Source organism: Lynx canadensis, chromosome D1 (assembly GCF_007474595.2).
Source record: "Lynx canadensis isolate LIC74 chromosome D1, mLynCan4.pri.v2, whole genome shotgun sequence".
Lineage (NCBI taxonomy): Eukaryota > Metazoa > Chordata > Mammalia > Carnivora > Felidae > Lynx > Lynx canadensis.
The window spans coordinates 21,231,456-21,303,544 of NC_044312.2; the positions used below are offsets into that span (position 1 = coordinate 21,231,456).

Below are 72,089 nucleotides of genomic sequence, written 5' to 3' on the forward strand. Positions count from 1 at the left end.
ACCTACACCTGCCTAAATAACCCAGAAAACCGCCAGAGGATTAGCAGAACGGAGTCATCGGACCCAAGTGCAGACGAGAGGCCCACGGAAGAGGGTAGGAAGGGCGCTGAGGCGGTGCGCACTCCACGGACTGGCGGGAGGGAGCCGGGGCGGAGGGGCGGCTCGCTGGCCAAGCAGAGCCCCCGAGTCCGGCTTGCAAAAGTGGAGGGGCCTGATGGACTGTGTTCCGACAGCAAGCGCGACTTAGCGTCTGGGAGGTCATAAGTTAACAGCTCTGCTCGGAAAGCGAGAAGGCTGGAGGACAAAGGGAGGGTGAGCTGCGGAGCCCCCGGACGACAGAGCTCAGTTTGGCGGGGAACAAAGGCGCTCGCCAGCGCCATCTCCCCCGCCCATCCCCCAGCCAAAATCCCAAAGGGAACCGGTTCCAGCCAGGGAAATTGCTCGCTCCGCGCAAACACCCAACTCTGTGCTTCTGCGGAGCCAAACCTCCGGCAGCGGATCTGACTCCCTCCGGCTGCCACAGGGCCCCTCCTGAAGTGGATCACCTAAGGAGAAGCGAGCTAAGCCTGCCCCCCCGCCGCCGTGCACCTTGCCTACCCACCTCAGCTAATACGCCAGATCCCCAGCACCACAAGCCTGGCAGTGTGCAAGTAGCCCAGACGGGCCACGCCACCCCACAGTGAATCCCGCCCCTAGTGGAGGGGAAGAGAAGGCACACACCAGTCTGACTGTGGCCCCAGCGGTGGGCCGGGGGCAGACATCAGGACTGACTGCGGCCCCGCCCACCAACTCCAGTTATACACCACAGCACAGGGGAAGTGCCCTGCAGGTCCTCACCACACCAGGGACTATCCAAAATGACCAAGCGGAAGAATTCCCCTCAGAAGAATCTCCAGGAAATAACAACAGCTAATGAGCTGATCAAAAAGGATTTAAATAATATAACAGAAAGTGAATTTAGAATAATAGTCATAAAATTAATCGCTGGGCTGGAAAACAGTATACAGGACAGCAGAGAATCTCTTGCTACAGAGATCAAGGGACTAAGGAACAGTCACGAGGAGCTGAAAAACGCTTTAAAGGAAATGCAAAACAAAATGCAAACCACCACGGCTCAGATGGAAGAGGCAGAGGAGAGAATAGGTGAACTAGAAGATAAAGTTATGGAAAAAGAGGAAGCTGAGAAAAAGAGAGATAAAAAAATCCAGGAGTATGAGGGGAAAATTAGAGAACTAAGTGATACACTAAAAAGAAATAATATACGCATAATTGGTATCCCAGAGGAGGAAGAGAGAGGGAAAGGTGCTGAAGGGGTACTTGAAGAAATAATAGCTGAGAACTTCCCTGAACTGGGGAAGGAAAAAGGCATTGAAATCCAAGAGGCACAGAGAACTCCCTTCAGACGTAACTTGAATCGATCTTCTGCACGACATATCATAGTGAAACTGGCAAAATACAAGGATAAAGAGAAAATTCTGAAAGCAGCAAGGGGTAAACGTGCCCTCACATATAAAGGGAGACCTATAAGACTCGTGACTGATCTCTCTTTTGAAACTTGGCAGGCCAGAAAGAACTGGCACGAGATTTTCAGGGTGCTAGACAGCAAAAATATGCAGCCGAGAATCCTTTATCCAGCAAGTCTGTCATTTAGAATAGAAGGAGAGATAAAGGTCTTCCCAAACAAACAAAAACTGAAGGAATTTGTCACCACTAAACCAGCCCTACAAGAGATCCTAAGGGGGACCCTGTGAGACAAAGTACCAGAGACATCACTACAAGCATAAACCATACAGACATCACAATGACTCTAAACCCGTATCTTTCTATAATAACACTGAATGTAAATGGATTAAATGCGCCAACCAAAAGACATAGGGTATCAGAATGGATAAAAAAACAAGACCCATCTATTTGCTGTCTACAAGAGACTCATTTTAGACCTGAGGACACCTTTAGATTCAGAGTGAGGGGATGGAGAACTATTTATCATGCTACTGGAAACCAAAAGAAAGCTGGAGTAGCCATACTTATATCAGACAAACTAGACTTTAAATTAAAGGCTGTAACAAGAGATGAAGAAGGACATTATATAATAGTTACAGGGTCTATCCATCAGGAAGAGCTAACAATTATAAATGTCTATGCGCCGAATACCGGAGCCCCCAAATATATAAAACAATTACTCATAAACATAAGCAACCTTATTGATAAGAATGTGGTAATTGCAGGGGACTTTAACACCCCACTTACAGAAATGGATAGATCATCTAGACACACGGTCAATAAAGAAACAAAGGCCCTGAATGAGACATTGGATCAGATGGACTTGACAGATATATTTAGAACTCTGCATCCCAAAGCAACAGAATATACTTTCTTCTCGAGTGCACATGGAACATTCTCCAAGATAGATCATATACTGGGTCACAAAACAGCCCTTCATAAGTTTACAAGAATTGAAATTATACCATGCATACTTTCAGACCACAATGCTATCAAGCTTGAAATCAACCACAGGAAAAAGTCTGGAAAGCCTCCAAAAGCATGGAGGTTAAAGAACACCCTACTAACGAATGAGTGGGTCAACCAGGCAATTAGAGAAGAAATCAAAAAATATATGGAAACAAACGAAAATGAAAATACAACAATCCAAACGCTTTGGGACGCAGCGAAGGCAGTCCTGAGAGGAAAATACATTGCAATCCAGGCCTATCTCAAGAAACAAGAAAAATCCCAAATACAAAATCTAACAGCACACCTAAAGGAAATAGAAGCAGAACAGCAAAGGCAGCCTAAACCCAGCAGAAGAAGAGAAATAATAAAGATCAGAGCAGAAATAAACAATATAGAATCTAAAAAAACTGTAGAGCAGATCAACGAAACCAAGAGTTGGTTTTTTGAAAAAATAAACAAAATTGACAAACCTCTAGCCAGGCTTCTCAAAAAGAAAAGGGAGATGACCCAAATAGATAAAATCATGAATGAAAATGCAATTATTACAACCAATCCCTCAGAGGTACAAACAATTATCAGGGAATACTATGAAAAATTATATGCCAACAAATTGGACAACCTGGAAGAAATGGACAAATCCCTGAACACCCACACTCTTCCAAAACTCAATCAGGAGGAAATAGAAAGCTTGAACAGACCCATAACCAGCGAAGAAATTGAATCGGTTATCAAAAATCTCCCAACAAATAAGAGTCCAGGACGAGATGGATTCCCAGGGGAGTTCTACCAGACGTTTAAAGCAGAGATAATACCTATCCTTCTCAAGCTATTCCAAGAAATAGAAAGGGAAGGAAAACTTCCAGACTCATTCTATGAAGCCAGTATTACTTTGATTCCTAAACCAGACAGAGACCCAGTAAAAAAAGAGAACTACAGGCCAATATCCCTGAGGAATATGGATGCAAAAATTCTCAATAAGATACTAGCAAATCGAATTCAACAGCATATAAAAAGAATTATTCACCATGATCAAGTGGGATTCATTCCTGGGATGCAGGGCTGGTTCAACATTCGCAAATCAATCAACGTGATACATTACATTAACAAAAAAAAAGAGAAGAACCATAAGATCCTGTCAATCGATGCAGAAAAGGCCTTTGACAAAATCCAGCACCCTTTCTTAATAAAAACCCTTGAGAAAGTCGGGATAGAAGGAACATACTTAAAGATCATAAAAGCCATTTATGAAAAGCCCACAGCTAACATCATCCTCAACGGGGAAAAACTGAGAGCTTTTTCCCTGAGATCAGGAACATGACAGGGATGCCCACTCTCACCGCTGTTGTTTAACATAGTGCTGGAAGTTCTAGCATCAGCAATCAGACAACAAAAGGAAATCAAAGGCATCAAAATTGGCAAAGATGAAGTCAAGCTTTCGCTTTTTGCAGATGACATGATATTATACATGGAAAATCCGATAGACTCCACCAAAAGTCTGCTAGAACTGATACATGAATTCAGCAAAGTTGCAGGATACAAAATCAATGTACAGAAATCAGTTGCATTCTTATACACTAACAATGAAGCAACAGAAAGACAAATAAAGAAACTGATCCCATTCACAATTGCACCAAGAAGCATAAAATACCTAGGAATAAATCTAACCAAAGATGTAAAGGATCTGTATGCTGAAAACTATAGAAAGCTTATGAAGGTAATTGAAGAAGATTTAAAGAAATGGAAAGACATTCCCTGCTCATGGATTGGAAAAATAAATATTGTCAAAATGTCAATACTACCCAAAGCTATCTACACATTCAATGCAATCCCAATCAAAATGGCACCAGCATTCTTCTCGAAATTAGAACAAGCAATCCTAAAATTCATATGGAACCACAAAAGGCCCCGAATAGCCAAAGGAATTTTGAAGAAGACCAAAGCAGGAGGCATCACAATCCCAGACTTCAGCCTCTACTACAAAGCTGTAATCATCAAGACAGCATGGTATTGGCACAAAAACAGACACACAGACCAATGGAATAGAATAGAAACCCCAGAACTAGACCCACAAACGTATGGCCAACTCATCTTTGACAAAGCAGGAAAGAACATCCAATGGAAAAAAGACAGCCTCTTTAACAAATGGTGCTGGGAGAACTGGACAGCAACATGCAGAAGGTTGAAACTAGACCACTTTCTCACACCATTTACAAAAATAAACTCAAAATGGATAAAGGACCTAAATGTGAGACAGGAAACCATCAGAACCTTAGAGGAGAAAGCAGGAAAAGACCTCTCTGACCTCAGCCGTAGCAATCTCTTACTCGACACATCCCCAAAGGCAAGGGAATTAAAAGCAAAAGTGAATTACTGGGACCTTATGAAGATAAAAAGCTTCTGCACAGCAAAGGAAACAACCAACAAAACTAAAAGGCAACCAACGGAATGGGAAAAGATATTTGCAAATGACATATCGGACAAAGGGCTAGTATCTAAAATCTATAAAGAGCTCACCAAACTCCACACCCGAAAAACAAATAACCCAGTGAAGAAATGGGCAGAAAACATGAATAGACACTTCTCTAAAGAAGACATCCAGATGGCCAACAGGCACATGAAAAGATGTTCAGCGTCGCTCCTTATCAGGGAAATACAAATCAAAACCACACTCAGGTATCACCTCACGCCAGTCAGAGTGGCCAAAATGAACAAATCAGGAGACTATAGATGCTGGAGAGGATGTGGAGAAACGGGAACCCTCTTGCACTGTTGGTGGGAATGCAAATTGGTGCAGCCGCTCTGGAAAGCAGTGTGGAGGTTCCACAAAAAATTAAAAATAGACCTACCCTATGACCCAGCAATAGCACTGCTAGGAATTTATCCAAGGGATACAGGAGTACTGATGCATAGGGGCACTTGTACCCCAATGTTCATAGCAGCACTCTCAACAATAGCCAAATTATGGAAAGAGCCTAAATGTCCATCAACTGATGAATGGATAAAGAAATTGTGGTTCATATACACAATGGAATACTACGTGGCAATGAGAAAAAATGAAATATGGCCTTTTGTAGCAACGTGGATGGAACTGGAGAGTGTAATGCTAAGTGAAATAAGCCATACAGAGAAAGACAGATACCATATGGTTTCACTCTTATGTGGATCCTGAGAAACTTAACAGGAACCCATGGGGGAGGGGAAGGAAAAAAAAAAAAGAGGTTAGAGTGGGAGAGAGCCAAAGCATAAGAGACTGTTAAAAACTGAGAACAAACTGAGGGTTGATGGGGGTGGGAGGGAGGGGTGGGTGGGTGATGGGTATTGAGGGGGGCACCTTTTGGGATGAGCACTGGGTGTTGTATGGAAACCAATTTGTCAATAAATTTCATATATTAAAAAAAAAAAAAAAGAAAATAAGTCCTAAACTTCAATGCCATTCATTAAAATCACCCAGAACCCTTCTTCCCTTATTCTTTTTTTTTAATTATACTTGCTCCTTATACATGCTTCTATCTCTAAGATTTGGGGTTTATGAACTTATCTTGGTTCCCCTGCCTTGACTTTGGCTCTTTATAAAGTATGGTTCAAACTCAATATCTGACCATCTTAGCTCTGGTTCCTAGCATTCATCCAAGTGATCAGGACAGCTATAGATTTTGCTCCATCCTTTGCAAAAAAACCAAAAACCAAAAACAAAAAAAAGTACATAATAATTTTGATATCAAATAAGTGGGCTTTTTAAAAACAGACATCTACATTTTAAATCTTTTTCAAAACACCCATATTTTGAAGATTTAACCAAATAAAAATTTATCATGTATATAAAATGCTCTTAGTTTGATATCCAGTGATGTCTACAAATCTTAAAAATCTATCCCGGATTCAAATTAGTTAATAGTTTTACCTATAATTGATATTGCAGTTTAAAAAGAGGGATGTGCAATGTTTTATTACAAAGCTATGAACTGTGTCCAAACAGATATAAGGAAATATTGAAATAGGTTCCATGTAGGAGAATGTATGGCTTTTATTTTCCAAATAGCAACTTCAATAAATTAAAGTGCTCAATATTGTACCAGCCGGGTGTCAGAAATGAATAGTGAACCTGTCAGCAGAAATGTTTTCAATTTCTTAAGTACCATCCTGGTCTCTGACAGAATTGATTGGCTTTTTGACACAAAGTTATAGTGGCAGATATTAAAAAAAGAAGAAAATTCTTCTTTAACAAACTACCGCAGTGACAAACTGTATCCAAATGTGATTCAATACACCAAATGTTCTCGTTTAGAGTGAAGCTAAGATAAATACCAGCACTATTATATTTTGGCACTTTAAATAATAATAGCAACAGTAATAATAATAACACTGAAGTGAATTTCCAAAAGAAAAATGTGTTTAAAAGTTAATTAAATATTTGGGAATTTTTTTGGCCACACATTTTTCTCCTGGATTTGCAACATTAATTAATTAAACATTTTGTACCTATTCTACTTCAAAAATGCTTTTATCATAACAGAAATGCAAGTTAATTGAAGAAATTTGGAAAATACAAAGAATTCTCAAGATAAATATTAAAGTGGTATATTAAATATAAATATGGTTGTATATTTATTATAGTTTTTATATAACTTATCTGCAAAGTTCCAGAAAGCACTAGAAGTGTAGTTCTGTATACATACATACTCACAGGTATATATTTATGATCATACCTATGTATAGAGGCACACAACTTAAACTGGAAAGATTATTTGCAAGTCATATTAAACATAAGTTTAATGATGTAAAAAAAAAATAAAGAACATCCTACTAAACAATGAATGGGTCAACCAGGAAATAAAAGAAGAAATTAAAAATAAATGGAAACAAATGAAAACACAATGATCCAAAACCTTTGGATGCAACAAAACTTGTTATAAGAGGGAAGTTTAAAGCAGTACAAGCCTACCTCAAGAAGCAAGGAAAATATCAAATAAACAACCTAACCTGACACCTAAAGGAGCTAGAAAAAGAACAAGAAACAAGATCTAAAACTAGCAGAAGCAAGGAAATAATAAAGATTAGAGCAAAATAAATAATATGAAAACTAAGAAAAACAATAACTCAATGAAACTGGAAGTTGGTTCTTAAAAAAAACAAATCAATAAAATTGATAAACCTCTAGCCAGACTTATTGAGAAAAACAAAAGGACTCAAATAAATAAAATCACAGATGAAAGAGGAGAAATAACCAATAAATACAAAGGATGATAAGAGAATATTATGAAAAATTATATGCCAACAAATTTGACAGCCTAGAAGAAATGGATAAACTCCTAGAAACATAAAAACTACCAAAACTGAAACAGGTAGAAATTGAAAACTTGAACAGATCCATAACCACCAAAGAAATTGAATCAGTAATCAAAAAACTCCTGACAAACAAAAGTCCTGGGCCAGGTGGCTTCATGGACAGATTCAACCAAACATTTAAAGAGGAGTTAATACTATCTTTCTTAAACTATCCCAAAATATGGAAAAGGAAGGAAAACTTTGAAATTCATTCTATGAGGCCAGCATTACCCTGATACCAAAACCAGATAAAGGCACCACTAAAAAAGAGAACAACAGGCCAATATCCGTGATGAAAATAGATGCAAAATTTCTCAATAAAACACTAGCAAACCGTATCCAACAACATATTAACTGATGGTTACCAGAGATGTGGATGGAGTGATGTGTTAGGTAAGTGATAGGGATTAGGAAGTGCACTTGTGATGAGCATCAGTTATTGCAAGGAAGTGTTGAACCACTGTAGTGTATATCTGAAACTAATATAACGTTGTATGTATCTAACTGGAATTTAAATAAAAAACTTATTCATTTTTATTTGTTTTATTTTAGAGAAAGAGAGAAAAAGAGCATGAGTGGGGAGGAAGAGCAGAGAGAGAAAATCTTTTTTTTTAAATGTTTCTTTCTATTTGTGAGAGAGAGAGCATGAGCAGGGGAGGGGCAGAGAGAGAGGGAGACACAGAATCTGAGGTAGGCTCCAGGCTCTGAGCTGTCAGCACAGAGCCAGATGTGGGGCTCGAAATCATGAACTAGGAGATCATGACCTGAGCCGAAGTCAGAAGCTTAACTGGCTGAGCCACCCAAGTACCCCAAGAAAGAGAGAAATCTTAAGCAGAGAGAGAGAGAGAGAGAGAGAGAGAGAGAGAGTGCAGAGCCCAATGTGGGGCTCAATCCATGACCTGAACTGAAATTAAGAGTCAGACGCTTAACCAACTGAGCCACCAAGCACCCCAAATAAAAAACTTTAAAAAAAAGTGAGTTGCATCCCATGCCTTAGTTGTTACGCAGTGATCTCATAAAATACAAGACTTGAAGACTGTGTGTGTGTGTGTTTGTGTGTGTGTGTGTGTGTGTGTTTGTAGGAAGGCAGTGTAGAGAGAAGGCTGATGGAAATCTATAAATTTGGGGTTCAGAAATTAAAGGAATATAGAACTCAAAACCCCTTTCACTTCTGGGTTTTATCAGCCCTCAACTACAGTACACCCTGATCATTCCAAATTTGATCCTGAGCAGAAATAGCAGCTTGCTTAGAGAAAATGTCTGCTAAACAAAATTAAGATGTAATCAGAGAACTTTCTTTAACTAGAAGGACCATGTTCCATTAAGCATAGAAACTCAAAGTGTGCACACTGACTTAGAAGCAACTCTGTCCTAGTTCACGGGCACAGGTGAATCCCATAGCTTACCTGTTTAATTCTTAGCTGTATAATTTCAACACAGGTATATATATGTATACACACACACACACACACACACATATATATATATATATATATATATATATGCCCTCTCATTAGTGCCATTCAGATAACCCAAAAAGAGCTAAAACTGTTAATGACACTCCATGTTTTACATGTAAAAACACCCTAACTTGATTCCCTTCCTTTGAGAGAAGTCCAGATAGACACATGGAGCTTGAGTTGCTAGCTAAAAGTTATAGCTAAGTTGCTACCTTTGAAACTTTGCCAAACGTAGCTTTTACAAGCTTCATTTAAATTTTTGTTATTTTTCAAAAATAATCTGAAAAAAATGGAAACTATTTTGAAGGAACGTTTATTTTCTCTAAAAATGAAACAAATTTCATTTGTATATTGAGACTTCTCAAATGAAAGATTAGGACCAGGTTTAACATGTAATTGGGGCCACCTCAATTTATCAAATGTGATAACATATGTAACAGAGTGAACACACCTCTGCAATGTCTACAGAAATCCCCAAAGAGCACAGATATTTACTTATGTAGATACACTTCAATCTCAATAAGGAGAACAATTTTATCAAAAGGGACAGTAAATAAATGAAAAAAAGAAAAGAAAAGAAAATACCGACCTGGATCAACCATTTTATATAAATAGAACTTAAGTAAAAATTAAGCATATTAATATTGCAGTCAGATGTGATATGAGTGGTCACGTAAAACATATATTAAAGTTTAGCAACACTAAACATCTAAAACCAAACAAACAAGACAACAAACCAGTCTTGCCAACTTTTACAATGTCTAAATCTTAAGTGGAGATTGGAAAACAAGTAAAATTGAAAATATTATTAAAGTTATCTTTTTAAAAATGTTGATATTGTCACTTGGTTAAGATAAAAGAGTTTTAGAGTAAAACTTCTTTGCCTGTTTTCTTAAAAGAAAAATAATTCAACATCATACTACAGAAAAGACACTGTCATAATTTGATCTATTGATCAAAAATTTCTTTCAAATTATCACTGCTCTCCTAACTACAACTTGAGAGTTTTATACCTTAAATTCATAAGAAGTAGTATATAGAAGCCAACAAAAACCAGGAGTTATTTAGTTGTTCCCATTCCTCAAATCCAGGGGTGGGGGAAGTTAACTTTTTTTTATATCAAATACCTTGAGCTTTTATCCTATCCAAAGAAATCCTGTATTCTCCGTAACGTTGCTAGGGCCTTCCAGAAAGGAGAGGAGAATCAGAAGAATGGAATTTTATCATGTATCATTTTGCTTTCTGGAGTCTTTTACCCCAATTTGAGTTCTAATTACTACTCACTGCTTTATCTTTTGAAATGCCCTCTCTCCCCTTGGTTCCCCAAATGTTCCATACCTTTTCACCTTCATTCCCCAAGCACTACTGATGTATGCTCATTGTGCATTATAAATTTTATGGAAGGTTTATGGACTTTATTTTTAAAGCAGGATTAAAATTGAAATTGAAATGTGGTTTCTAAGTCCTGATGACCACTCTCCACACAGAGAGCTCTGATTTATTGGCTATGTTTCTTGTTGAGCCCTGGCCTAATTAATGTTCTGGGCTCCTTTCTTTCCCATACGTTGCTCTGTGAATTACAAGTTCTTGCTAACATCCCAAATTCATTTCATTTTTTTAAGTTTTTATTTAAATTCCAGTTAGTTAACATACAATATAATATTCATTTCAGGTACACGATATTGTGATTAATCACTTCCATAAAATACCTGGTGTTCACGAAAGATGCACTCCCCAATCCCCATCACCAAATTCATTTTACTTAATTTTGCAGAAGTAACATTCCATTTGAGCCAGTCATTTCCCAACTGTACCTGCTTGCAAAGCCTCCCCTTTCCCAATGAAAAAAATCTCATCAAACTGTTTTTCTAAACAAATGAAACAAAGCAATATCCACCCAGAGAGAAATTCATGTATCGTCCTGGAACAAATAATAATCAATTTTCAAATTAGAAATGCTTTCTTATTTTCCACGGTTATGGAAACAAAAAGTAATACAATAAAGTCGAAGCATAGTATACTACAGAGAGTAATAGACTTGAAATCAGAAGGCTAAGAATTTAGTCTAGACTTTTTCATTCAGAAGAGGGAACTGTAACACATTAGCCACTCCAAGCTTTACTTTCCAATCCATGCAATACAAATATTTTGAGAATCTGTTATGTGCAGGGTTGAGCATGCAACGTAAGAAAACCCTTTGTGAAAAGAAGCAAGACACAGTGTTACAGATGCAAAGTCATTTATATTTGACAGTCTATATGGAACCTTCCATCTAAGGTTTAAAGGAGACACATTCTTGTTTAGTTAATGCTGGAAAGATGGGAATAGAGACACATTGTCCATTTCATGCTGCCAATCTCAAGTGACAGATAAGACATCCTTAATGATAGTATATCATCCTGATGGTTCCTTGATTTGATCATTTGTAGACCAGTCTTCTATTTCCAGAAAGAAAAATAAAAGTTCAAAATGATAAAGAAAAAAACAAATAATACATTTCTTCCTTAATATTACTGCTAAGTGGAAAAGGGGGAGAAGAAAGTGTGCAAATGGTGAAGAGAAACCTACAAAAAGTAAAAATAAATTATTGAGAGAAGACTCAACTCTCCTTCAAAGTGATAAGAAAGAGACAGGATAAGAAGGTTGCCAATAAAATTATTGTAATTACAAACAGAAACTCCCTGTTGCATGACTAACTAGAGACACTGTCTGATCAAAACCTTCTACTTAGAGTTTTTCTCAAAGCAAGTTTAACATCTTTGTTTCTCAAGCTGTAAACTAAAGGGTTCATCATGGGAACTGTATTGGTATAAAAGATAGATGATATTTTTCCCTCATCCATAGACCCAGCAGAAGATGGTTTAAGATACATAAATGCACATGATCCAAAGAACAAGGAAACAGAAATTATGTGGGAACTGCAGGTGCTGAACGCTTTGGACCTGCCCTCAGTGGAGCTGATGTGGAGGATGCTGGAAAGGATGCAACCATAAGACACAAAGATGGTGACACTGGGCACAATGATGTTGATGCCCACCACGATGAAAACCACCAGCTCATTCACGTAGGTGCTTGTGCAGGAGAGCTGGAGAAGGGGGAGGATGTCACACAAATAATGGTTGATGGTGTTTGCATCACAGAAGGTCAGTCTCAGCATGCTTCCTGTGTGAGCCACAGCACCCGAAAATGCCATCAAATATGAACCAAGCATAAGGCTGGAACACACTTTAGGGGACATGACAACATTATACAAAAGTGGGTTACAGATGGCCACAAAGCGATCATAGGCCATTGATGTCAACACATAGCATTCAGAAATAGCAAAAAAACAGAAAAAGTAAAGCTGGGTCATGCACCCCCTGTAGGAGATAATATTTTTCTTTGATACAAAGTTAGTCAGCATTTTGGGTGTAAACACAGAAGAATAACAGAAATCTATGAAGGACAAATTGAAGAGAAAAAAGTACATTGGAGTATGTAGGTGTGAATTCAGCCCAATTAGAGTTATCAAGCCCAAATTTCCCAACACAGTGACCATATACATGACTAGAAACAGACAGAACAGGGGGAGCTGGAGATCTGGTAGGTCTGTTAGCCCCACCAGAATGAATGCAGCCACAAAAGAACTGTTTCCAGGAGCCATTCTTCTTTCCCTAAGGGGATCTGTGAGCACAGAAAAATAGGGTTACATTAGGAAACAACTCAGCTCTCCATACAAGATCTTGTACTAAAGAGAGTGTGTACAATGGGAAAGTCTGAGACTAGCCCAACCTGGACCCATACAATCTATCTTTACCACTATCATGATACTGAGGGATACTGAGTCTCCCTTTATGAAAGCTTATATAAGCCAAATATAGCAAAGGACATCACAAACTTAGCTTAGAGAGGCAAGTACAGTGAACTTGACCTCTAGAAACATGACTGCTGGAAAAACCAAGGGTGAAAGGAGAAGTTGAGAGTAGGACAGAATCGCCCTTCTCTGATCTCACCATTTCTTCATTCACTTGACCCTCTCCTCACCAGTAAGATTAGAAACAGAATCCTTAGGAACTCAAAACAGATTGGCCTCAAATGCAGACTGTACTTGATGGAGTGAGAATTAAGAACAGTTTCTAATCTAAATAAGGGATGAGCATCTAGGTAGGGGAGGTTGAGTTACTACCCCATGTCACAGAGAAAAAGCCATAAATCCAGAAGAATGAGAGTCCCATCTATAGAGAGGGAGCTTACTGAGATACTGTATCCCCTACATCCCCTGATCTCTGAACATTGTCTTATCTCCCTCGAACACATTCTCCTGCCAGCTTCACCTGAATATCAATACTGCACAAAGTGGGAAAGACAGTGATATATCTCAGGTCTCTGAACTTCCATCTCAAAGCAAGGAATGGGTTATTACAAATGGGATTCTGATACTCACATTCCTTAGGTCAGAAAACTTCAGTGTTCCCTTATCCTTTATATTTACCCCCGTGGTCGTTAGAAAGGCAATTTCAGGCTCTGAGGCTCTGGTTCTAAGAGGATTCAGCCCAGACTTAAATTCATATATACCCTTAAAATCTTTCTGATCCTAATTTCTGACTATGACTTTGAGTCCTCTTAAGAAGCAGAGAAAAATAAAGCCTTTATTATTATCCTCACATTTGCTGCTTGATTGGACATAGAGTTAAAATGAGTTTAAGGATATAGTGCGCTTGGTTATAAACAGGGTAGAACCTTGCTCAGTCTTTTCCTCAGAGAATAGATTTTATGTGTAAAGGAATAAGGAGATTGTGTACCCTGGGCCATGATATGTCTTTAGTTCCTTAGGGACTCAATATTTCACTCATTTGCACTTCACTCCAGGGATTGTACATCCCTAGATCCAAAGTAAAGTCCCATCTCCCCCATACCTTCATCTCTGAAGGGAAATCTACTGTGTTGTTTCATTTCACCTTTGTCCCCATATCCTAAATGGAAACTTTTTCTGCAAGGGTTCTGCCTCTAGGCTTCCTTATTTCTTGATCTCAAATTTTTCATATTGCAATAACTCAGTTGTCTTCTCTTCTGCAATATCTCTAAAATAATTTGTGGTAACACATATTCCTTCTGAAGTTTATACTTTAATCGCCCACTGGAAATTTCTACTTGACTATCCTGCTTACTACCATTCTAGGCAATATTTAAGTAACTGGGGTTATCAATTTCTTTGCAACATAGAAAAGAGTAGGAGCTATGGAGTTAGAGGGTATGTGTATGAATGCTATCTTCCTACTTCCACTCTTACTAACAATAATACCTGGGGCAAGTTACTTAATTTCTGTTCATTGTAAAATAAGAATGATAAAAACAGCACCTCGAAAGAGGTGTTATGTGTTATGGTGATAATGAAATTTTTATTTTATGTTTTTAAAGTTTTTATTTGAATTCCAGTTAACATCCAGGGCAATATTAGTTCCAGGTGCACAATATAGTGATGTAACATTTCCATACAACACGTGGTGCTCTTCAGGACAAGTGCATGCCTTAATCCCCATCACCTATTTAACCCATCCCCTCCCAAAAAGGGGCTCCTGGTTGACTCTGTCGAAGGAGTGGAGGAGCAAGCTACTCTTGATCTTGGGGTCATGATTTTGAGCCCCATGTGGGGTGTAGAGATTACTTAAATAAAAAAAAAAATCCTCCCACCCACCTTCCCTCTGGTGACCATCAATTTGTTCTCTATAGTTATGAGTCTGTTTCTTGGTTTGCCTCTCTCTCTCTCTCTGTCTGTCTTTATTAACATGATTATAACAGTGCCTGGAATATAATAATAGTCAAAAACTCTCTCTCTTTCTTTATTAATATGGTTATAACAGTGTTTGGAATATAATAATAATCAAAAATGTCAGTTGTCATTATTTATGTTCTCATGAATACATCATAATATTCATCAGACTTTTTTTTTTTTTTTTTACTTAACTCTCATGTTCTCCTATAAACCATAAGTTCTCTTGTTTGCTCCTAGGGTTAAGATCAGTACAGAATACATGGAAGAAATTCAATAAGTATTTCTGAAAATCATGTGGTTCTTTGGCTGTGAACCTTCAGGAAACATTCCACATTTATCACATGCTAAGCAATAGTGTATACACTCACAATGACCTCCACCCTTGTCCCTCAGCCACCACACAAACTCTTAGATTTTAACTGAACTGTACTGTTGACCTGTAGCAACTCTTATTATTCTAGCCTTTTCCCATGTAATTCTTCTTATATAGCCATGCACACTGCTGCTAGAATAAACTGAAAGCAAAGCTCTGTCTCTCCTTAGTTTAAGAACTTTCAGTGGTTTTGGGGCACCTGAGTGGCTCAGTCGGTTGAGCGTCTGACTTCGGCTCAGGTCATGATCTCACAGCTTGTGAGTTCAAGCCCCGCATCAGGCTCTGTGCTGACAGCTTAGAGCAGGGAGCCTGCTTCAGATTCTGTGTCTCCCTCTCTCTCTGCCACTAAACCATTCGCATTATGTCTCTGTCTCTCTCAAAAATAAATAAACATTAAAAACATTTTTTTTAAATCAATAAAAATTAAAAAAAAGAACTTTCAGTGGTTTTCCATTACCCATTGGGCAACTGAAATTTTGTAATAAAAGGAAAAGTCTCAAAATTATGATTCAATCTTGGATAAAATTAAAGAAGAAATTGAGTCAGAGTTATATTTTATAGGAAGATTTGAAAGAACTATTTTGATTGATTTAAGTATTCTGCACACATTAAGTGCTGTACAAACTTTTACCTTTTCACAAATATAAGAAAAAATATTGGAGAATGTTTATATTTCAAATACCATTAGGGTATAGTGAACAAATATCACAATTCAGATGAACCAAAAATAATAGTTAAAAGTTAACTTTAAATCTGCACAACCTCACCTTCTCATCATGATAAATGACAGTTTCTCTCTTCAATGTTCCCCCAAAAGGCACAAGAGTTTCGCAAAGACGTTCATTTATTTAAGTAACACATTTTTTATTTAATACCCTGGGAATGTAACCTTCAACTTATGTTACTAGTTAGAAAGTTTCTAGCTTCAAGTTACAGAATGCTCAATTAATAACTCATTTTAAACAGGAGCTTGTTTCTCTCACCTAGCAATAAGCTTATGACTAGATTAACCTAGGTTTGTTTCAGCCACAAATCACTCTCATCAAGAACTCAGTCTCTTCTATTTCACTGTCCTCAGTTTGTTGACTTTCACTCTCAGGCTTGTCACCTCATGGTCACAAAAAGGTTGTTACAGCTCCAAGAATCACATCTAAACACTGATATATCCAAAGAAGAAAGCGAGCAACAAGGCAAAAGAGCTTTTCCCATATCTCTCTATAGAATGAGGTAAATCATCTCCAGGTCTCAAGAGATTATTTTCTTTGCATCTCTTCAGTCATGTAGCTATGGCACATGGCCAACCTAGCTGCAAGGAAAACTGACAAAAATTAGAATCTTCCATTTTCAGCCTCTATCAAAAAAGGAAGTTTCTGGCATTAAGAGTACTTGGAGGAGGGATGACTATTGATTGGAGAAAGCATCAATGTAATCTGCCACAAACAAAAAGCTTGTGAAAGATATTTGTAATAGGAATTATGTTTTTCAATTTAAATTCAGAAAATACTTATTTTTTTAAGTGAATTTACTGTTTTAAGCTTTAAATCAACCCTGTTGCCTTGGGGTGTTCAACCCATGTTATAAACATATATGTATTTGCTTGTGTGGAAAATATACATATATAAGTATACATTTATACATACATTACTTATATGTATATGGTAGGGGAGGGGAGGAAGAGTTTAACTCCATGAGAGGGTCCTCTTATTGGTAAAAAAAGCATCAGACACCCTGAATGTTTCAAATGTGTAAAATAAAGAGTCTCCAAACAGAAAACAATAACTTGGGCTAACACAATTATGGTTTTTTCGATTGGTTTTGTGTGTGTGTGTGTGTGTGTGTGTGTGTGTGTGTGTGCGTGTGTGTGTGTCTCATTTTTTTGTTTGTTTTTGGTTTTTTTTGTTCTTGTTTTTGTTTTTGTTTTTTTGCCACAGCATCTCCTAAAAGAAATGGAACAGATCACTAGTCACTAAATATCTGATGGATCAAAATTAAGTTATACCTGTTGAAATTTAAATTTTAGGTTTCTTTGAAGCATCTTCTTAGCTTCCTATCTCTTGTTTATAGATTTTTCCACTATATTGTATAAAATTTGAAACAGACTAGCTAAACTAGGTAAGAAAAGGGAAATTTCATTACGCAGAATTTTCGAAAAGGATATGCGGTAAACAGAAAACTATTAATTATATAAATTGAGGTTTAAAATCTTGCTAAGAAACTCCACAACTACTTATTAATAAATAGACACTGGGCTCCCTTCAGGCACATCCTTGTACCAACCCTGGCTCCCGTCTGAAGAGTCTGATCATAAATAATAAAGCTTCAAGTAGAAGTTATGATATATTAAAAACAGATCAAAAGAATGGAAATCCTATGTGTAAAGGCAATGAACAACTACACTTCTGGAAAATAGGACTCAGCAATGTGCCCTAGAAAGTCCTACAATGTCACAATACATGCACTATTTAAAGAGAGGTTCAGTAATCTGGAATTCAAGCTATTTGGATGTTGACTGTCCTACGGATGACCCACTAATAAGAAATCTTTGTTTTGTCTCTGATATTTGTTAGATCATAAACTCTCTAAATAGCTTAGAACATAACTCATGATAAAGGAGAGGAGGAACACTGGGTCCACTGATTCACTTAAGGTATCTTTTGCCAGAAAAAAATGACCCTGGTTGCTTTTAGGAAAGCAGGCATTTAATTAGGAGGGCTTTGTATTAATGCTAGTATGAGAAAAATGTTTCTCAAATCAAAGTGCTAGTGTTATAGTTGTGACAGATGAGGAGGTAGTTATGTCTATATGATATGTGTATGCATATATTATGTATAATGTTTTAATTTCCTGTACTCCATTTCACTTAGTAAAAGCCCAAGTTTCACAATTACCAACAACTTCCGTCAGGATCTTGCCCCATGTTACATGTTGGCCCTCCTCTCCTTCAACTCTCTCTCTTACTCCTTTTATTCAGCACAGTAACCTTTTCTGTGTCCTCAGACATGCCAGAAGTATCACCTTAGGAGTTTTGCATTGGCTGGTAATCCTCCCTAAAAAAGATATTTTTCCAAATATTCACTTTAAACATCACCTTCTCAATGAATTAGGATCCATGTCCAATTTACTTTTGTATTTTCCATACTTGACACATTTCTTGGCATAGGATGTTTCCTCCCTTTGGATTGCCTCTTCTTACATTCTGGGTAGCTGGGATATGGCTACTCTGAGTAAGTCTCTTAAAATGCAAGTTTATTTTGACTGACTCTAAAATACTCTATTTGAAGAGGCTGCTTAAGAGCTACTATTTAAATAAATAACATTTTTATTTTAAAATGAGAGAAAATTTATGGCCATAAAACTGGCAGAGTTCATGAAGGACCATAACACATCTGCCTCTTCATTTCCCACTCAGGGGAGCTGTCTCTCCAATATTTATTTTCTTTTAATTCCCTGTTCAATTTCCCATTCATTTTGATGAACTATTTGTAACCTACTGTAGCTCAGGAAATTAATTTTATTCAAAAAATGTTTTAAATGTGTATTCACTTATTTTTAGGAGGGGAGGGGCAGAGAGACAAAGAGAGAGAATCCCATGCAGGCTCTGTGCTATCAGTGCAGAGCCCGACGTGGGGCTCATGTCACGAACTGTGAGATCATGACCTGAGCTGAGATCAAAAGTCACCTTTTGATGACTCAGCTTAACTGAGTCACCCAAGTGCCCCCAGGGCATTAATTTTAAAAAAAGAATTCTGAATTTAGATACAGTCCTAGCCTTAGAGTTCTCACTTAAAATTTTGACAGCAGCTCTAAGTCAAAGTTAAGCAGGGGAAAAGGGTGAAATGAAGCAATGGCCTAGATATGGAAACCCAGTTTATTAATAAAACTGAACATGGTTAAATTAAGTGGTGTCTAAGTAAAACTAAATACTAAAGTCATATTTTCAATTTTATCATTGCATAGCTGCTAAAAGTTTACTAATGCTTATCTGTTTGAATAAAGTCATATATTCTGATTAAGGAGCATGAATCTCAGTACTTACTTAAAGCTTCCAATTAACTCTATGTGCAAAGAAAAAATATTAATATGAAATACTAAATCAGGAAGCCACCTTATTAAATCTCTAGTTAACTGGCATCAAATACCACTATCTTGCAACTGACTACAAGCATGAGACATACCATACCTATTGTTCTGCCACTAATTATTCAAATAAACTAGATGAGCACCTATGAGGTACTAGAACTGAAGAATTAACAATTCACAAAGTAAGTGTTACCTCTAGAGATCTTATACTTTAGTAAGGGATGGAGATATTTTCTGGGAAGAGATGCCTGGGATATTCTTCACTGAAACCCGGGACTCTTCAATCAAATATCCAGTCACTGAAGCTCACTTGACTGAAAGATAAATCTAGCTAAAATATTAAGATTATTATAGATTGGTCTGAGTATAGTCATCAGTGCTATTTTGGAAATGTAAGTATGTCAAGCAGCTTTTTATATATATGCATGTACATGTATGTGTGTATATGACTTGTGCATGGCCATGTCAGCACATGTCTGGCAACTGTCTGCAAATGTCAGGACTACATCTAGCTAGCCAATAAGAATCAAAATGGACATCTGTTTCCAGGGTATCTAATGTAACAAGATTGGTATCTGATGAGTCTGGCCGGTAGCCGTCGGTTTCCTGATTGAACAGACCAGATTAGTTTCTTGAGATCCTCAGATTGCTTGTTCACCTCCACCCCACCATTCTCACTGAGAATGTATCAGAGGTGTGAAAAAGTGTAAAGTCCTACTTAACTGCATTTTCTTCCTTGTGCCTGGAACACAGTTGTTAACTGAGCATTAAAACACGGTTTTGTCTTACCCACACTTTTGGAATCTGTGCTGTATGCAAAGACCCACTTGTTTTAAGGGGAAAAAAATCCACTTTATTGAGATTGACAAGTGAATGTTAAAAGCATTTATAATACAATGCAATACATGTTACAGTAGAACCAAACACCAATGGGATACAAGCCAAAGAAGGGTACCTTCACCTAGTCTTAGGGAATCAGAAAATGCTCTGAAAAGGAAAGACCAGTGGGTAATATGATAGGGAAAAACAGGTAGTGATTTGGGGCAGGGGAAAAGGTATGGGTCAAAGGTCAAAGGTCCATCAGCTACAATACCAATCTTCCAAGATGTGAAAGATAATTTTTCACTCTACAATTTAATCTGTAATTACTTACCTAATATTTAGAATTCTATTTAGTTTTTATGAGCTACAATTCCCAACTTCAGTTTCAATAAACAATATTCACAATTCATTGATACAAATACCTACGACTTAAGCTTTCTTTGAAGAGTAGGAAGGATTTTCAAAATTTAGGGACTAATTAAGTGCCTTTTTTTGTGTGACTGGGTATTAGAAGATTCTTGCCTAACTAAATGAAAGAGCAAATGAAAAAAACACCATTGAATCACAGTTTGAATAGACTTTTCCTAATTTTGGAAATTTAATTCATACACTCAAGACAGATTTCTGTCAAAGTAATGTTAATCTGTTCACATTTCGTAATCTCAATATCAGTGGGGAGTGAGCACTTGTTTTTGGCCCTTATTTTACATAATTGTCCCTTCAGTGCTAGTTTTTCATGTCTCTTTTACCTTTATCATTCCTAGCAGTAACTGCCAAACTGTTCATTTTAACCATCTTTTCATCATCACATGTCACTGTCACTTTTATAAATCAAACAATTAATAATGAATTCATGGTGAGTCCAAATAGCAACTTACTTTTAGAAAGATAAATCCCACTTAGAGCATAACATACAAAGACCAAGGGTCAATGACTTATTCACTCTCCACTTTACTTCCACATTCACACTCAGGTCTACCTTGATCTCTAGAACAGCGCTTATCTAGGCAGGTGAGATTATAAAATGCACTCATCTAACATGCTGATACTCAACACAAAGTTACTTACTGTTGAATCACCTCTGAACTTAAATTACAATTGTGATATCCAATTCTGATTCAACCACTATGTTTTATAATACTTCCAATGACTGAGGCAGTCTTTTCTCTATGTGTAAATGCTGCCATATTTCTATATTTTCAAGTGGTTTTCATTATGGGTATACCTAAAGAAATTCTTTAAGGAAAGACTTTATGAAGAAAGCAGACAGGATTCAGAAAGTGAAGTTATATAATATGGAATGAGAGCTATACTATCTTTACCACACCACTAACCTCAGTATAATGACACATACCATACTACAAAACCCATAAAATGGGATTGTACATTGACTTTCATATTTCCACAAACACTGAAATTCCTCATTGGGCTTATAAGGGGAACGGTCTCTGTCCTGAAGCAGTCTGCATTGTTCTATAAGTGCTATACCACATATGGTGGTTCTTTTCAGTGGTAGCCATTGTGTATTCAGAAGGCATCCCAAGAGTTTATTCTCATTTTCTGTTTATGGATTATTGTAATGTTTGGTTTAAGAGGGGCTTTAATCAAAGTTATGTAATCTTAATTGTAAAATTTGGCTTAAATACATAAAAATTTCTATAAACCAAACACCAATGGGATACAAGCCAAGGAACAGAACCCTCACTCTACTCTTAGGGATTCAGAAAATTATACTTCACTAATGATTATAAAATGAAGAGCTTACAGCCACCAAGCAGATGTAAGAATAGAATATTGCCAGCACAATAGAGCCTTCTATTCTCCCTACTGGATAGTAGCTCTGTCTCTTCTTTCATTTTCCATCTTGCTTTTGTGCCAATCATTCTCTGGCTTTTCTTTACAGCTTTATCATCGAATAGGGCCTCACCATCATTTGCACCCAGCCCACAGAAGGTCAGGAGAATATGCAAAAGGTACAGTTTGTCTCTAGAATGGTTTTCATCATGGCTAGAACTCAGTACATGCCACTTCTCACTGCAAGAAGGAAACTGTATCCATATCGAGAACTGTATGTTCTGAAAGAAGAGATGAACAGCTGGCAATCTCTGCCACACTGGGCCACTCATAGCAGTGCCTACCACATACCACTGATGTGAAGATTGAATAAGATAATGAATGTGTGAACTTACTGCTAAGCCTGGGACTTGGTAAACACCTAATAACAATGACTATTATAGGCTATATGTGCTTCCTGTGCTTCTATTTATTGTGTAGACCTGTATTAAATAAGAATAAACTCACATTCTCTAAATTAGGCAATAGAACTGTCAAATATGAAATGTGAATGATACTTTCTGATCATTTTTCTTATTTAAGTGTTTTGCCTTTAGTTTTTGTTAGAGGCACGTTATTCACTAAAACCATTGTTCAAGTTTCCCTGATTTTAAAAAATATGGTACATTCTGTATAATAATAATAAAAACACCCAAGATTCAGAATCAAAACACCAAATACGTGGTCTTATTTCTACCATGTGTTAATTGTGACTTGGAATAAGCCATCAACATCTCTGAGTGGTAGTCTCATCATCCGTGAAATGGAAACTGGATCCTCTTTCCCATTTGCCTCAAACTTCTTCCCTGAGGAACACAGAGACTGACAGATATAACACGCAGGGAACACAGCAACAGCACACTCTTCCTAAGAGCAAATGTAAAACCTGCATATATCTTCATTTTTTAAGTGGGTCTATTCAACCTTACATCAGAGAGACACTTTAAACAGCATAGGTGATTCCACCAGCTATCCTACTCACTGAGAAAGATGGGAGTCTATGCCTCAGACTGAGTGAGATTTTAATATTTAAAGGTGCAACAAAGCCCTTTATATAAACCAACTACTTCATCTAGGGCTGGGCTGAACATACAGTGAAATGTCCTAATGCCAGAGAGAAAAACCAACTGTGCCACTCTTAGAGAAAAACATCATGTCTGTCCCCAGTGTGGATATTTGCTAGCCTAATCAAATTTCATTTTCATTTTTTTAAAATATATTAAATTTATTGTCAAATTGGTTTCCATACAACACCCAGTGCTCATCCCAAAAGATGCCCTCTTCAATGCCCATCACCCACCCTCCCCTCCCTCCCACCCCCCCATCAGCCCTGAGTTTGTTCTCAGTTTTTAGGAGTCTCTTATGCTTTTAGCCTAATCAAACTTCAGGAGTAATGCTATTGACCATATGAGACCAATTTTGGAAACTATCCACATGTAGAATGTAACTCTACTATGTTGCATTATGAAAATCTACCTTTATCATTCTGGTATAGTGCCATTTTTGCTTGCCATGTAGAGCACATTGCCACACAAGAAGCCAACAAACCACCTAAGCTAAATTTCAAAATACTTAAATATTGAGTGGAGATGGGAAAATGGTAAATAATGAAAATTGTTAGAAGCATCTTAGAAAATATATTGCACCTTGATAAATCATATGAAGGATCTTTAAAATGACATTTTCATGGATAAAGAAGATGTGGTTTATATATACAATGGAATACTACTTGGCAATGGGAAAGAATGAAATCTGGCCATTTGTAGCAATGTTGATAGAACTGGAGAGTGTTATGCTAAGTGAAATAAGTCAGGCAGAGAAAGACATGTTTTCACTCATATGTGGATCCTGAGAAACTTAACAGAAGACCATGGGGGAGGGGAAGGGGAAAAAAGTTACAGAGAGGGAGGGAAGCAAACCATAAGAGACTCTTAAATACTGAGAACAAAATGAGGGTTGATGGGGGGATGGGGGAGAGAGGAAAGTGGGTGATGGGCATTGAGGAGGGCACCTGTTGGGATGAGCACTGGGTGTTGCATGAAAACCAGTTCGACAATAAATTACACTTAAAAAAATAAAATAAAATAAAGTAAAAAAATAATAATAAATAAATTTTAAAAATAAAATAAAAAATAAAATGACATTTTCTTACCTTAAAAAAATCCACATTCTTTCCAGTAAAGACATTACCACATTTGGCTTATTCACCAAATGTTTCCTTCAAGTTGTCATTGCTCTCTCAGCTGAAATTTGAAGTTCTGTACCTTAAAATATATATAGGAGTAGCATATGGAAGCCAAAAAACCCAGAAGTGATTTAATCATTCCCAGGTCCTCCAACCCTGTGAGTTCACATTTTTAAATATCAAATGACTTGTGCTATTATCCTTTCCAGACAAATCATGTGAACTCAATAATATTTCTAGGGCTTTCCAGGAAGCAAAGGAGAGTCACAGCAAGGGCTTTAATTATCCATCATTTTACTTTGTAAATTCCTTTCTCCTAACTTGAGTTCCAATTACTCTTTATCTCTTGAAGCTACTGCCCTCTGTCTACCTACTGCCAAATGTGACTACAGCTTTCCTGTCTTCATTATGAAAAATGACAACTGATCTAGTCACTGTGTATTATAATTCCATTTTAGATATGGACACTGGAATACATTCACAGTACTGTGCAGAAATGATATAATTTCAGAATGCGGTTTCTAACACTCATGACCATAGCCACAGAGGGATCGCTTATTTACTGGTCAAGTGTCTTGTTGAATCCTGGCCTAATGAGATATTTCTGTGCTTTTTTCTCTTCCATGCCCTCTTTTCTGAAATATAAAACCTTACAAATATTCCCAATTCACTTTAAAAAAAATTATTCTATACTGTATTGTGTACAAACTACCTTATTCTGTAGTACTTGATGCCAGGTTTTTTATGTAACCAAATAGAGTGGTTAAATTTGTCCATAAGTAACATCCTTATTTGAGCCAATCATCTCCCCAAAGGGCCCTCTCTTTCTCAACAAGAAGAAGCAAGAAGCTGTTTACCTAAACAAAGAACAAAAACTGTAATACCCAGCATGAGAGAAATCCATGTAATACCCAGCATGGAACAAAGCAGAATCAACCTTCAAACTAGAAATCTTTTCTCATAGTCCTTGTTCACCGAAGTGAAAATAATAAGGTAGAAGCAAAGCATACTACAAAGAGTTCTAGACTTGAAATCAGAAGACTATGAGGATACTCTACATCTTGTCTTTGTTAAGCTGTGTGACTTTTGATGAATCATTAACTATTCTGAACTTCACTTCCCCATTCATAGAGTAAATATCTTTTGTTGATCAGTATGTGCTACTTTGACTGGATAAAAGTAAAAAAAGAAAAGAAAAGAAAAGAAAAAAGAAAACAAACTCTGCCAAAAGAAACTGCTGTAAAATGTTTACAGATGCAAAATAGATTAAATATAATAGTCTTTCTTGAACCTTCGATTTCTCCCATTTGAAAAAGACATATTCTTGCCAATCAGAGGAAAGAAACAAGAGTATATACACAGTAGGTGATTTATGCTTCTAATAGCATGTGGCAGATAAGAACAATCCCAATGGTACAGTGTCAGTCTATTGTTCTCCAATTCAATAATCTGGAGACCATTCATCTTTTTCAAGTGGAAAAAAGGAGTTCAAAATGAAAAACTTTAAGAAGTCAGATAATACATTTCTTATTTAATATTGTTGCTAAACAGGAAAAAAGTAAAGACATCGTGCAAATGATGAAGAAAAAAAAAGACCTAGTGATAAAGACCGGAAGTAAATTATAGAGAGAAGACTCAAATTTCCTTTAACATGTTAAGAAAAAAAATAGACTAAGAAGGCTACTGCAAAAAACGTTTTCATTAAACATAAAAATCTCCCCGTTGTGTAACTAACTGCACTGAGAGCTACAGTTTCTAATTATAACTATCTCCTACTCAGGACTTTCCTTAGGGCAAGTTTAACATCTTTATTTCTTAAACTATAGATTAAAGGGTTCATCATGGGAACCACATTGGTATAAAAGACAGAAGAGATTTTCCCCTCATCCATAGACCCAGCAGAAGATGGTTTAAGATACATAAATGCACATGATCCAAAGAACAAGGAAACAGCAATTATGTGGGAACTGCAGGTGCTGAACGCTTTGGACCTGCCCTCAGTGGAGCTGATGTGGAGGATGCTGGAAAGGATGCAACCGTAAGAGACAAAGATGGTGACACTGGGCACAATGATGTTGATGCCCACCACGATGAAAACCACCAGCTCATTCACGTAGGTGCTTGTGCAGGAGAGCTGGAGAAGGGGGAGGATGTCACACAAATAATGGTTGATGGTGTTTGCATCACAGAAGGTCAGTCTCAGCATGCATCCTGTGTGAGCCACAGCACCCGAAAATGCCATCAAATATGAACCAAGCATAAGGCTGGAACACACTTTAGGGGACAGGACAACATTATACAAAAGTGGGTTACAGATGGCCACATAGCGATCATAGGCCATTGATGTCAACACATAGCATTCAGAAATAGCAAAAAAACAGAAAAAGTAAAGCTGGGTCATGCACCCCCTGTAGGAGATAATATTTTTCTTTGATACAAAGTTAGTCAGCATTTTGGGTGTAAACACAGAAGAATAGCAGAGGTCTATGAAGGACAAATTGAAAAGGAAAAAGTACATTGGGGTGTGTAGGTGTGAATTCAGTCCAAGTAGAGTTATCAAGCCCGAATTTCCTAACACAGTGACCACATACATGACTAGAAACAGGCAGAACAGAGGGAGCTGGAGATCTGGTAGGTCTGTTAGCCCCACCAGAATGAATTCAGTCACAAAAGAACCATTTCCAGGAGCCATCTTCTCTAAAGGGATCTGTGAGCACAGAAGAAAAAGTTACAAAGAGAAAAACTCAGCTTTTCCCACCATTTCTCCTTTCCCAAATGCAGTATATGCATGGAGAAGGTCTGAGACTAGCCCAACCTGGACCCAAGACTCCACTGCCATTATCATGATACTGCGTGACTCAGGCTTCCCCTTATTAGTCTTTGCAAGCTAAGTAACAAAGAATGTCAAATCTTAGCCTATAGAGTGAAGAGCAATGTTGCTAAATGCAAACATAACTATGGGAAATACCTTCTCCCTTATGGAAAAGAAGTTTACATGAGGACACAATTATCCTTCTTTCTTCTCATTTTCATTCACATAAGCCCTCTCTTCACCAGTAAAATTTGAAGCTGCAACCTGGAGCTGGCCTCTAATGCAGATTAGACTTGGTGTGGTGGAAAGCAACTCGACTGTTTCTAATCCAAAACTAAGGGACCAGTCTACAAGAAGTTACTGCGCAATGTCACAGAGTAAAAGCCTCAAATCTGGAGTAGCAGCAAGTTTTGCCCATGGAGAAGAAACTTACTGACTCACAGAACGCATTCCTTGACCAGCCCTTGCAACATCTCTAAACATTCCCTGCTCCGGACAGATTTTTCTGCCAATTTCACTTGAGTCTCAGGACTGCAAAACTGGGAAAGATAGTGGCGTATCTTAGATCCTCAGGTTTCCATCTCAAGAAAGGAGGACATGCTTAAGCTGAAATTCAGAAGCTCACCCACCTTAGGCCAGAAAACATTGGTGCTTCCTTATCATTGTTATTATCCCCATTGTCATGGAAGGGCAATTTCCGGCTCTGAGGATTTGGTTTTTTTGATTCAAAGAGAATTCAGCCCACACTTAATTGCTGATATGTCCTGGAAATCTTTTAGAACTATAGATCTTAATTTCTGATTATGACTTTTAGTTCCCTCAAACAGAAGACAAAAACAGTCTTTATTGTTATCATTTTTGCCACTTTGGTGGCAAATCTTTTAGAACTATAGATCTTAATTTCTGATTATGACTTTTAGTTCCCTCAAACAGAAGACAAAAACAGTCTTTATTGTTATCATTTTTGCCACTTGGTAAGTCACAGAAGATTTAATGTGAGTGTAACTATATAATGGTAGTTATAAACAAGGCAGAAGCTTGCTCAGTGTGTTCCCCAAGGAAAATTTCTAAGTGTAATCAGAAACCATGGGGATTGTATATACACCCTGGACCAGAATCCATATTCGGTGCCTCAAGGACTCAATAATCTGCTCAAGTTTTCTCTTCCCTTTGGAGACTGTATGACCCCTCAAGGAAGAGCCAAAAATAAATTCCCATTTCCAATTATGCAAGCTGGAAGCCTTAATCTCTACTTCTCCACATGACACACTGATTCAAAAAACAACTTATGTACAGATTCCCTTTGTAAAAAAAATCTAGAAACTGGTTAAGAAGGTCCCTTACCCAATTCATGCATGAAACCAGGCATATTGAAGCTGTTAGGGAAATTCAAGATACCCTTTTGTCATAATACCGATCTTGGCATAGCACATGTGATTCTGACAAAATCACTCAGCTCCCAGCTACCCCCTGGGAAAGGGAAGAGGTGCACCATACATCCAAAGCCTCAAGTTTTTTAGGAGCTTTCCATAAGACTAGCTTATGTTAGGCATGTTTCAGAAAGGTGAGGAGCCGTGGGCCATGGCATAGTTTAGCTGCACAGGTGACAGAGGACAGAGAGAGAAATTTGGGCTAGAACTCACAATAGCTCTCTGCCCCCACATACACACGCCCTGCTGACTCAGCCCAGAGCTAGCAGTAAAGAACTCTTCCTCTAACCATGTATCTAATGACCCAACTTATTAGGGGGCTGCCTGAGGAACCGACTTCAGCCTTGCTTGTTTTAGAGTGCTGATGGGAACTGACATACTCCAGAAGCGATGAAGCAAAAAAGAACAAAGAAAGTGGGACAGACTGACATGAACTGTAAGAGGCTCTCACTATCTGGCCAGGCTTTTTGTGTGGGTCTTCTCTAGCACAAGGCTAGACCATGAAGATTAGGATAGGTGGACATTTTGTCTAATGTCCAGACACAAGCCCAGAGAGTCTAAGTATTTCCCAGAAAGAACAACATAAATCTCCAGAAACTGTCCCTAATGAAATGGAAATACATCGTTTATCTGACAGAGAATTCAAAACAACTATCATAAAAATGCTCACTGCAGTCAGAGAGCAATACGTGAAAAAAGTAAGAATGTCAACCAAGAGACAGAAAACTCTAAAGAATACCAAGCAGAAATAATGAGGCTGAAGAAAAAAAATCACTGAACTGGAAAAATTACTAGGAGGTTAAAACAGCAGACAAGGTCACACAAAAGAAAATATCACAGAATTAAAAAAAAAAGTTGGGGCGCCTGGGTGGCGCAGTCGGTTAAGCGTCCGACTTCAGCCAGGTCAGGATCTCGCGGTCCGTGAGTTCGAGCCCCGCGTCGGGCTCTGGGCTGATGGCTCAGAGCCTGGAGCCTGTTTCCGATTCTGTGTCTCCCTCTCTCTCTGCCCCTCCCCCGTTCATGCTCTGTCTCTCTCTGTCCCAAAAATAAATAAACGTTGAAAAAAAAATTAAAAAAAAAAGTCATGTGAAATTAGTCATCAAAGTATCAAATGAAGAAAGAATTAAAAATAGCAAATAAAATAAGAGAATTTTTGGACTGTACCAGTCGGACAAATATATGTATTTTAGGGATCCCGCCCCCAAAAAAAGCGATGAGAAATAACCTGAACGATTTCTCAAAGTAAAAATGGCTTAAAACCCCCCAAATCCGTAGAAAGAAATGAACATCCAGATCCAGGAAACAAAAAGGACCCCCCTGACCAAAATAGAAAGATGACTGCAAAGAAATCCACACCTGGACACACTATATTCAAAATTATTGAAAAATCAAAGACAGAATTTTGAAAGCAGCAAGAGAAATGCAACTTATCCCATACAGTGAACCCCCCCATAAGAATATCCGTGAATTTTCCAGCAGAGTTCAATGGATTTCAGCAGAAATCTTGCAGGTCAGAAGGGAATGGGAAGATCTATTCAATGTGCTGAAAGAAAAAAAAAAGGGCGGGGGGGGGGGCAACCAAGAATACTGTAAATAGCAAAAGTATCCTTCCAAAAGAAAGAGAGAGAAAATTTTTCCTCAAACAACAGCTGAAAAGATTCATCACCACTAAACCTGCCTCATAAGAAATGTGAAAGAGAATTCTTCAAGCTGAAAAGAAAGGACACTGGGGTCTGGGTGGCTCAGTCAGTTAAAGCATCTGACTCTTGATTTTGGCTCAGGTCATGTTCTCACAGTTTCTGAGTTCGAGCCCCGCGCGGAGAGTGTGGAGTCTGCTTGGGATTCTCTCCTTCTCCTTCCGCCCCTTCCCTGATGTCTGTCTCTCTCTCTCTCTCTCTCTCTCTCCCTCTCTCTCTCTCTATATATATATATAAACACCTTTTAAAAGAAAAGAGAAAAGAAAGGACACTAAACAATATCACATTAGCCTAAGAAAGTCTAAAACAAATTGATAAAGGTAAACACATAGTACAGAATATTGTATTGTAAAAGTGGTGGGTATGGGCTGCCTTGTGGCTCAGTTGGTTGAGCACCCAACTTCAGCTCAGGTCATGATCTCACAGTTGGTGGGTTTGAGCCCTGTATCCAGCTCTGTGCTAACAGCTCAGAGCCTGAGTACTGCTTTGGATTCCGTGTCTCCCTCTCTCTCTGCCCCTCCCCCACTTGCGCTCTGTCTCTCTCTGTCTCTCAAAAATAAATAAAATGTTTAAAAAAACATTTGGGGGGTAATGTTCTTTCAGTTTTGATACAAAAGTTAGTAGACAAAAGTATCAAAAAATAGATATCACTAAAAATGTTAATAGACACAAAATACATGTATGTATTCAATAAAGTATCTTTAAATGACAAAAGCAAGATGTCAGAAATATTTCCTTAAATCAAGTCTACAGCCCCTATCAATGTATTCGAGCATATGAATAAATAGGAAAATATGTGAGGGTGTGTGTTAGGCTTACACATATATACCAAAGGGGAACTCTGTTATGATAACACCTATATTATAAAAGAAGAGAGACTCAAATAAATTACCTGGCTTTATACCTCAAGGAATTAGAAAGAAAAGAACAAAACCAGAAATATATCAAATAGAAAATAGAAAATCATAGTAAAGCATGAAAATGAGAGCAGTTTTAAAAGGTAAAATTGACAAGCCTTTAGCAAGTCTAAATAAGAAAGAAGAGAGGGGCGCCTGGGTGGCTCAGTCAGTTAAGTGTCCGACTTCAGCTCAGGTCATGATCTCCTGGTTTGTACGTTTGAGCCCCGCGTCCAGCTCTGTGCTGACAGTTGAGTCTGGAGCCTGCTTTGGATTCTGTGTCTCCCTCTCTCTCTCCCTCTCCCTCCACTTCTCTCTCTCTCTCTCTCTCTCTCTATTTGTCTCCTTCAAACATTAAAAAAAAAAAAAAAAGAAGAAGAGAGAAGACTCAGGTAAGTAAAATAAGAAATGAAAGAGGAGACAATACAACGGGTGCCACAGAAAGAAAAAGAAAAAGAAGATTATACGAACACTTATTCACCAAAAAGTGGATAATCTCAAAGAAATGGATACATTTGTAGAAACATACAACCTACCAAAAATGAATCATGAATACATAGAATTTCTGAACAGAACTGTCACTGACATGTGATTAAATCAATACTCTAAAATTTCCCAACAATGAAAATCCAAGCTTCAAGTAGAAATTCTACCAAACATTTAAAGAAGTAGCACAGTCCTTCTCAACTCTCCCATAACATTAAAGAACAGGGTAGACTTTCAAATCCATTTTATGAGGCCAGCATTACCTTGATATCAAGTCCAGACAAAGACACTACAAGAAAATTAGAAGCTAGTATGATGAATTCTGAATTCTTATTCATCTGATGAATACATAAAAGCATATATTTACACACACACTTATATTTAGTAGGGGAGAAGGGCAGAAGGGCATCATTTATTTACTCATATAGAGGGGATTCTCTCAGTAGTAAAAAAGCATCGGACTCTGAGTTTCTTCAAATGTGTAAACTGCTCAGAGGAAGTGGCTCCAAACATAAAACAATGACTTGTGCTCCCACAATTATGAAATTTTTTTTCATGACAATTCTAGAGGGAGAAAGATGGAAAAGATCACTCAGGCATTGTGCTAGCCTGTTTAGGCTGCTATAACAAATCCATGGATTGGTGGCTTATAAATAAGAGAAATTTATTTCACACAGCTCTGGAATCAGGGAAGTGCAAGATCAAGGCACCAGGATATTCCATCTCTGGTGAGGTACCTCTTCCTGGTTCATAGGCCGCTGTATTCTTGCTCTGTCCTCACACGACCAAAGGAAAAAGGGTACTCTCTGCTATCTTTTCTATAAGGGCATTGTTCCCATTCATGAGGGCTCCACCCTTATGACCTAATCAACTACCAAATTCTCACCTCCTAATACCATCACACTAAGGATTAAGTTTCAACATAGGAATTTAAGGAAGCCACATTCAGTCTATGGCAGACTTCACTTTAAAGGTCTTTCTTCATTCTCTAAATCCATGATCTAAGATCTGTATCTAAGGTCCATGTTTAGGATCTTTCCAACATCACACATATGATTTTGAAACTTTTACACTCACAAAATTAGGTTTAAAAAAGACAGAGAGAAGGAAATTCAAGATGCAATGTTTTGGAAAAGGATCCAAGGTAAAAAAAAAAAAAAAAGTAGATTATTAATTATATGAAATAAGGCTAGATAGAAATTCTACTAGAAGACTCCACTAGCTGTGGCATTAAAAAGGAGCCATAAGGCTTTCTTCATGGGCATTCTTATAAAAACCAAAGCTCCCCATCTCAAAGACAGTGTAACTATAAAACTGAAAATGGAAGTTACTATTAAGAGCTGGATGGCCTGACTTTGTTTTTCTCTTGGATCCCCAGTAAAAATGAAGAGCCAGAAAAACGACCTACCAATCCATGACTTGTGTGACCAGTGCATTTAATTCCCACCCCCTGCTCCAAACCAAGTAGCCATGATTGAGAGCTGCTCTTTCCTGTACCCAAATACTGTGACAATATAAAGTTTCTGAGCAGATCAAAAGTATTAAAATCTGGTGAAAAGGGAATGAACAATTGCATTTCTGGATAATAGAACGCATAAATGTGTCCTAGCAAACCCTACATGACACCACGTGTATTATTCAAAGAGAAGTGCAGCAATCTGGGGTTTACCCTATTTTGGGTATCAACTCTCCTATCAATGACCCTTCTAGGGAAAGGTGTGTTGCCTCTGAGATTTTTCTAGTTCACAAATTTTCCACACAATTTAGATCACAAATCATAGTAAAAGAGAGAAGGCACACTGGGTCTTTAGGGGAGAGACTTCTTACAATTGCAATTGTCCTAAAAATAAGAATTTTCTTTTGTACCAACACTATAACATTTTGAAAGATTAATCTGTTTAACTTCTCCCTATGAATTAGGGTATAGAGTTATGTGGTCCAAGTACGTCCCTATCAATTGGAAATTAATGTTTGAGCAATAATCTAAGTAAACAGCTCCCTCTGATGGGGACTTTTATCTTAGAGAACACTCAAGTCAATTTAAAAGAAAAAAAAATGCTGTATGTAAGGAATATCCCAGGAGGGCTTTAATAATATTTTTTCTTCTTTCTTTCCAAGTTTTTATTTAATTTCCAGTTAGTTAACATATAGTTACTCACAGTAAACATACAGTAAATTTAGTTTCAGGTATAGAATTTAGTGACTCAATACTTACATACAACACCTGGTGCTTATCACAACAAGTGCCCTCCTTAATCCCCATCAACTAACCAGTCTCCCTGCTCACCTCCCCTCTGGTAACCATCAGTTTGTTCTCTGTAATTAAGAATCTGTTTCTTGGCTGTCCTCTTTTTTTTTTCCTGCTAAGTTCATTTGTTTTGTTTCTTAAATTCCACATATGAGTGAATATTTTTAAAAGTCAAATTAAGGAGCACCTGGGTGGTTCAGTCTGTTGAGATTCCAACTCTTGATTTCAGCTCAGGTCATGATCTCATGGTTCATGGGATCGAGCCCCACATCAGGCTAATAGTGCAGAGCCTGCTTGGGATTCTCCCCCTCTCTCTCTGCCCCTCCTCTGTTCACACACACACAGTCTCTCTCTCTTTCTCTCAAAATAAGTAGATAAACTCAAAAAAATAAAAGTCAAATTAAGATCCTTGCTATATACATATAAGTCTCACTTTTAAAACTACAAAATACTATATACATTTTAATATGGTGGAAGAAAATTTTGGCAACTATTTTGCATTCTCCTTTCACTTCTCTTTATCTCAATGTGAGAAGAATTTGAATTCATTTCAAGATTTATTGAGATGGAATTGACATATAGTACTGTGTAGCTTTAAGGTGTACAATGTGTTTATTTGATAAATGAATATTGCCATATGATTACCACAGCCGTATTAACTAACACCTTCATCAAGTTACATAATTACCATATCCTTTTTATGGTGAGAATTTTTAAGACCTACTTTCTCAGTAAATTGCAAGTATGCAGCATACATATAATGGAATATTATTCAGCCATGAGAAATAACAAAACTAGGCCATTTACAACACCATAGATGGTCCAAGAGGAAATTTCTTAAGTGAAATAAATCAGGCAGAGAAAGACAAATACTACATGATATCACTTGTATGTGGAATCTAAAAAATCCAGACTTGGGGCATCTGGGTGGCTCTGTCAGTTAAGCATCCAACTCTTGATCTCAGCTCATGATCTCAGGGTCATGAGTTGGAGCCCCAAGTCAGGCTCTGCACTGACAGCTCAGAGCCTGCTTGAGATTCTTTCTCTCCCTCTCTCTCCCTGCTCCTTTCCCACACCCACACACACTCTCTCTCAAAATAAATAAATAAACATGTAAAAATAATTTTAAAAATTAAAAAGCCAGACTCATAGAAAGAGTAGAAAGGTGGTTGCCAGGGGCTGGGAAGGTGGGGGGGGGGGGTGGAACTGGCTTGTTGTTGAAAGTGATAAACTTTCAGTGAGAAAATGAACAAGTTCTGGAAATCTAACGCAAGGCACTGTGATTATAGATAGTATTTAAATTCTTTAGAGGAGTGTTAGGAGATAAAAGAAGCAGTTGTTCAAAGAATAGTTAATTCAAGGAGAGAAAAAAAATTAAAGCTGTTCCTTATTCCTCCCCATCTTCAATATTATGGCTCTGGGTAATCAAAATTAATCCATATAGTAGCTTGAAAGCATTCTAAAACCACCCATCCCTTTGTTTTTAACTATTAAACAGGTGAAATAAAAAGGCCTAAATGCAAATGTAATAAAGAACTCAGATAAGTGACATGTGAAGGAAAACCAAAGAACTAGAGTATAGAGATAAATTGATTTCATTTAAATTCATGACAGGTGCATATATACATATATTTCCATGAAGATAATGCAAAAACAACTCTCACACTGATAATCACTTGATTTTCAACATGGATGCCAAGATGTTCTATGGAGAGCCAATAATCTCTTCAACAAAGTAGATATTGACATTTAGAGAAATGAAATTGGACTCCTATCTCACACAAGAAGCAAAATTAACTCCAAATAAATCATAAATATAAATGTAAGAAGTAGTATCATAAAACTCACAGAAGAAAATATCTGAGTAAGTCTCTGTGACCTTGGATTAAGGCAGTGGCTTCTTAAATAGGACACCTACAGCACATGAGACAAAAGAAAAAAATAGATGAGTTGGAATTCAACAAAATTTATACCACAAAATGCAGTGATGCACATAATGGAGTATTACTTAGCGAAAAAAGAAAAGAAACAAAGTGACTTTACAATTTACAATATGGAGGCACTTTGGAAAGAGTAAGCCAAGTAAGAAAAGCTGGTCACAAAAGACCATGTATTGTATTATTCTGTTTGCATGGACTATCTAAGGCATTTAAAATCTATAGAGACAGAAATTAGATTGGGGGTTGCCTAGATTGGGGTGAGGAATAGGAGACCGGTAGCTATGGGAATGGTGGAAAGGTCCCCAAATATGTTGTGGCAATGGTTGCACAACTCTGTGAGTAAAGCATAAACTGTTCAATTTAAATGTGTGAATCATCAATAAAGCTGCTACCAGAAAGATAATACTAAGCCTTAAAAAAAAAGGATGAAAAGAAGTAATCAAAACATTTTGGGGGTGCCTGGGTGGCTCAGTTGGTTAAGAATCTGACTTTGGCTCAGGTCATGATCTCACGGTTTGTGAGTTCGAGCCCCACGTCGGGCTCTGTGCTGACAGCTCAGAGCCTGGAGCCTGCTTCGGATTCTGTGTCTCTCTCTCTCTCTCTACCCCTCCCCGGCTTGTGCTCTGTCTCTAAAAAATAAATTAAAATGTTCAAAAAATTTAAAAAAAGAAATACCTTTCAAAAAATATACTACATGCGCACACACAGTCTCCTATACACATGTAATTTTCCCATTATGACACACAGGATCATTCATGTTTTAAAACAAATCACTTCATTTTCCTTTTTTTCTTAGCACTTCTCCTGTCTTGGCTCCCTTCCATCACTCAGTTATTCCTGTGTATAACCTAGCACACACCTTACCATATTTTCCTACTTGCTCACATAACCAAATACATTTCTAAGCGTTTTTTTTTTTTTTTTTTAATTTTTGGGACAGAGAGAGACAGAGCATGAACGGGGGAGGGGCAGAGAGAGAGGGAGACACAGAATCGGAAACAGGCTCCAGGCTCTGAGCCATCAGCCCAGAGCCCGACGCGGGGCTCGAACTCACGGACCGCGAGATCGTGACCTGGCTGAAGTCGGACGCTTAACCGACTGAGCCACCCAGGCGCCCCTCTAAGCGTTTTTAAATGATTACAAAGTATATGTTTTTCTCTTTTTATTTATTTTTGAAAGAGAGACAGCAAGTGTCAATGGGGGGGGGGGGGCAGGCAGAGAGAGAGTGGAGAGAGAGAGAAAGAGAATCCCAAGCAGGATTTGCATGGAGTTTATGTACCTTGCCCCAAGGTACATAATTTTAAATCTCTTGTTTTTGTCATTTGATGATACTTCATTAATTCATTACTATTTCCCCAATATTCTGCTGTGGGTATGTTATAACTTACCCAATCATTTCATCTTAGTATAACTTCACTATTTTTCCAGATTTTCCACTATAAGCAATGTTAAGATAATCATAATTATTTGTGCCTGTGCTTGATATACCAGTACTTTTACCTCAGTAAAACAATTTTGTAGAATATCATCTTTCAGTTTAATATCAGATGGCTTTCCTAGAGACTATAATAATTCATCTCTCCCCAGGAAATGGAGGCATCCCCTGGGAAATAGCTACAAATATCTGGGCTCCAGACCAGTGTATGAGATCCTTTCTAAAAGATACCGGAGGGCTGTAGCAAGGCAGAGGGAGACGACAGAGAGAGGCTCCCTAGCCTACATTCCCTGAGACGACCTCCATAGGCTTCTGGAAGTGTGCCAGACCAGAAGCCTGCCCCTCAGGCCAACACTCAAGGGAAAGCAAAAAAGCCTCTTTCTCAGAAAGACTGAGGGTATATTTCCATGTGCTCTCTGTGCAGTGCCCTTCATGTGGTAGTCTGTGCCGAGAACTACCAACTGACTCTCCAATTGTTACAATCCCATGGGATCCAGGGATGCAAGCTCCCTTGACCTCCAGAGCCAGGCAATCAAAAGGCATCCCGTGGGCTGCAGCCACAAAACTCGGGCATCAGGTGTGTGTAAAAGGTTCCCTCCTGGAGATACTGGCTCTGTGGAGTATGGGAGAAGAAAAGTGTGAAGAAGACACCTGCCAAGGAGGGGGAAAAAATTAAAGAAGAAAAAAGGTTAGTATTAAAAAAAAAAAAAAAAGATGGCACTCAACAGCTTTATCAAAGCAGAGGGAGAATGCAAAAATGGCACCCACTGAGTAAAAACAAATGGCGACCACCAGGTTTAGCAAAATAGAGGGAGAGCACAAAAATGGCACCCACCTAGCACTTCAATCCCCACAGAATACCCCAACACAGCCCTGGCTCTTAATCTGATGATTAACATTAGCAAATGAATGTCTTTCAGATATAGTCTTGGCACTTTTTAAATGGCTGCATCTGCACTGGGCCCTGAGGTGAGTGAATTGCACATACACCCTCTAAGAAATGTTTCTCAGTTCACTATAGCCTTTGGGTCTCATGGACATGAGCTCCATTGGTTTTCAAAGCCAGATGTTTGGGGTCTCACCTCTCACCTGCAGGTCTTAAAAGCTGGGGTGTCTGAGGTGGGGTATGAACACTCTGCTTCTCAGGGAGAAGTGTGAGTTTGCCAGGGGTTCACAGCAAGACCACATCTCAGCTTCTCCTTCCCTCCTCTGTGTGGCCCTTTTCTTGTTTGCCAATGTGAAGGAGCTGCTCCGCCAGTTTTCAAATCTTTCTCAGAGGAAACTGTTCCATATACAGCTGTAGATTCAGTGGGTCTGCAGGAGGAGGTGAGTTCAGGATCTTCCTAAATTGATATCTTTGACCACCTCTCCTGAATCTGTACACCTTAAACTTATATAGTGCTACATATCAATTATATCTCAATAAAGCTGAAAAAATGGGGGGGGGGATACTCTTTAGTTAAATAACATATTTCTATTTTGAAATGAGAGAAAAATCATGGCCATAAATCTGGTTGGGTTTTAGAAGGTACATAGCACAACTCCCTATTAAAGTATCCCGATATGCCAATATTTTCATGAAACTTATTACAGATAGAGGTACAAGAAAAAAAAACAAGTATGGTTTGTTTTTTTAAACATTCCTTCCTAATTTTGGTGAAGTCACTCATAACCTTATTTATCTCAGAAAGTTAAATTTTTGAAAAAATATATTTTTAATATGAAATTTATTGTCAAGTTTGTTTCAATACAACACCCAGTCCTCATCCCAAAAGATGCCCTGCTCAATGCCCACCACCCACTTTCCCCTCCCTCTCACCCCCCATCAACACTCAGTTTATTCTCAGTTTTTAAGTTCTTATGGTTTGGCAAAATATATTCTAAGTGTAGATATAGATCTGATCATATGGTGGTCAATTAAAATAATAACAACAGTTCCACATCAGTGCTAAGTGGGGGGAAAAAGTAAAATTAAGCAATGACATAGAGATGGAAATTCAGTTTATTGGTAAAAAACAGATATAGTTAAACTTAGTGGTGTCTGAGTAAAAATCAAATTCAAAATCATGTTTCTTATCTTTTCATTGCATAGCTTCCAAAGTTTTTACTAATGCTTATTTATTTAAATAGAATATTTTATTTTAAGAAAACTCTTACTTAAACCTGAAGAACCAGTATTTACTAAAAGCTGTCAAATAATTCTAATGTGCAAGGCAAAATTAACCTGAAAGAATTAAATCATGAAGCCACCAGATTAAAACTCAAGTAAGCTGACCTCACACACTAGACTCCTATGACACTATGACCATATGGCAGCATCATACCACTAATTTAGCTCAGCCACTAATTTAGCTAAAGAATATTAGTTAAGCATCCATGAGGTAGTAGAAATTGAGGATATAACAGTTAACAAAGTAATGCTACATCCTTAAAATCTTGTACTTCAGTAAGGCATACGGATATTTCCAGATAGAGATGCCCAGAACATTCTATAGTTGGGAGCTTAGACTCTTCAATCAAGTATCCATTCATTGATGCTCACTCAACTTAAATATAAAACTAACACATTTAGATTATTTTAGATTGACTGGTTTGAGTTTAGACACCAATGCTATTTTTGAATGATAAGCACGTCAATTGGTTTTATGTATGTGTGTGCATATTTAAATATAAATGTATATTTGTACATGGACTTGTGCATGGACATGTCAGCACATGAATGTCTGGCAACTCTGCAAATGTCAGGACTATATCTAGCTGGTCCCATAAGAATGAAAGTGGACATCTGTCTCCAGGGCATCTAAGACAACAAGTCTTGTATCTGTACAGATTGACTGACAGCAGTAGGTTTCCTCCTTGAACAAACAAGATCAGTTTCTTTTTTCTTAATTTTAATTCCAGTATAGTTAACATACAGCATTATATTAGTTCCAAGTGTACAATAGAGTTATTCAACAATTCTATACATTATTTGCTGCTCATCAAGATAAGTGTACTCTTAATCCCTTTCACCTATTTCACCCCTTCCCCCACCCACCTCCCCTCTGGCAACCATCTGTTGTCTATAGTTAAGAGTTTTGTTTTGGGGATTGTTGCTTGCTCTCTGTGTTTTGTTTTTTAAATTCTACATATAAGTGAAATCATATGGTATTTGTCTTTCTCTGTCTTATTTGCTTAATCTCTAGATCCATCCATGGCATGGCAAATGGCAAGATTTCATTCTTTTTTATGGCTGAATAATATTCCCTTGTATACATAACATATCTTCCTTATCCACTCATCTATCGATGGACACTTGGGCTGCTTCCATAATTTGACTATTGTAAATAATATTGCTATAAACTTAGAGATACGTGTATCTTTTCAAATTAGTATTTTCATATTCTTTGAGTAAATACTCAGTACCATAATTATCAGATCATATAAGACCAGTTTCACAAGACCCTCAGATTGCTAGATCAGCTCAATCCGCTATCCTCACTGAGCATGTATCTACACTACTTAGAGTTCTGAGAAAAGTCGTACTTAACTCCATTTTCTTTTTGTGCCTAGAACACAGCTGGTGGCATTAAAATATGGTTTTGTTGTCCTATACTTTTGAGTATGTTCTTGTTTTATGCAAAAACCCACTCATTTTATGGGGAAAAATCCACTTCCAATTTCACTTTTTTATTGAGATTATGAATGTAAAAAACTTTTATAATACAATGTGATACATTCAATAGTACAATAAACACCAATGAGATGCCAGCCAAGAAGGGAATCATCACTTAGTATTAAAGAGTCAAAAAATATTCCTGGGAAGGTAGGACCAATGCATAATACCAATGGGAAGTAGCAATTCCAGGCAGGGGAAAAGAATGGGACAGGGTCAAAATTGCATCAATTACAGAACAAATGTTCTGAGGTGTGAAAGACAATTTTTAACTCTGTTCTATTTAATCCACAGTTGCTTATCACGTATTTAGAATCCTATCACAGTTAACAATTTCCATTATTAGCTATAATTCCAAACTTATTTCACTATGCAATGATAAACAATTCATTGGTGCAAATACCTATAACTTAAGCTTTTTTTGGGATAGAAGTGAGGGTTTTAGAAATTTAGGGACTAATTAAGTGGTGTGTGTGTGTGTGTGTGTGCGCGCGCACACACACGTCAGGCTATCAGAAAGCTCTTGCCTGAGTAATGAAAGAGGAAATGAAAAGATATCACTGAATCTCTGCCTCAGTAGACTACTAATTTGGGAAATTCAATCTATAGATTCAAGTCAGAGTTCTGTCAAAAAAAATGTTATTCTTTATACATTTCCCAAATTCAGTATCAGTGATGTTCTGATCACTGATGTTCTTGACCTTTTTTTTTTTTAAAACATAACTGTCCCTTTAGTTCTAGTTTTTCATGTTTCTTTTACCTTTATTTTTCCTAGCAGCAACGGCCAAAGCATTCATTTTAACCACCTTTTCATCATCACATGTCACTGTCACTTTAAGAAATCAACTAATTTATTTTGAACCCATGGCACCTTTCTAACACTGTGATCTACTTATAGAAAGAAAAAAGCCAAAAAAACTACATTAGGAGTATATACACACAAAGACTGAGGACCAACAATTTATTCAGTGTTTACTTAACTGAGTATCAGGTCTCTCTTGATCTCCAGGAACAGTGCTTATCTAGACAGGTGAGATTATAAAATCCTGTCATCCAACATGCTAGACTCAACACAAAATTACTTACTGTTGAATCACTTCTGAACTTAAGTCACAATTGTGATACCTGATTCTGATGCAATCATTATCTCTTGTAGTACTTCCAATGACTGAGGCAGTCTTTTCTCTATGCCTAAGTATTGCTATATTTCTATATTTTCAAATGGTTTTCATTACCAATATAAAAGATAATGCCTAAAGAAGTTCTTTAAGAAAAGACTTTATGAAAAAAGTGGACAGGATTCGGAAAATGAAATGATATAAAACGGAATGAGGGCTACACTCTCTTTATTATACCATTAGCTTAAGCATAATGATGCATAACATACTACAAATCTATAAAACGGGATTGTACATTGACTTTCCTCCTTCTACAAACAGTGGTGAAATTCTTCATCAAGTTAGTGGAGAGAACGTTCTCTGCCCCGGACTCGTCTATATTGTTCTGTAAGTGTTATCCTACATATGGTGGTCCTTTTCTATGGGAGCCATTCTATATTCTGAGGGTTGTTCCCATTTACTTGGGTCTTTATGCTCAATCTTTGCTTATGGATTAGCTTAATGTTCCGTTTATGGAGAGCTATAATCAAAATTTTGGAAACTTAATTTATTGTGAAATTTATACACTTTATAAAATTACACTTCACCAATTATTAGAAAATTAGCAGCTTATAATCACTAGTGGATACAAGAATAGATTATTGCCAGCACACCAGAGTGATCTTTGTGACCTGTTAGATGGTTGCTCCAACCATTTTTTCATTCTCTATCATGACTATTGCAATCTTCTCCTGTCATCACATTACAGCTATATTATCTAAGTAGGGCCTCATCATCATCTGCATCCAGCCCACAGAAGGTCAAAGAGAATATGGAAAAGGTAAACTTTTCCCCAGAATGGTGTCCATTTTGTCTAGAATTCATTCATATCTCACATTTCACTGCAAGAAAAAAAGGGAAATGTATGTTCTAGAATAAGAGGTGAACAGCTAGCAAACTCTGCTGCAAGGGGCTAATCACGTTGATGTTTATCAGAATCCAGGATGTGAAGATTAAATAACATGTTGAATGTAAGAATTTACTGGCACTTAGTAAACACCCAAATATAGTTTATTACAAGCTATCTTATATGTTCTCGCTTACTGTATAAATCTGTATCAAATGAGAACTTAGTCACCCTTTCTAAATTAGACAAAAGGTCTGTCAAATATAAAATGTGAAAGATAACTTTCTAGGCATTTTTCTTATTTGAATATTTTCCTTCTATTTGTGCTCAGAGGCATTTTTATCCACTAACCATTGTTCAAGTTTCACTGATTTTTTTAAAGTATGGCAAATATTGTGTAATAATAATAATAATAATAATAATTTTTTTTACCTCCAATAGATTTTGAATCAAAACACCAAATACCGAGTCTTATTTCTACCATGTATTAATTGTGACTTGGAATAAGCGATGAACATCTCTGAGTAGTAGTCTCATCATCTATGAAATGGGAACTGGATCCTCTCCCCCATTTACCTCAAAGTTCTTCCCTGAGGAACACAGAGACTGACAGATATAACACGCAGGGAACACAGCAACAGCACACTCTTCCTAAGAGCAAGTGTAAAACCCTGCATATACTTTTATTTTTTAAGTGGGTCTATTCAACCTTACATCAGAGAGACACTATTTTATTTTATTTTATTTTTAACGTTTATTCATTTTTGAGACAGAGAAAGATAGAGCATGAATGGGGGAAGGTCAGAGAGAGAGGGAGACACAGAATCTGAAACAGGCTCCAGGCTCTGAGCTGTCAGCACAGAGCCCGACGCGGGGCTCGAACTCACGGACCGCGAGATCATGACCTGAGCCGAAGTCGGACGCCCAACCGACTGAGCCACCCAGGCGCCCCAGAAAGACACTTTAAACAGCATAGGTGATTCCACCAGCTATCCTACCTACTGAGGAAAATGAGAATCTCTGCCTCTGAATTTAAAGCTTCCCACCCTGAAACTTTAATGTTTTTTATTTTATTTTATTTTATTTTATTTTATTTTATTTTATTTTATTTTATTTTATTTATTTTATTTTTGAGAGAGAGAGAGACAGAGACAGAGTGTGAGTGGGGGAGGGGCGGAAAGAGAGGGAGACACAGAATCTGAAGCAGGCTCCAGGCTCCAAGCTGTCAGCACAGAGCCTGATGCAGGGCTTGAACTCACAGACCGCGAGATCATGTCCTGAGCGGAAGTTGGACGCTTAACCAACTGAGCCACCCAGACGCCCCAAGACTTTAATGTTTAAACATGCATTATTTTGTATAACAAATTCTTGCATATAAAACAACTACTACATCTAATGCTAGGCTGAATATACAGTGAAATACCCCAATGTTAAAGAGGAAAATCAACTGTATTAGACTTGTGGAAGAATACCATGTCTGCCCCCAACATAAACATTTGCTGACATAATTTTCAGGAGTAATGTTGACCATATAAGATCAGTTTTAGAATCTCTCCATGTGTACAGTGTAACTCTACTTTGTATGTGAAAATCTATGTTTATATTGGTCTTTCACATATCTTATTTGTTTGTCATATATATCACATTTCCAAACATTGCCAGGGATTTAGCAGGTAAAAAAAAGCTGGGCTTTTTTTTTTTCTAATATAAACAAATGAATGATTTATGCAATAACCATTTCCTTTTCCTGGATTCAGCAAGTACTTCCAACACAGTCCTGCCTCTCTGGAGCTGGACCCAGGAACCACGTACCTAAATGTTCTTGCAAAGATTAAAAGTGGGTTCCTGATGATGAGCGATGTTGAGCATCTTTCATATGTCTGTTAGCCATCTGGCTGTCTTCTTTGGAAGTGTCTATTCATGTCTTCTGCCCATTTCTTCACCGTATTATTTATTTTTGGGGTGTTGAGTTTGATAGGTTCGTTATAGATTTTGGATACCAACGCTTTATCCAATATGCCATTTGCAAACGTCTTCTCCCATTCGCTCGGTTGCCTTTTAGTTTTGTTGATTGTTTCCTTTGCTGTGGAGAAGTTTTTATCTTGATGAGGTTTCAATACTTCACTTTTGCTTTTATTTCTCTTGCCTCCAGAGACATGTCAAGTAAGAAGTTGCTGCAGCCGAGGTCAAAGAGGTTGCCATCTATTTTCTCCTGTGGGATTTAGATGGCTTCCTGTCCACATTTAGGTATTTCATCCATTTTGAATTTACTTTTGTGTCCGGTGTAAGAAAGTGGTCCAGTTTCATTCTTCTCCATGTCACTGTCCAGTTTTCCAAACACCATTTGCTAAAGAGATTCTTTCTTCCATTGGATATTTTTTTCTGCTTTATCAAAGATTAGTTGGCCATACATTTGTGAGTCCATTCTGGGTTCTTTATTCTACTCCACTGACCTATGTGTCTGTTTTTGTGCCAGCACCACACTGTCTTGATAATTAAAGCTTTATAATACAGCTTAAAGTCTGGAATTGTGATGCCTTCAGCTTTGGTTTTCTTTTTTTTTTTTTTTTATTTATTATTTAAAAAAAATTTTTTTTTTCAATGTTTATTTATTTTTGGGACAGAGAGAGACAGAGCATGAACGGGGGAGGGACAGAGAGAGAGGGAGACACAGAATCGGAAGCAGGCTCCAGGCTCCGAGCCATCAGCCCAGAGTCTGACGCGGGGCTCGAACTCACGGACCGCGAGATCGTGACCTGGCTGAAGTCGGACGCTTAACCGACTGCGCCACCCAGGCGCCCTGTGGTTTTCTTTTTTAACATTCCTTTGACTATTCAGGTCTTTTCTGATTCCACACAAATTTTAAGATTGCTTGTTTTAGCTCTGTGAAGAATACTGGTGTTATTTCGATAGGGATTGCATTGAATGTGTAGATTGCTTTGGGTGGTATCGACATTTTAACAATATTTGTTCCTCTGATCCATAAGCATAGAATGTTTTTCCATTTTTTTGTCTTTTTCAATTTCTTTCATAAGCTTTCTATAGTTTCCAGCGACAGATCTTTTATCTCTTGGTTAGGTTTATTCCTAGGTATTTTATGGGTTTTGGTGCAGTTGTAAATGGGATTGATTCCTTGATTTCTCTTCATGCTGTTTAATTATTGGTGTGTAGAAATGCAACCGATTTCTGTGTATTGGTTTTATATCCTGCAACTTTGCTGAATTCATGGATCAGTTCTAGCAGTTTTTTGGTGGAGTCTTTTGGGTTTTCCATGTAGAGTATCATGTCATCTGCAAAGAGTGAAAGTCTGACTTCTTCCTTGCTAATTTGAATGCCTTTTACTTCTTTTTGTTGTCTAATTGTTGAGGCTAGGACTTCCAGTACTATGTTGAACACCTGGTGAGTGTGGATATCCCGGTTGTGTTCCTGATCTTAGTTTTTAGCTAAGATCTTTAGCTAAGATCCTGATCTTAGCTCTCAGTTTTTCCCCATTGAGGATGACATTAGTCAAAATACAAATTAAAACCACAATGAGATATCACATCACACCTGTCAAATGGCTAACATGAACAACTCAGGAAACAAGAGATGTTGGTGAGGATGTGGAGAGAGGGGAACTCTTTTGCATTGCTGATGGAAATGCAAACTGGTGCAGCCACTCTGGAAAACAGTATGGAGGTTCCTCAAAAAATTGAAAATAGAACTACCCTACAACCCAGCAATTGCACTACTAGGAATTTATCCGAAGGATACAAAAATGCTCATTTAAAGTGGCACATATACTCCAATGTTTATGGCAGCACTACCAACAAAAGCCAAATTATGGAAAGAACCAAAATGTTCATTGACTGATGAATGGATAAAGAAGATGTGGCATATATATACAATGGAATGCTGCATGGCAATGAAAAAGAATGAAATCTTGCCATTTGCAGCAACGTGGATGAAACTAGAGGGTATTATGCTAAGTGAAATAAGTCAGTCAGAGAAAGACAGATATCCTATGATTTCACTCACATGTGGAATTGGAGAAACACAACAGATGAACATAAAGGAAGAGAAGGAAAAATAAGATAAAAATAAGAGAGGGGAGCAAACCATAAGAGACTCTTAACAATAGAGAACAAACTGAGGGTTGCTGGAGGGGAGGTGAGTGGGGAAGATGGGCCAGATGGGTGATGCAAATTAAGGGGGGAATTTGTTGTGTTGAGCACTGTGTGTGGTGTGTAAGTGATGAATCACTGGGTTCCACTCCTGAAACCAATATCACACTGTATGTTATCTAATTGGAATTTAAATAAAACCTTGAAGGTGAATAAAATAGAAAATATTTAAATTGTCACTTGATTCATCAAATTGAAGATTTTTAGAGTAGCATTTTTTTGCTTTTTCTAATAATAATGATAATAATAATAATAATAATAATCATCATCATCATCATCCAATATCCTTCCAGAAAAAACATTGTCACAATTTGGTTTATTCACCTAATCTTTCTTTTAATTGTCATTGCTCTATCAGCTGCAACTCAAGTTTTCGTATGTAAAAATCCATATGAAAGTATATGGAAGCCCATAAAAACAGGAGTGATTTAGTTGCCCCCAAGTCCTCTAACCCTGTGGATTTAACTTTAAAAAATGTATCAAATAACTTATGCTTTCACTACCCTCTCATCTCCATATTTTTAGGGCCATCAAGAAAGGAGAGAGTCATGGGTAGGGGCTTTCATTATCCATCATTTTTCTTTCTAAATTCCTTTCTTCCTAATTTGAACTCAAATTACCTCTTACTATTTTATCACCTGAAACTGCTGCCCTCACTCTACCTGGTTCCCCAAATGTGCCTACAGCTTTTCCATCTGCATTCCTAAAACACTACTAATATATGGACATTATGCATTATAGTTCTATGAAAGGTATATGAAACTGAAATATGTTACGGTTCTCTACAGAATAGGATATAAAATCAAACTGAAACGTGGATCCTAATTTTCATAACCACTCCCCACAATAAATAAGAGACTTCATTCATACTTGTTGCCCATGTGTCTTGTTGAGTCCTGACCTACTGACAAAATTCTGTGCTCCTTTCTTTTCCGGGCCTATTCTCTGAATTACAAACACTTGCAAACATTGCAAATTCAGGCTTTTTTTTTTTTCTTTTCAATTTGCAGAAAAATAACCTCCCTATTTGAGCCAAACATCTTTCTAATATACTAGCTCCCAAGGCATCGTCTCTCCCAACAAAAAGAACCATCAAAGTGTTTTTTGAAAGAGAATATGAAAAAAGTAATACCCACACCGAGAGAAATTCATGAATCATCTTGGAACAAAGCACAGTTAATTTTCAAATTTGCAATGTTTTCTCATAGTCCGTGCTTACTGAAACAAAAACAGAATAAAGTAGAGCAAAATAGGCTACAAATAGTAGACTTGAAATCAGAAGGCTTTGATTTGACGAAGCTATGTTACTTTAGGTAAATCTAGCTACTCTGAGCTTCACTCTCCCATGCATACAATAAATATATTTTGAGGATCACTGATGTGTTGGTTTGGCTGTTCAAAGGTCAAAGAGAAAAGCCTGCCAAGGGACACTTTATACTTGATGTTTACATATGGAAAGTGGATTAACCTTGATTGCCTTTGTGGAATCTTCAATCCCAGGACTTAAAGGAGACATATACTTGCCAATTGGAAGATGGAACACTGGGAATACAAACAGTGTTTGATACAAGTTTCTAATGCCAAGTGGCAGATATATCAAAACTTTCCCCTATTCAGAGTTTTTCTCAGAGCAAGTTTAATGTCTTTGTTTCTCAAGCTGTAAATGAATGGGTTCATCAAGGGAACTATACTGGTATAAAAGACAGAAGAGATTTTCCCCTCATCCATAGACCCAGCAGAAGATGGTTTAAGATACATAAATGCACCTGATCCAAAGAACAAGGAAACAGCAATTATGTGGGAACTGCAGGTGCTGAACGCTTTGGACCTCCCCTCAGTGGAGCTGATGCGGAGGATGCTGGAGAGGATGCAACCATAAGACACAAAGATGGTGACACTGGGCACAATCACATTGATTCCCACCACAATGAAAACCACCAGTTCATTTACATAGGTGCTTGTGCAGGAAAGCTGGAGCACAGGGAGGATGTCACACAAATAATGGTTGATGGTGTTTGCATCACAGAAGGTCAGTCTCAGCATGCATCCTGTGTGGGCCATAGCACCCGAAAATGCCATCAAATATGAACCAAGCATAAGGCTGGAACACGCTTTAGGGGACAGGACAACATTATACAAAAGTGGGTTGCAGATGGCCACATAGCGATCATAGGCCATTGATGTCAGCACATAACCTTCAGAAATACCAAAAAAACTGAAAAGGTAAAGCTGGGCCATGCACCCCCTATAGGAGATGATATTCTTCTTTGATGTGAAGTTAAATAGCATTTTGGGTGTAAACACAGAAGAATAACAGAAGTCTATGAAGGACAAATTGGAGAGGAAAAAGTACATGGGGGTGTGTAGATGTGAATTCAGCCCAATTAGAGTTATCAAGCCCAAATTTCCCAATGCAGTGACCACATACATGACTAGAAACAGACAGAACAGGGGGAGCTGGAGATCTGGTAGGTCTGTTAGCCCCAGCAGAATGAATTCAGTCACAGAAGAAGCATTCCCAGGCACCATTTTACTCTAAGTGAATCTGTGGACACAGGAGGAAAATGTTACACAGAAAAATTCAATTTTTCTCACCATATAGCCTCTCATGAGAGTTGGGTATGTACAAAGAATATCTGAGACTAGCCTAATCTGGACCCACAGATCTGCTTTACCATTATCGTGAACCTAGTGACATGGGCATTCCCTCATTAGAGTCTTTATAAACTCATAAGCACAGAGCATCAAAACTGAGCTGACAGCATGAAGGCCAATGTTTCCATATGTCAACATGACTGCTGCATAAAGCAAAGGTTAAGGGAGAAGATTGGACTAGGAGAGAATTGCCTCCTCTGATTTCATTTCTTTGACCACATGACCCCTCCCCTAATCAGTAAAATTGGAGGCAGCAACCCACCAGCCTGGTGCTGGCCTCTAATGGGGATTAGACTTGGTGTGGTGAGAATGAAAAACATTGTTTCCAATCCAAATAAAAGACCAGGACTAGGAGAGTTTAAGTTCCTGCTCCATGCCACAAAGTAAAAACCGTAACTTTGGAAGAGTGAGAGTTCCATCCATGGAACTGACCAATACATTGCATCCTTTGAACCCAGTAATGTCTCTGAACTTTCCCTGCACCACCATCCCCCCTCCAACAGGTTCTTCTGTCAATTTCACTTGAGTCTGAGGACTGCAAAATCTGGAATGAAAGTGGCATATCTTAGATCCCTGGACTTCCATCACAAAAGGAGGACATTAATATAAATGGAATTCAGAAACTCACCTTCTCTAGGCAAGAAAACCTTGGTTCTTCCCTACCATTATTACCCCTGTGGTTCTGAAGGGGAAGCTTTAGTCTCTGAGACTTCGCTCCCTTTGGTTCTATGAGGATGGAGACCACTCTTAATTTCTGATGTGCTCTGGAAATCTCTGAACTACAGAATAGAATTTCTGATTTTGAGTCCTCTCAAGCAGCCGACAAAAATAAACAGCCTTTCTTATTATCATTTTTGCCACTTAAAATTCACAGAAGACTTAACACAAGTGTAAGGATATAATGTACCCAGTTATAAACAGGGCAGACACTTACTCAGTCTCTCCCACAGGGAATAGTTTCTAGGTGTAATAGGGTATTGAGGGGATTGTATTTACACAAAGGACCATAACGTGTCTCCAATGCTGTAGGGACTCAAAATTTTACCAAAGTTTTCCCTTCACTGTAGGGAATGGACATTTCCCAAAGAGGGGCAAAGAATAAATTCCCATTTCCCATTAAACAAGATGGCAGAAGAGGAAGCCCTAGACCTCATACCCTCCATGAATACACTGATTCGAAAACATTTCATGTACAGATTGCTTTTGTGGGAAATCCAGATACTAGTTAAGGCAGTCCTGCTCCCAGTTAAAGCATGAAACTGGTCACACTGAAACTGGTAGGGAAGGTCAAGATATCCTCTTGTCCTATACTTATCCTTGCACAGCACCTTCAAATTGGGACAAAACCCCCAAGTTCCTGGCTTCTCCGAGGGGAGGGAAAGAAGTGCACCACATGTCCAATGCCCCAGCTTTTATTAGCTGTGTCCTGAAGACTGGCTTCTAGAGAGTCTCTGCCAGAAAGCAGAGGGAATACAGGACACAGCACACTTCAGCTGCCTGGGGTGAGAGAGAGTAAAGACGGTGGTTTGCCCTGGAAGTCACCATAGCTCCTCCCCCTGGCTCAGCACAGACCAAGCAATTGAAAAGCCCTTTCTTACAGCTTCTTTCTGGTGAGGGAAAATGGGCACAAGGTGTTCAATAACACAATTTATCTGTGAGCTGTCTGAGGAACTAGCTTCAGTCTTGCATGTTTTAGAGCACAGGTGGGACCTGGCACACTATGGATGCCTTTGTTGGTGGGGAGGGGAGGTCACTAAGAACAAAGAAAGAGGATTGGACTGCACAAACTTTGAGAGGCCTCCAGAGTCTCTGACCAGGCTTATTGGTGGTGCCCTCTCCAGTTCAAGGCCAGTCCATGAGTATTAGGCCAAATGGGTGTTTGTCTAATGTGCAGACACCAGTGCAGAGAGTCAATGAAAATGAAGACAAGTTGAAACACTTTCCAAAAAGGAATAAGAGCAATCTCCACAAACTGACTCTAATGGAATGAAAATATGTGATATACCTGACAGAGAATTGAAAATAACTGTCATCAAGATGCTCGCTGTAGTCAGAGAACAAAACACAAACCAAGAGGAAATCTGAACAAGAGACAGAAAAAAGTATTAAACAGAAATCATGGAGCTGAAGAATACAATAACAGCACTGAAAAATTCACTGGAGGGGCTCCAGAGCAAACCAGACCAAACAAAAGAAGGAATCACTGAATTGGATAAAAGGCCACTGGAAATTATTCCATGAGAGGGTGAAATGAAAAAAGAATGAAACATAGTGAAGGAAGCATGAGGCACTTATTGGATGCTACCATGTGGAACAATATGTACATTTTAGAAACCTCAGCAGGACAGTGAGATAGGATCAGAAAGCACATTTGGAGAAAAAAAAGGCTGAAAAGTTCCCATCATAGCAATTTCCCGATACTATGACCTATTTATAGAAAAATAAGTCCCATAAAAATTGCATTATGAGTATACATATACAAATACCATGGGTTAACTACTTATCCACTCTCCATTTTACTTAACGGAGCTAATCTGACTTCTACCTGCATAGTCAGATCTATACCAACTTCCAGGAACAATGCTTATCCAGGCAGGTGAGATATAAAATGCTCTAACCCAATATTCTGGGACTCAGCACAAATTTACTGACTACTGGATCACCTCTAAACTTGAATTATGTTGGTGATATCTGGTTCTGATTCAATGGTTATGTTTTATAATACCTCTGGTGATTGAAGCAGTCTTTTCTCTATGCCTAAATATATCAATTTTTCTATATTCCCAAATCATTATATTCACATAGTTGTCGAACATAATGCTTAAAGAAGTTCTTTAAGAAGAGGTACCTGGGTTGGCTCAGTCTGTTAGGCATCCGACTTCATGACCTCACAGCTCAGGTCATGATCTTACAGTTCATGAGTTCAAGCCCCGCATTGGGCTCTGTGCTGACAGCTCAGAGCCTGGAGCCTGCTTCAGATTCTGTGTCTCCCTCTCTCTCTCTGCCCCTCCACCATTTGTGCTCTGTCTCTCAAAACTAAATAAACGTTAAAAAAATTAAAAAAAAAAAAAGAAGGGGGTGCCTGGGTGGCTCAGTTGGTTGAGTGTCCGACATCGGCTCAGGTCCTGATCTTGCACTCCATGAATTCAAGCCTCATGTCAAGCTCTGTGCTGGCAGCTAAGAGCCTGCAGCCTGCTTTGGATTTTGTGTCTCCCTATCTCTCTCTCTCTCTATGCCTCTCCCTGCTCATGCTCTGTCTCTCTCTCTCTCTTTCTCTCTGTCAAAAATAAATAAACATTAAAAATTTTTTAAAAAGGGGCACCTGGGTGGCTCAGTCGGTTAAGCGTTCGACTTTGGCTCAAGTCATGATCTTGCGGTTCTTGAGTTTGAGCCCTGTGTCAGGCTCTGTGCTGACAGCTCTGAGCCTCAAGCCTGCTTCAGATTCTGTGTCTCCCTCTCTCTTTGTCCCTCCCCGGTTCACACTCTGTCTCTCTCTTTCTCAAAAATAAACATTAATTTTTTTTAATATTTTAAAAAAGTTCTTTAAGAAAAGACTTTATCAAGAATGTAGAAAGGGTGAAGAACATTAAATTATATAATGTTATGAGAACTATATCCTCTTTACATTAACCTAATGACATATAACCTACTACAAACCTATACAACGGGGTTCTATGTTGACTTTGCTCCTCCCACAGACACTGTTGGAAATTCCTCATTGGGTGTAGTAAAAGGATTCTCTCTTCCCTGGACTGGTTTAGCGTCCTCCATACATTACTTACGCTGGTTTCTTCTGTGCGAGCCATGCTGTACTTGGAAGGCTGTTTCCTTCACCTGTGACTTTATTCTGAGTCCTGATTAGTTTAATATTTAATTTCAGTAGAGTATAATCAAATCTCAGCCTTAATTTACTGTGAAAGTTAACATAAATACATATATCAAAGTCTACAAAATATACACTTCAACCATCATAAAATGAACAGCTTATAATGACCATGAAGATCTATAAATTGACTATTCCTGCCTTCCAGAGCCCTTGTGCGCCCCTACAGTCTCCCATTCTCCATCATGATACCGCTACAATCATGCAGGAGCATTTGTTCCCAGCTTCTCACTTAAGTGGGGCTTCATGCATTCCACATCCAGCCAGCAGAAGGAAAATAAAACATGGAAATGATTATTATAGCCTACGCTTAGGTGTTTCCATTTATCATGTAGGCCAGTATAAAATAAGAATATATTCACACATTCTAAATTAAGCGATAAAACTTTCAAATATGAAATGTCAAAGATATTTTTTGACATTTTTTCTTAGTTTAGGATTTTGCTTTTATTTGTGTTCTGAGCCTTTTTAGTCACTAAAACCATTTTCATGTTTCACTGATATTTAAAAGTACGGTATATTAATAATAATAATAATAATAATACCTTGATATCCTTAGAATCAAAACACCATTCCTTGTCACAGCTCTACCACTTGAAAGTTGTAATTTGAGGGTGCCCGGGGTGGCTCAGTTGTTAAGCACCAGACTTCGGCTTAGGTCATGATCTCATGGGTTCGTGAGTTCAAGTTCCACATTGGGTGAGCTCGAGCCCCACTTCAGGTGAACACAAGCCCTACTTTAGGTGAGCCCGCTTCTCTCTCTTTCTCTCTTTCTCTGCCCCTCATCGGATTCTCTCTCTCTGCCCCTTGCTCATTTGCACCTTTGCTCTCTCTCAAAAAAAAAAAAAAAAAAGAAAAGGTTGTAATTTGAGACAAATCATGAACAAGTCTAAGCATCAGTTTCTTAATCTGTGAAATGAAAACTAAGATTCCCTCTCTTTATCTCACATTACTTCCCTTCGGAATACTTAAACTGACAGATGTGACAGTGCAGAAAAAACTAAAACACGTTAAGAGCAATCGTAACACCCTGCACATCTCTATGAATATTTGAAGTGGGTTAATTTAACTTTACAGCAGAGAGAGGATTTCAGAGCCCCTATGATTCCACCAGCCAGTAGTCACTGAGAAAGATGAATGTCTCTGTCTCAGCGTGTAAAATTTCTGTGTATGAGATTAATGTTTAAAGGTACAGATTTTGCACAACAAAACCCCACATATCAACCAACTGTTGTTCAGCTGATAATAAACTGAAATGTCCCAATGCACGAGAGCAAAACCAATTCTGCCGGACTCAGGGAAAATACCAGGTTCGTCCCCCAACATGGACATCAATTCAACAAAATCAATTTATTTATTTATTTATTTATTTATTTATTTATTTATTTAACATTCATTTATTTTTCAGAGAGAGAGAAAGAGACAGAGTGCAAGCGAGGGAGGGACAGAGAGAGAAAGACACAGCATCTGAAGCAGGCTCCAAGCTCTGAACTGTCAGCACAGAGCCTGACATGGGGCTCAAAATCATGAACTGCGAGATCATGACCTGAGCCGAAGTCGGATGCTCAATGAACTGAGCCACCCAGGCGCCCCCAAAATCAATTTTAAGAAGTAATTTTAATACTGATTTTAGAATCCATCTACTCTGTCGCATTATGATAATATACATTTATATCTTTTTCTTACCATGCCTTATTTATGTCTGTGACATATAGCCCAATGCCATACATTGCTAGGTACTTAGAGGTACAAGATGCTGTGTGTGTGTGTGCACGCAAGTGTGTGTGTGTGTATTTCCATGAACAAGAAAGTGATTAAAGCAATAATCATTTCCTTTTACTAGATTCAGCAAGTACTTCCTGCTCATCCTTCGCAGCAGCTGGAACCAGGAACCATCTACCTGAAAGTAGTTTGCATATCATACAATCAGTGTTAGGCAGTGATCTCATAAAATATAAGACTCCAAGATTCTGTGTGTGTAGGGAGGGGGGTGTGCTTAGGGTGCTCTGTAAAGAGGAGTGGAAAACTAGGTTCAATAAATGTAGGTGTTCAGCAATTCAAAGGACATGGAACTCAGAACCCCTTGTACTTCTGGTTTGCATGACACCTTAACCACAGCTTACCCCCATCATGCTCATTCCAGACCTGGTCCTGAGCAACAATACCAGCTCATGTACAGAAAGTTTAGATTAAACAAAGGCAGAATGTAATCAACGTCACTTCTGGTCCTGAACTAGGAGGATCATTTTCTGTTATTGCCCAGAAAGCTCAAGCTTTCATACTGATTTAGAGATGGCTCTGTCCTAGTACACAGGTCCAGACAAATCCCATGCTTTACCTACTTGACTCCTAGCTGTGACAATTTGATATGATTCTCTCCTAACTTCTTTTATGGCCGTTCACATAACGCGAAAAAGCAAAAACCATAAGGGATAACTCTATGTTGTGCATGTAACACCCCTAACTTGGCTCTCCTTTTGAAAAAAGGAAAATCCATACACAGTTCTTAAATCACTAACCAGAAAGTTGTCAGCTGAGTTGCTTTTACTAAAGCTTTGTCAATCTTACCTTTATAAATGTCTTAATAGCTTTTATAACAATTTTAATAAACTTTTCCCCAAACAACCTGAAAAAAATGGGGCCTAGTTCAAAAGAAAGCTTATCTTTTCGGCAGTAAAAAATTATCATTTCTGAAAGTCTTTGTCTGGAACTGAAGCAGATTTCACTTGTATTTTAAGGCTTCTCAAATGAAATATTAGTGACCAGGTTTAACACATACTTTTAGCTACCTCAAATAGTGATAAGATACATAACAATATGAACACACCTTTGCAATGTCTACAGGGATTCCTGAATAGCACAGACATTATTTACATACTGACACACTTTTTTCAATAAGGAATACAATTTCATCAAAATAGACAATAAGTAAAAGAAAAGCAAAAATTAAAAAAAAAACAGTGAAAATCAACCATTTTCTATAAATACTACTTGGTAAGTGCAAATCAAGCATGTTGATATGGAGGTCAGGGCATGTGGTGTGAGAGGTCATGTAAAATCATAAGTCAGTGGCTATCTGGTGATAGATGATAACTACATTTATCATGGTGAGCATTTTGTACAGTATATAAATGTCAGATCACTATGTTGTATGTGTGAAACTAGTGTAATATTTATGCTAACTATACTTTAGTTAAAGATCAATTAATTCTTCTTTGTAATAAATTGGCTTCCAGAAAAAAATTAATTTTTAAAATAAATAAGTGAACCACAGTCAAGGTTTTTGCGATGTCAAACATCTAAAAAAAAGACAAGCTAACAAACCAGTTATGCTAAATTTCACAATACCTAAATCTTTATTTTTTTAATGTAAATTCAAGTTAGTTAACATACAGTGAAGTCTTGGCTTCAGGAGTAGAGCCCAGTGATTCATCTCTTATATATGACACCCAGTCTCATCCTGAAAAGTGTGCTTCTTAAAGCCCATCACTCATTTAACCCATTGCCCCACTCACCACCCCTCCAGCAACCCTCAGTTTGTTCTCTGTACTTAAGAGTCTCTAATGGTTTGCCTCCCTCTCTGTTTTTATGTTATTTTTCCTCCCTTTCCCTATATTTATCTGTTTTGTTTCTCAAATTCCACAAATGAGTGATATCATATGATACCTGTCTTTGACTGACTTATTTCGCTTACCATATTACCCTCTAGTTCCATCCACATTGTTGCAAATGGTAAGATTTCATTATTTTTCATTGCCAAGTAGTATTCCATTGTATACACACACGTGCGCGCGCGCGCGCACACACACACACATCTTCTTTATCCATTCATCAGTTGATGGACATCACAATATCTAAATCTTGAGCGAATATTAGAAAAATGGTATAAAAGTAATATTATTAAAGTTATCTTAGAAATGTTTAAATTATCACTTGATTAAGAGGTTTTTGTTTGTATCAAGATTTTATTCAAATTCTAGTTAGTTAATATATAGCGTAATATTGGATTCAGAAGTGAAATTTAGGATTAAAAGTTTTTAAAGTAGTCATCTTTTTGTGTTGTCTCAAAAGAAAAATAAGCCAACATCCTATTCCAGAAAAGAAATTGTCACAACTTGGTTTATTCACCGCGTGTTTCTTTCAAGTTGTCATTGCTTTCCCAGCTGCAGTTTCAGGGTTTTGTATCTTAAACTCCATATGGGAGTAGCATATGGAAACCAACAAAAACAGGAGTGATTTAGCTGTTCCCGAGTCCTGTAGCTCTGTGAGTTTTCCTGTTTAAATATCAAGTGACTTTCACTTTTATCCTATCCAGAGAAATCCTGAGGTCTCCATAACATTCCTAGAGCTTCCAGAAAGGAAGAGTCATAGAAACAGCTGTCTTTTCCCCATAATTTGCTTTCTAAACTCCTTCAACCTCACTTGAATTTGAATACAACATACTATTTAATCTCCTGAAATTTCTGATCTCTGTGTTCCTGGTTCCTCATAAATGTGGCCACCAATTTGGGCCTACCTTCCCCAAAACACTATTAATGCATGATCATCATGCATTATAAGTTTTATCAAAGCTGTATGCACAGTGCGGGATAATTACAGTGCTCTAAAGAGCAGGATACAAATTCAAATTGAAATGTGGTTTTAAACCTCATTGTCCTTTTTTCTACAGAGAGATTTTTTGTTTATTGTACATGCGTTTTTTTATGTCTTGACCTAATGATTTGTGGCCAGGTTCCTTTCTCTTCTGTGCCCTATTCTGTGAATTACTAGTACTTGCAAACATTCTAAAATCTTTTTTTAACTTAATTTACAGGAAAAGCTCCATGTTTGAGCCAATCATCTCTCAACTATCCTAGCATAACAGGACTTCTCTTTCACAAGAAAAAGAACTATTAAACTATTTTCCTAAAACAACCACTACCCTGAGAGATATTCATGTATAAGCCAACAAAGCACTGTCAACTTCAAAAATAAAAACGTTTTCTCATATTCCACGATTACTGAAATAAAAATAATGAAATGAAGCAGACAAGTATATTTGAAACAGCAGTAGACTGAAATCAGGAGGTTACAGTTTATCTAGGTGTTTCTTTCATAAGCTGTATGATTTAACTCATTAAATTTTCTCAGCTTCAGGGGCGCCTGGGTGGCGCAGTCGGTTAAGCGTCCGACTTCAGCCAGGTCACGATCTCGCGGTCCGTGAGTTCGAGCCCCGCGTCAGGCTCTGGGCTGATGGCTCAGAGCCTGGAGCCTGTTTCCGATTCTGTGTCTCCCTCTCTCTCTGCCCCTCCCCCGTTCATGCTCTGTCTCTCTCTGTCCCAAAAATAAATAAACGTTGAAAAAAAATTATTAAAAAAAAAAAAATTTCTCAGCTTCAGTATCATGTCTATGCAATAAATATATATTCATGATATAAATATGTCTCAGTTTCATATTTACCAAGATAAATATGAAATCTCTGCCAGAAGGAGCTTATGCCAGTTTACAGCTGGCAAGTGGATTATATTTTATGGACTTCATGGAACCTGCTATATCTGTGAAACACTGGCATTTCAAGGAGGCACATTAAAGGCCAATGGAAGATGTAACCAGTAGAGTATGGATTATCTGATTCCTGATTCCACCAGTACATTATAAGTCGCAGGTAAGAATCCAAGATCACCGTAGTATTACTTTACCTGATCTTTTGCAGAACCTTTTCTCTTTTTCCAGGAGAAAAAAAAGCAAACTCCATAATGACAATGGAAAAACAGAGATAAGCTTATTCATTAATGTTAAATAGTTAAAATGGTGTAAAAGAGTAGAAATTGCAAAACTGGTGAGAAGGAAATTATACTATTTAAAAATTGGAAACAAATTGAGAGAAGACTCCGATTTCCTTCATCATGGTAACAAAGATATAGGATATGAAGGCTCTGCCTAAACTACTGTGATAAAAGAAACAGAATATACCAGTCCTATTACTACCTGCACAGGGACACTGATTCTGATCAAAACCTTCTCCTACTGAAGGTTTTTCTCAGAGCAGTTTTAACATCTTTGTTTCTCAAGCTGTAGATTAAAGGGTTCATCATGGGAACCACACTGGTATAAAAGACAGAAGAGATTTTCCCCTTATGCATAGACAGAGCAGACGACGGTTTAAGATATGTAAATGCACCTGATCCAAAGAACAAGGAAACAGCAATTATGTGGGAACTGCAGGTGCTGAACGCTTTGGACCTGCCCTCAGTGGAACTGATGTGGAGGATGCTGGAAAGGATGCAACCATAAGACACAAAGATGGTGACACTGGGCACAATGATGTTGATGCCCACCATGATGAAAACCACCAGCTCATTCACATAGGTGCTTGTGCAGGAGAGCTGGAGAAGGGGGAGGATGTCACACAAATAATGGTTGATGGTGTTTGCATCACAGAAGGTCAGTCTCAGCATGCATCCTGTGTGGGCCATAGCACCCGAAAATGCCATCAAATATGAACCAAGCATAAGGCTGGAACACACTTTAGGGGACATGACAACATTATACAAAAGTGGGCTACAGATGGCCACATAGCGATCATAGGCCATTGATGTCAGCACATAGCATTCAGAAATGATAAAGAAACAAAAAAAGTAGAATTGGGTCATGCACCCCCTATAGGAGATAATATTCTTCTTTGATGTGAAATTAATCAGCATTTTGGGTGTAAACACAGAAGCATAACAGAGGTCTATGAAGGACAAATTGGAGAGGAAAAAGTACATGGGGGTATGTAGGTGTGAATTCAGCCCAATTAGAGTTATCAAGCCCAAATTTCCTAACACAGTGACCACATACGTGACTAGAAACAGGCAGAACAGGGGGAGCTGGAGATCTGGTAGGTCTGTTAGCCCCACCAGCATAAATTCAGTCACAAAAGAAGCATTTGTAGGAGCCATTCTTCTCCAAGGGGATCTGTGAGCACAGAAAAACAGGGTTGCATTAGATGAAAACCCAGCACTTCCCACAATATTGCATCCTAAAAGAGGGAATATAGGCTGGGACTATCTGAGACTAACCAAATCTAGATCAATAAAATCTGTCTTTACCTCTATCATGACACTGAGAAACACTAACTTCTCCTTTATTAGAGGTTTATAAGCTAAATATAGCAAAGAGTATCGCAATTTAGCCTAAAGAGGGAAGTCCAGTGCTGCCATATGCAAACACAACTGCTGGAAAAACCAAGGGAAAAGGGAGAAAAAGGATGGACCAGGACATAATTGTCCTTCTCTTATCCCCCCATTTCTTCATTCACTTAAGACTCCCATTAAATAAATATGGAGGTAGAGATCTTAGGATATTTGCTGGTCTCTAATCCATATTAGAGCTTATGTGGTGGGAACTGAGAACATCGTTTCTTTCTTTTTTCTTTTTTTAATTTGTTTTTAATGTTTTTATTTTATTTTTGAGACAGAGAGAGACAGAGCATGAACGGGGGAGGGGCAGAGAGAGAGGGAGACACAGAATCCGAAACAGGCTCCAGGCTCCGAGCCATCAGCCCAGAGCCTGACGCGGGGCTGAACTCACGGACCATGAGATCATGACCTGAGCCGAAGTCGGACGCTCAACCGACTGAGCCACCCAGGCGCCCCTCTTTTTTTAATTTTTAATGCTTGTTTATTTTTAGAGAGAGAGAGAGAGAGAGAGAGAGAGAAACAGCACCAGCAAGGGAAGGGCAGAGAAAGAGGGAGACACAGAATCTGAAGCAGAGTCCAGGCTCTGAGCTGTCAGCACAGAGCCCAACATGGGGCTTGGACTCATAAATTGTGAGATCATGACCTGAGCTAAAGTCAGACGCTTAACTGACTAAGCCACCCAGGTGTCCAAGAACATGGTTTCTAATCCAAAACTAAGGGACCAGAGTCTAGGACAGGTTAAGTTACTGCCTCATGTCACAGAATAAATCCACAAATCCAGAAAAGTGAGAGTTCTATCCATGGAGAAGGAACTTATTGATGGAGATATTGTATCCCTGCACTCCTTAAGTCTCTAAACATTCCTGATCTCCCTTTGAACAGATTCTTCCTCACTTGAATCTAAGAACTGCACAAAGTAAAAATGAAAGTGGCATATGTTAGATCTTTGGATTTCCATCTTACAACAAGAGGGACATTCATATAAATGGAATTCAAACACTCACCCTTCTTAGGCAAGAATATCCTGGTGCTTCCTTATTGTTTGTTTACCCCAGCAGTCCTGGAAAGGCAATTTCAGGTTCTGAGGCTTTGTGCCCTTTGATTGTAAGAGGATATTGCATAGGTGTAACTTCAGATACGTCCTAGAAACCTTTCCGAGCTACAGATCATAATTTCTGATTATGACTTTGAGTTCTCTCAAACAACAGAGAAAAATAGTCTTCATTATTAACTCATTTGCCATTTGATAAGGTACACATGACTGAATGTGAGTTTAATGATACACTGCACGTGGTTATAAACAGAATAGAAGCTTGCACAGTCATTTCCCCTTGGGAATAGATTCTATGCATAAAGGGAAATAAGAGGATTGTATTTACACCCTCCACCATGCATCTGTCTTTAGTTCTTCAGGGACTCAAAATTAACTCAAGGTTTCTCATCACTCATGGGATTGTGTATCTCCCAAGACAAAGCCCAAAATGAACTCCCATCTCTCTGTCATCATCTCTGAAGGGAAATCGATTATACATTTCCCTCTTTCTTCCCATTTCCTAAATGGAAATTTTTCTGCAAGCATTCTGCCTCTAAGATTCTTTATTTCTTTCTTTTTTTTTTAATTTTTTTTTCAACGTTTATTTATTTATTTTTTTGAGACAGAGAGAGACAGAGCATGAACGGGGGAGGGGCAGAGAGAGAGGGAGACACAGAATCGGAAACAGGCTCCAGGCTCTGAGCCATCAGCCCAGAGCCTGACGCGGGGCTCGAACTCACGGACCGCGAGATCGTGACCTGGCTGAAGTCGGACGCTTAACCGACTGCGCCACCCAGGCGCCCCAGATTCTTTATTTCTTTATCTGAAAATTTGCAAGATGGAGCATCTCAGGTCAACTGTCTCTTCCTGGGATATGTCTAAAATAATTTTAATGCCATGTATCCCTTCTAAGGTTTCTTTTTTTTTAAATACATACTGGAAATTTGTACCTGACCATCCTCCTGAGACTTTTGTGACATTTCAATAACTGAGGTCATCTATTTCTTCTCATCACACACACACAAACAGGGGCTACAGAGTTAGAGCGTGTGTATAAATCCTACCTCCACTCTTACTAATCATACCCCAGGCAAATTACTTAATCTCTTTCTTCCTCTGGTTTATCTTTGTAAAATAGAAATGGTAAAAAAAAATGGCATCACTTTCATTAAATTGTTCTAATCATTAGATGAAAAAATGTAAGTAAAATGACTAGAACACTGACTATCCCACAGTAGATAGTCATTAACGTCAGCTTATATAGGTTCTCATAAATTTTGAAACAACCTCCATCATAACACTCATCATTCTTCCCTTTAATTCTCCTGTTCTTCAATAATTATAACTTCTGTAAGAATAATTTTTGTCTTATTTGTTAAGTACAGTACAGTGTACAGAGTAGGAACTCAAATTTTTCTGAAAGTGATGTTGTTCTCAAAGCTTCAAAATATTTTCCACAAAACCCAAATGCTAAGCCACAGAGTCTGCAACCACAATGACATCCATCCCTTTCCTTCAGCCACCACCATAATTGAGGCAGTGGTTAGGTTTTAACTTAACTCTCCTACTGAACCATAGTGGCTTTTCTATTTTCTAGCATTTCCACACACGCCGTCTTACTTAACCATCCACACTGCTGTTAGAATGACCTCTGAAAGCACAGATCTGTCATTCCCTAGTTCAAGAACTTTCACTTGTTCTCCATTATCTTGGGCAACTGAAATTTTGTCATAAAATGATGTCTTAAAACTGTGATTCAGGGGCACCTGGGTGGCCCAGGTGGTTGACTGTCCAATTCTTGATTTCAGCTTGGGTCTTGATCTCAGGGTTGTGAGTTCAAGCCCTGCCTTGGACTCCACGGTGGGCATGGGGCCTGCTTTAAAAAAATAAGCAAAAGGTACCCCCCCCACACCAAGATTCAGCCTCAGTAAAACTAAAGAAGAAATTGAGTCAAAGCTATTTTTTTTCTTTCTTCCCCATCTTTACAGGGTATAATTGAAAATTAATAACTTTAAATATTTAAGATAATGACTTGAGGGGCACCTGGGTGGCTCAGTCACTTAAGCGTCCCACTTTGGCTCAGGTCATGATTTCACGGCTCATGAGTTTGAGCCCCGCCTCAGGCTCTGTGCTGACAGCCTGGAGCCTGCTTCAGATTCTGTGTCTCCTTCTCTTTCTGCCCCTCTCCCACTCACACTCTGTCTCTCTCTCTCAAAAATAAATAAACATAAAAAAAAATTAAGATATTTGACTTGAGTTTATAAGTGTAAACATTGTCAAATAATTCCCCCAAATTAATTAAAATATCTATCACCTCACATAGTTATCTTTTTTTTTTTTGCAGTGAGAATATTTAAGATCTACCCTCTTAGCAAATTTAAAAGTAGGAAATAAATTATTAGCTATAGTGATATTGGTGCACATTAGATCTCCAGAACTTATTCATCTTGCATAAAGGAAACTTTGTATATCTTAACCAACACTGTACACGGATTCCCTTTTCTTCACAAACTCACCAATGCTTATCTATTGTCTTTTTGATACTAGCCTTTAAACAGATGTGAGGTGGTATCTCACTGTGGTTTTCATTTGCATTTCTCTGGCAATCAGTGATGTTGAGCATCTTTTAATATACTTTTTGGCCACTTGTATGTTTTCTTTTTAGAAATGTGTATTCGGGTCCATTGCCCAAGTTTTTTAGCAGACTCTTTTTTGTGTGGTTGCTGTTACTTTTGAGTTTTAGGTGTTCCTTACACATTTTGGATAACTTTTTATCAGATGCATGGTTTACAAACATTTTCTCCCATTCCATAGGTTGTCTTTTCATTTTGCTGATTGCTTCCTTTGCTCTGCAGAAGCTTTTTATTTGATGTAATCCCATTGATCTATCTTTGCTTCGGTTGCCTTTGCTTTTGGTGTCATATCCAAGAAAATCTTCCTTTTATGCAAAATTTTGTATCTGAGTTTTTGTATTTATTCGATTGGTCTTTCTGTTTATCTTTATGCCAAGCCCACACTCTCTTGGTTACTATAGCTTTGTAGTAAGTTTCGTAATCAGGAAGTGTGAGTCTTGCTGCTTTACTCTTTTTCAAGAGTGGTTTGGCTATTAGGGCCCTTTGTGTTTCCATATGAATTTTGGATGGGGTTTCCTATTTCTGCAAAAAAGGGCATTGGAATTTGTGTTGAATCTGTAAATCACTTTGGGTAGTATTAATATCTGTTTATTTATTTATTTTTTTAATAGAGAGAAAGTGAGTGAGTGTAAGTGAGGGGAAGAAGGAGAGAGAGAGAAAATCATAGGCAGGCTCCAGTGTGGAGCCTGACTTGGGGCTCAATCCCATGATCCTGGGATCATGACCTGAAATCAAGAGTCAGATGCTCAAACAACTGGGCCACTCAGGCGCGCCTGGGTAGTATTTATGTTAACAATATTAAGTTTTTTGGGGCGCCTGGGTGGCTCAGTTGATTAAGCGTCCGACTTCAGCTCAGGTCATGATCTCACAGCCTGTGAGTTCGAGCCCCGCGTCGGGCTCTGTGCTGACAGCTCGGAGCCTGGAGCCTGTTTCCGATTCTGTGTCTCCCTCTCTCTCTGCCCCTCCCCTGCTCGTTCTCTGTCTCAAAAAAAAAAAAAAAAAAAAAAAAAAAACAACAACAATATTAAGTTTTTCAATCCATGAATGTGGAGTATGTTTCCATTTATTTATGTCTTCTCTATTTTCTTTCATCAATATTTTTTAGTTTTCATTTTACAAGTCTATATCTCCTTGGTTAAGTATTTGATTCTATTTGATGCTGCTTTAAATGGAACTGTTTTCTTTTTTTTTTTTTTTTAATTTTTTTTCAACGTTTATTTATTTTTGGGACAGAGAGAGACAGAGCATGAACAGGGGAGGGGCAGAGAGAGAGGGAGACACAGAATCAGAAACAGGCTCCAGGCTCTGAGCCATCAGCCCAGAGCCTGACGCGGGTCTCGAACTCCCGGACCGCGAGATCGTAACCTGGCTGAAGTCGGACGCTCAACCGACTGCGCCACCCAGGCGCCCTGGAACTGTTTGCTTAATTGCACTTAAGGATTATTCATTGCTATTATATATAAAGGCAACTGATTTTTGTGTGCTAACTTTGCATCCTGCTACTTTCCTAAGTTCACTTGTGGTTTTATTTATTTATTTATTTGTTTATTTATTTATTCATTTATTTATTTTTATGGACTCTTTAGAATGTTTTACATATAAGATCCTAACATTCATGAAGAGAGATAATTTTACTTCTTTTCAATTTGGATACTTTTCATTTCTATTTCTTGCCTAATATCCTGCCTAGAAATTCCAGTGCTGTGTTGCATAGAAACTGTGAGAGTTAAGTGCCCTTCTCTTGACCCTGAACTTCAAGGAAAAGCTCCCAGATTTCACCATTGAGTATAATGTACCCTGGGTTTTTTAAATACAGCTTTTGTTCTGTTGAGATAGTTTCCTTCTAGTCTTAATTTGTTTGAAAATTTTTATCATGAAAGAATGCTGAATCAATTGGCATGATTGTGTGTGTGTGTGTGTGTGTGTGTGTGTATTTCTTTCATTTTATTAAAGTGGTATATTACTTTGATTAGTTTTCATATGACGAACCACCTTCGCATTCCAGGAATAATCCTACTTTGTCATGGTATGTAATCCTTTAAACATGCTGCTGAATTTGATTTGCTAGTATTTTGTTGAGGATATTTGCATTAATGTTCATTAAGGTTATTGGTCCATAGATTTCTTTTCCTGTAGTGTGTATATCTGCCTTTGGCATTGGGGTAATGGTGGCCTCAAAGACTGAGCTGGAAAATGTGCCATTCTCTTCAATTTTTGAAAAAGCTTCAAAAGGACTGGTGGTAGTTCTTCCATAAATGTTTGGTAGAATTGACCAGGAAAGCTATGAAGTCCAGGACTTTTCTTTAGTGGGAGATTTTTATCTACTGATTCAATATTCTTACTAATTTTAGGTTTATTAAGATTTTCTGTTTCTTCATGATTACATCATGGTAGGCTTTGAATCTTCAGGAATTTTTCCATTTCATCTATGTTATTCAATTTGTTGGCATATAATGGCTCATAGTTCTCGCTTATAATGCTTTTTATTTCAATAGAAGTGGTAGAATCTCTAGATCATCATTTCTGATCTTTTCTTTGACATTTTTAAAAATTTTAAATTCTATGAAAAATGTCATACATATACAAGAGTTGAGAGCAAATTACAGTTTACTATCCTGAACCCATTAATAAATGAAAAAAACATCAACTCATAGTCAATCCTATTTATCTCTACCATGATTATTGAACCCCCGCCTCAACTGAGCTATTTTGGAGAAAATCCCAGGTATCATATTTTAGTATGCATTTCCAAAAGATAAATATTTATTAAAAGTATAATAACACTATTTTACACTTAAATTAAAATAAAGATGCCTTATACTATCAAATGTCCAATCAGTATCTGAATTTCCCTGATTGTGGGTGAGGATTTTAACACAGATCCACACTAAAAGTGTAAGGTGTAACTGGGTGATAAAGTTAGTGGATATAGTTGGTCCATTCTGAAAAACTTGCCCTGTAACATCCTTTCATCATAAATTATTTACATAGTTCCATTGGATATTCTATAAGCAAGCAACTGTGATAGTTCCATTCTGCATTTAACATGCTTTATAGATATAAAATGTAAAGGAAATGTGGAAAAAGTATAGTGCAACTCCTTATTTCAGTCCCTACAACAAATTATAGGTATCTATTATGGTACAAGGGGAAAGTGATAGAGAGAAGAAAGCTGAGAAGGAGTGGAAAATCTTTTCTCAGCAGAAATAAGGTAGACATTTTATTATTTTTATTTAATTTTATTCATTTTATTTATTGAGCCAGGAAATATTGTTCATGATCATTTTGTTCTTGTCAACAATATATTGTTCTGATATGATTTATTTGACTCTACTATCTTTTTGCTTAGTCTAACTAGCTACAGTTTTGTCAGTTTTCTATTCTGTTTGTGATACCTCCAGATTTGTTTTTCTTTTTCAAGATTGTCTTGGCTTTTTGGGGTCTTTTGAAGTTCCATGCAAATTTTAAGATATTTGTCCCAGTTCTGTGATAAATGCTGTTGGTATTTTGATAGGATTGCATTAAATGTGTAGATTTTTTTTTTTGGTAGAATAGACATTTTAAGAATATTTTTCTTCTAATCCATGAGTATGGAGTATCTTTCTATTTATTTGTGTCATCTTCAATTTCTTTCATTGATGTTTCATTGATGTTTTATAGTTCTCAGAGTATAGGCCTTTCACCTCCTTTGCTTTTCTATTCTGTTTTATTTATATCTGCTCTAATCTTTATTTCCTTTCTCCTGCTAGATTTGTGTTTAGTTTTCTCTTGTTTTCCTACTTCCTTAAGTTGTAAAGTAAGGTCATTGATTTGAGATCTTTCTTGATTTTTAACGTAAGCTTGCATAGCTACAAATGTCCCCCTAACCACTGCTTTTGTTGCATCCCATAAGTTTGGTATGTTGTGGCTTTGTTTTCACTCATATTTAAAGAGAAGAGAAGGAAAGAAACCACAAGAGACTCTTAATGATAGAAAACAAACTGAAGGTTGATGGAGGGAGGTGGGTAGGGGGATGTGCTAGATGGGTGATGAGTATTAAGGAAGGCACTTGTGATGAGCACTAGGTGTTGTATGTAAGTGATGAATCACTGAATTCTACTCTTCAAACCAATATTGTACAGTATGTTAACTGAAATTTAAATTAAATAAACAAACATTTCAAATTCCATGTGATTTCTTCTCTGATCCATTGGTTTCTTTAAGGGAGTGTTGTTTAATTTCCACAAGTTTGTGCATTTTCCTTATGTTATTGATTTCTAACTTTATTCCATGTAGTCAGAGGAGACACCTTCTATGACATTTCTCTCTTATACTGAGATTCAATTCGTAGCTTAACTTACGGCTACTCTGGAAAATATCCCGTGTGCATTTGAGGAATGTGTATTCTGCTGTTGTTGGGTCTATGTTTTATATATGTCTGATAAGTTTACTTGGTTTATTATGTTATTTAAGGCCTCCATTTCCTTCCTTATCTTATGTCTGGTTGTGCTATCTATTATTGAGGATGAGACAATGAACTCTTCAACTATTACTAAAACTGTCTATTTTAGAGGCCAGTTCTGCCAGTTTGGATTGCATATGTTTTCATGGTCTATTACTACGTTTGTAAATGTTTATAACCATTATATCTTCTTGCTCTATTGAATCTTCCATTAAGTATGGTTTCTTTGTCTCTGTAAAGCTTTTTTATTAAGTTTAAAATTTTAATTCCAGTATAGTTAACATACAATGGTACACTAGTTTCAGGTGTACAATACAGCGATTCAACACGTCTGTACATTACTCAGTGCTCATCATGATAAATGTACTCTTTAATCTCCTTCACCTATTTCACCCATCCTCCACCCCATCTCCCTTCTGGCAACCATCAATTTGTTCTCTATAGTTAAGAGTCTGTTTCTTGATTTGTCTCTCTCTTTCTTTCTTTGTTTCTTAAATTCCACATTTGAATGAAACCATATGGCATTTGTCTTTCTCTGACTGACTTAGTTTGCTTAATATCATAATCACTCTCTCCATCCATGTTGCTACAAATGGCAGGATTTCATTTTTTTAGGGCTGAGTAACATTCTATTATATATATACACCACATCTTCTTTAACCATTCATCTGCTGATAGACACTGGGCTGCTTCCATAATTTGGCTATTTTAAATGATGCTGCAATAAGCATAGGGATGTATATATCTTTCAAATTAGTGTTTTTGTATTTTTTGAGTAAATACCCAGTAGTGGAATTGCTGGATCATATGATAGCTCTATTTTTAACTTTTTGAGGAACCTCTGTGTTGTTTTTCACAGTGGCTGCACTAGTTTGCATTCCCACCAACAGTGCAAGAGGGTTCCTTTTGCTCCATATCCTTGCCAACACTTGCTCTTTATTATTATTATTTTTTAGTTTTAGTTATTCTGACAGGTGTGAGGTGATATCTCATTGTGATTTTGATTTGCATTTCCCTGATGATGAGTGACGGTGAGCATCTTTTCATCTGTCTGTTGGCCATCTGTATTTCTTCTTTGGAGAAATGTCTGTTCATGTCTTCTGACCATTTTTTAACTGGGTTATTTGGTTTTTGAGTGTTTTCCCAACACCATTTGTTGAAGACTATCTTTTTCTCATTGCATATTCTTGCCTTTTTTGTCAAAGATTAATTGACCATACCATCATTGGTTTGTTTCTGAGTTTTAGATCCTCTTCAATTGATCTACATGTCTATTTTTGTACCAGTACCATCCTGTTTTGATTACTATAACTTTGTAGTATAATTTGAAATCTGGAATTGTGACCCCTCCAGATTTGTTTTTCTTTTTCAAGATTGTCTTAGCTGTTTGGGGTCTTTCTTTTGCGGTTCCATGCAAATTTTAAGATTATTTGCCCTAGTCCTGTGAAAAATGCTGTTGGTATTTTGATATGATTGCATTAAATGTGTAGATTTTTTTTGGTAGAATGGACATTTTAAGAATATTTTTCTTCTAATCCATGAGTATGGAATATCTTTCTATTTACTTGTGTTATCTTCAATTTCTTTCATTGGTGTTTTATAGTTCTCAGAGTATAGGCCTTTCACCTCCTTTGTTAAGTTGATTCCTTGATACTTTATTATTTTTGATAATTGTAAATGGTATTGCTTTCTTAATTTCCCTTTCTGTTGCTTCACTAGTAGTGTATAGAAATGCAACAGATTTCTGTACATTGATTCTGTATCCTGCAACCTTACTGAATTCATTTATCAGTTCTAGTAGTTTTTCAGTGGAGTCTTTTGGGTTTTCTACATAGAGTATCATGTCATCTGCAAATAGTGAAACTTTTGCTTCATCCTTACCAATTTGGATGCCTTTATATTCCTTTTTCTTGTCTGATTGCCATTGCTAGGACTTCCAGTACTATGTTGAATAAAAGTGGTATGAATGGGCATCTTTATCTTGTTTCCAATCTTATCTTGTTCTTCATCTTAGGGTGAAAGCTCTTAAGTTTTTCACCATTGAGTATGATTTTAGCTGTGTTGTGTCTAGGTGTGAGCCCAATGCAGGGCTTGATCCCATGAACCATGAGATCATGACCTAAGCCAAAATCAAGAGTCAGACATGTCTCTACCTAACTTTTCATTGCAGTTATTGCAATTTTCAGCTTCAGAATTTCTTTTTTGACTTATTTTTAGATTTTCTATTTCTTTACTGATATTTCCATTATGTTTATAAATTGTTTAATTGACTCTCTACACATCTTCCTATAGATATTTCAGCCTCTTTAAACAGTTATTTTAAAGTCTTTGTCTAGTAGATCTGCCATGAAATCTTGTTCAGAGACAGTTTCTACTGATTTATTTTTTCCTTTGAAGGGTCCATACTTTCTGTTTCATTGTATATCTTGTGATTTCTTGTTGAAAACTGAACATATGAATCTAATAATATGGTAACTCTAGATCAAATCTTCTCCCTTCACCAGGGTTTACTTGTTTGTTTGTTTGTTTGTTTGCTTGTTTGCTTGTTTTAATTGCTGCAGAGTATATCTGTCCCAAGGATCAGCCTGAGGTGTTAAGGGCTTTTCAGGATTTTCAGACCTTGCACTTCTCCCTGTACATGTGCAGTGACTTTCTAATTTCTCTTGCGTATACAATTGCTTTTGAAAGTCCTAGGTTTTATGGGAATCTACCCCAAAAACCAAGAGCACACTTTACACACTGTATGTTAGCCAATTTGACAATAAATTATATTAAAAAAAAAGAAAGAAAGTTCTAGGGTTTTTTTAAGACCTAGTTTTTAATGCCTGGCTCCCAAAGGGTGAAAAAAGAAAAACAAAAAGGGAAAATAAAGCACTGGCCTTTAAATGTACTGGAAGTCAATTCAGCAAGAGGAGAAGGGGCTTGTCACAGTGGGGCAGTGCAACAATAAATACTGCTCACTTTTTTATCTGCACTTCAGAAATCTGAAGCAGCAATCATCAATCAGAGCATGATTCCCCATTATTTGGAGCACACTGTCTTATTTACCTACTCTGGCTCACCTAAGTTATAAGCAAGCTGATTCTGGAGACATGAATGGCTGCCTGCCACAAGGCTGAAAAGTAAAGGATGTCAGCTTCTACTGTACTAAGTGCTGAAATTGATCAAATTTAACTGGAATTTACCATCCAAGCCTTTCCTGGCAATTGTAAGCCTTCTATAGACTCCAGA

At 37.7% G+C, this 72,089-nt stretch overlaps 5 protein-coding genes across 5 annotated transcripts in view; all 5 read right to left on the bottom strand.

Moving 5' to 3' along the window:
* The window catches only part of LOC115525368 (olfactory receptor 145-like), a 6,788-nt gene extending 3,465 nt beyond the window's left edge, over nucleotides 1–3,323 (bottom strand). Inside the window, exon 1 of the mRNA XM_030332530.1 lies at nucleotides 3,312–3,323. Coding sequence (XP_030188390.1) covers nucleotides 3,312–3,323 — 12 coding nt within the window. The remainder of the gene's footprint in view (nucleotides 1–3,311) is intronic.
* Nucleotides 3,324–11,952: 8,629 nt separating this feature from the next.
* On the bottom strand, nucleotides 11,953–12,891 carry LOC115525372 (olfactory receptor 8B3-like). The gene has a single exon (XM_030332538.1). The coding sequence runs from the start codon at nucleotides 12,880–12,882 to the stop codon at nucleotides 11,953–11,955; it is 930 nt and encodes a 309-aa protein (XP_030188398.1). The 5' UTR covers nucleotides 12,883–12,891.
* Nucleotides 12,892–26,049: 13,158 nt separating this feature from the next.
* Nucleotides 26,050–26,985, bottom strand: LOC115525381 (olfactory receptor 8B3-like). Its single transcript, XM_030332554.1, has one exon. It carries the CDS (start codon nucleotides 26,974–26,976, stop codon nucleotides 26,050–26,052), a length of 927 nt encoding a protein of 308 aa, XP_030188414.1. The 5' UTR covers nucleotides 26,977–26,985.
* A 21,661-nt stretch (nucleotides 26,986–48,646) lies between these two features.
* On the bottom strand, nucleotides 48,647–49,579 carry LOC115525423 (olfactory receptor 145-like). The gene has a single exon (XM_030332619.1). It carries the CDS (start codon nucleotides 49,577–49,579, stop codon nucleotides 48,647–48,649), a length of 933 nt encoding a protein of 310 aa, XP_030188479.1.
* A 9,999-nt stretch (nucleotides 49,580–59,578) lies between these two features.
* Nucleotides 59,579–62,764, bottom strand: LOC115525302 (olfactory receptor 145-like). The gene is made up of 2 exons (XM_030332436.1): nucleotides 62,754–62,764; nucleotides 59,579–60,515 (listed from the first exon to the last, which is right to left on the bottom strand). Exons 1-2 carry the CDS (start codon nucleotides 62,762–62,764, stop codon nucleotides 59,579–59,581), a joined length of 948 nt encoding a protein of 315 aa, XP_030188296.1.
* Between the last annotated feature and the right edge of the window lie 9,325 nt (nucleotides 62,765–72,089).

Coding starts and splice junctions, on each gene's coding strand:
- LOC115525423 (XM_030332619.1), bottom strand. CDS start 49,579: ATGGTGCCTGGGAATGCTTCTTCTGTGACTGAATTCATTCTGCTGGGG.
- LOC115525372 (XM_030332538.1), bottom strand. CDS start 12,882: ATGGCTCCTGGAAACAGTTCTTTTGTGGCTGCATTCATTCTGGTGGGG.
- LOC115525381 (XM_030332554.1), bottom strand. CDS start 26,976: ATGGCTCCTGGAAATGGTTCTTTTGTGACTGAATTCATTCTGGTGGGG.